The 67,776-nt window shown below is 47.3% G+C and overlaps 2 protein-coding genes and 1 long non-coding RNA gene across 3 annotated transcripts; 1 reads left to right on the top strand and 2 right to left on the bottom strand.

Annotated features, from left to right (window-relative positions):
- Positions 1-12,549: 12,549 nt before the first annotated feature.
- LOC137560945 (probable N-acetyltransferase 16) lies at positions 12,550-30,007 on the bottom strand. Its single transcript, XM_068272133.1, has 4 exons — positions 29,927-30,007; positions 25,048-25,247; positions 22,945-23,169; positions 12,550-13,160 (listed from the first exon to the last, which is right to left on the bottom strand). The coding sequence occupies exons 2-4, from the start codon at positions 25,216-25,218 to the stop codon at positions 12,576-12,578; spliced, it is 981 nt and encodes a 326-aa protein (XP_068128234.1). The 5' UTR covers positions 25,219-25,247; positions 29,927-30,007; the 3' UTR covers positions 12,550-12,575.
- A 10,890-nt stretch (positions 30,008-40,897) lies between these two features.
- Positions 40,898-50,790, bottom strand: LOC137560943 (probable N-acetyltransferase 16). Its single transcript, XM_068272132.1, has 3 exons — positions 50,511-50,790; positions 45,604-45,828; positions 40,898-42,177 (listed from the first exon to the last, which is right to left on the bottom strand). The coding sequence occupies exons 1-3, from the start codon at positions 50,688-50,690 to the stop codon at positions 41,452-41,454; spliced, it is 1,131 nt and encodes a 376-aa protein (XP_068128233.1). The 5' UTR covers positions 50,691-50,790; the 3' UTR covers positions 40,898-41,451.
- On the top strand, positions 50,022-50,490 carry LOC137560944 (uncharacterized). The gene is made up of 2 exons (XR_011029848.1): positions 50,022-50,154; positions 50,267-50,490. It is a non-coding gene; the product is annotated as an uncharacterized lncRNA (long non-coding RNA).
- Positions 50,791-67,776: the final 16,986 nt, after the last annotated feature.

The raw sequence follows: 67,776 nt of genomic DNA, 5'->3' as shown, positions 1-67,776 counted from the left end.
AGGAGCTAAAATCATTTGTTCTTTATTCATTTCTGCAATTTTTACACTGAACCATTTATGAATGTAAAGGGGAACTCCAGCCTAAAAAAACATACTGTCATTAAGTTACATTAGTTATGTTAATTAAAATAGATAGGTAATATAATCTCTTACCCACCCTGTTTTAAAAGAACAGGCAAATGTTTGTGATTTCATGGGGGCAGACATCTTTTTGGTTGAAAGGAGGTGACAGGGAGCATGAGATACAGTTCCAACTGTCCTGTGTGCTGATCAGCCCTCCCAGCTGCACGCACTAGGCTTCGAATCTCAAAAAAAGTAAATAAATAAAAAAATACAACAGAATGAGAACAACAACATCAGAAATCCCATCATGCTTTGCACAGCATCAGGGGGAAAATGTTTTCTTCTGTGCAGCTAAAAATGAGGCTTGGGCAAAAAAAACCAAAATTCTGATGCTGTGAAACTGTTAAAGAAACACCAAGCCTTGTCAGTGCTACCTGAGTAGATTTTTAGTCTGGAGGTTCACTTTAATCGGAAGTAACAAAGGGAACCTAAGGAAATGCTGAACATTGTTTCTAAAATTTTATTTTTGATTTTTCTGACAGTAATGATATCTAACACCTAAATTATCCTTGTGAAAAACACTCCCTCTTGAGAAGTCAGACAACCAAAAATCTATATATATAATAGGCTAAGTGCCTCAACCTTCAAGCAAGAAGAAGAAGTATCGCCCCGCCCCCAGGGCCGGTCCAAGCAAGAAGAAGCTAAACACTGCATTCCAGCAGCTCTGGAGGTGTATTTAGCTTCTAAAGGCAACAATGGTTAATTTGCATATATTCAGCAGTGATGCACTGGGAGACATCTCAAGCTCACTCCAACCTGAATTATCGCAAATTCTTTCTGTTCTAAGAAAGCAAACTTTTGTTTTCCATAGGGTTTTAGTAAGGGTGCTTTTATGACCATTGTAGCCTCTCAAACACTCCAATGAGTTCTGGGTCACCATGAGCTTGCTGGTTAGTCTGTACCTCTCGGTGTTACAAGCCCTACTTCATAGAGCCAAGTTAATCCATGTCATGCACTGGTTAGATTCAAACAATCCAAAACAGTCTGTATGCATGTTGGATTATTATGGCTCAGTGCAAATTAACAAACTGACACATCATTGCAGTCCAGCGTATCTGGAGGGGTGTTTAGCTTCTAAAGGCAACAATGGTTAATTTACATATATTCAGCAGTGATGTACTGGGAGACATCTCAAGCTCACTCCAAGTTGAATTATTGCAAATCTATCTTCTATCTATCTATATATCTATCTTCTATCTTTATATATAATAGGCTAAGTGCCTCAACCTTCAAGCAAGAAGAAGAAGTATCGCCCCGCCCCCAGTGCCGGTCCAAGCAAGAAGAAGCTAAACACTGCATTCCAGCGGTTCTGGAGGTGTGTTTAGCGTCTAAGGGTAACAATGGTAATTTGCATATATTCAGCAGTGATGCACTGGGAGACATCTCAAGCTCACTCCAACCTGAATTATTGCAAATTCTTTCTGTTTTAAGAAAGCAAACTTTTGTTTTCCATAGCATTTTAGTAAAGGGGCTTTTAGGACCATTGTAGTCCCTTACACACTCCAATGAGTTCTGGGTCACCATGAGCTTTCTGGTTAGTCTGTACCTCTCAGTGTTACAAGCCCCACTCCATAGAGCCAAATTACTCCATGCCATGCACTGATGAGGATCAAATAATCTGGAACAGTCTGTGTGCATGTTGGATTATTATAACTCTGTACAAATTAACAAGCTGACACATTGTTGCATTCCAGCGGTTCTGGAGATGTGTTTAGCTTTTAAGGGCAACAATAGTTAATTTGCATATATTTAGCAGTGATGTACTGGGAGACTTCTCAGGCTCACTCCAACCTGAATTATTGCAACTCTATCTATCTATAAATATAAATAAATCTATATACATCATAGAGTAAGTGCCTCAACCTTCAAGCAAGAAGAAGAAGTAGAAGAAGAAGTAGCGCGCCGCCCCCAGGGCCGGACAAGCAGGAAAAAGAAAAATTTGTATCATATCAAACCAAGGGCAAAGAGGGCTAATTTGCATATTCAGTAGCAGTGCATTGTGGGTAACCACAAATGTTCACTTATAGCTGAATTATTGCAGATTTGCTTCTGTTTTAAGAAGGAAAATTACACCAAGCTTTGCTTTTTTTTTAGTAGGAGGGCTTTTTGGTCTCTTTTTCCTCCTATACATTCTTAGTAGTTTAGGTCACCCTGAGCTGCTTGGTTACTCTGTTGTACTGGTCCAAGCCCCATCTCACACAGCCTTAACAATCCCTGCTATATACTGATGATGACCAAACAGCTGAAATAGGCTGTCACATGCGGGTTTAATATGACTGTGTAAAATGTAAAGCTATAAACTTGCTTGACTTACCAAGGGTGAAAAGGAATAATTTGCATATTAAGTAGAAGTGCATTGTGGGTAATCACAAATGTTCACTTATAGCTGAATTGTTGTAGATTTTCTTCTGTTTTAAGAAGGCAAATTACACCAAGCTTTGATTTTTTTTTTAGTAGAAGGTCTTTTTGGTTCCTTTTATCCACCTATACATTCCAAGTGGTTTGGGTCACCCTGAGCTGCTTGGTTACTCTGTTGTACTGGTCCAAGCCCTATCTCATACAGCCATATCCATCCCTGCCATGTACTTATGAGGACCAAAAGTCTGAAACAGGCTGTCACATGTGGGATTGATATGGCTGTGTAAAATTTAAAGCTATATGCTTGCTATACACCAGCGGCTCTGGATGCTTGCTTGGCTTACCAAGGGGGAAAAGGGGTAATTTGCATATTTAGTAGCAGTGCATTGTGGGTAACCACAAATGTTCACTTATAGCTGAATTATTGCAGATTTCCTTCTGTTTTAAAAAGGCAAATTACACCAATACAGTGTGCAGCATTGCAGGAAGTGATGACAGTGGAACACATGGTGGAACATGGAAGAGGTGAGTCATCCCCGCCCGCTGCCTCTTACTAATAGTGGTGGCTGCTACTGAGCTTAAGCAGGAGGGGGAGTGCACATGGGGGACCCAGGTGAGGGGGGGGGGGGTTCAACCCCCATCCCTTCCTCTGTGCCCAATACTCCCTTCCTGCCCTCTACCCTCTTATGCGGCGTATGCTACGCCGCGGGTCGGCTAGTAATTAATAATTAGAATCATGACCAGGCTTTGATTTTGGCCAGCCATAGTGAATCTAAACCTCACTGTATAGTGAGAGTAAAATAATCACCACAGAATTGTGTCAAGATAACAATGCCACAATCAAATGAAAATCAAGAAGAGATAAAAAAAAAAAGCCAGACAGACCCCCTTAACTATAATATAATGGGACAAACTGGAACTATGCAAGTGTGACTGACTTTATTTGCATTCAACCCTATTTGGTTTTGAACCACCTCCCAAAAGTAGATGGTTGACAAAGCAAAAAACAATATGTTGTTTCTTGTTAGCCTGCCTCCCTAAATTTAACCCTGGACCTAACCTCATCCCACCATTAACCCCTTTCAGATGCTTAACCATAACCTTGGTAAAGCATTTGGAATATGGTCCGGAGTTAGTCGTGGAGCAGATATGTAGACATCAAACCAACAAACGTTCATTCTGGTAATACCTTTAATGACTAACTGCAAATGGTTTATTGCAAGATTTTTAAACGTTACGTTTCTTCTTCAGGCATTATACAGAAGTTGAACGGTACATGGGATAGGGAGGCAACAGAATTAGAATCAAGCTTAATTCACTGAGTACAATATGGGTTGTCGACCGTACCTGGAATTGATTGCGGTACACATGGCATTGGCAGACAGAGCAAACAAGCACTGGCAAACAAAAACAGCAATAAAAGAATACCAACATACATTCAGGCAATAATGTGCAACATGGTAATAAATATACTGGGCAGGCAACAGAACAGAGGGTGGGGGGAGGTTCAGTAGGAGGACCGCCTAAGGGAAGAAGGTGCTCCTGCGCTTGGGGGTTCCAGAGGGGATGGTCCTATAATGGCGGCCTGATGGTAGAAGCTCAAGGAACCGGTTGCCCGGGTGGGAGGGGTCGCGCAAGATCTTAGTGGCTCTTGTCTTCATTCTCGCCATATGCAGGAGATCGAGAGGTGGCAAGGTTTATCCAATGACTTTCTCTGCAGCGCTAATCACTCTTTGGAGTTTGTACCTGGCGCTGGCGCTTGCACCGGCATACCAAACTATATATGGATGACAACAGGAAGCAACATATCCCAGACACAAATGCCCTATTGGGGGGACACAACCTTAGCTACCTATACTAGGGGTGGCTATCCACACTGGGAGGACCTTGGCTACCTATACTGGGGGGGGACACCTTTGACTGCCTATTATTCCAGGAGAATGGGCCTCTGACTAGGGGGAGGGGGAGAATTGTGTGCTGCTTGAGGCCACAAAAAATGAAACATTTAGCTGTAGACCAGTGTCTGGCATTAAGCATGACGTTTGCTGAAAGCTAATAAATTAAATTAAATTAATTCATAAAAAGGAGTGTGAAAAAAATCGGGATATACCACAAAAAAAAATTCTTGATTTTCAGCTGTAAGTGTGTATCAGCATGCTGTAGATATTCAACAATATCTCTTCTTAAATAGGGTGGAAGTCATCTAAGATCCTGAAATGTTTCTGTAAAGGTCAGGCAGTCCATGGAGCCTGCAGACAGGTAGATGTGTCTGCCAGTCACCACTACTTTGGGCTCACTACACACGTCTGAATTTTCACCATGGTAGGACAACAGATCTACTGTATGTTCTGAAAGGTCCAGGCACTATACCATCCTCTTGGTGGTGGCTCTTTATATGGTATCAGGCACTTACTGTTTGTGTTGTTAAATGTTTTGACCCATGTCAGGTGCTGAGCAGCGATATTATGGTTTTTGTGTGCTTCTGTCAACAAATGAGGACAACCTAAATTAAGCTCCTGCTCTTTGTCTCGGAATGTTGCTGTTCTTCATCTTCCTTCTCCTCCTCCCCCATCTAATCCATGCCTTAACCCAGGCATGGGCAAACTTAGCCCTCCAGCTGTTGAGGAACTACAAATCCCACAATGCATTTGCCTTTATGAGTCATGACTGTGGCTGTCAGACTCCTGCAATGCAATGTGGGACTTGTAGTTCCTCAACAGCTGGAGGGCCAAATTTGCCCATGCCTGCCTTAACCCGATGTTGAGTCAACCACCTTGTAAATTGCCAACCCTCTTCCTTGTTTTGACTAAACTCGTTGTCCTGGTCTGAACTGGGAGGTGGCACTTACCATTGTCAGACAGTTTCTGTGGAGGGATAGACATTGGTAACTTTAACTTGCGGGGACAAGTCAGACATTTTGAAAAATGCCAGACACCATCATAACTGGATGGCCTGTGTGACTACAGATGTATGTACACAAAGTTGAATACTCCCTTTTAAATTGGAAAAGCAACACTAATTTGTAATTTGAAGCACAAAATAAATGACAGACAACCTTGATAACTGGATAAGACGATGTGAATTCTATGCACAGTAAGGTGAGACATCAGTTTTTTTTTAAGTAGTTACACTAACTTATATGTGGGACAAAAAAAAAAAAGTATGAAAAACACACACTAAGAATAACACAGAAACACTTCAGGAGTAGATGGACTAGGTGAGCATTGAAGTAAAAAAAAAAGTCCTGCTGCTCAGTGCAATGCTGCTGCTAAATGCTGATGAACATTTAAAAGTAGTTAAGACTATATTGTACAGACAAGTAGTAGCAGAGTTCACAAAGCAATAATTATGATGTTAGGAATAGTAGATGGTGGTTAAAGGGAACCTGAAACCAGTCAAATTATTTAAAATAAACACATGATGTATCTGCAAATGAATATTACATACTCATTTTCTTCTTACAACGATTCCTTTGATTTCTAACAAGATTTTGTCAGAACTGAAATGTATCCGTTACTATCAAGTTATACATCAGTTGCTGTCAGTTATAACTGAAAGGACAACTGATGTGCAAGGTAATGTCCATGTTTCCCTATGGCTCAAGTGGGCAACATTACAGTTTAACAGTGTGCTGACCAGGAAGCTGTTATGGGGTAACGGCCATTTTCAAAATGGAGGAAGGAGAATTCCATTGATCACAGTGGACAAACAGGATGCAACAGAGGAGAAAGAGATTGATGAGTAGATGAGATGATTTATTATTATTAAAAATATTATTATTAGTTAGTTATAAGGTGCCAACATATTCCGTGGCGCTGTACAAACTTTGTACTACAAAGTAGGAAAACAAACATGGGATATATAATGATACAGACAATGATATACATCAAATATTGACACTGGTACAAAATACAGAACCGCTGGGTACAGTGACAAAAGAAACATAATGAATAAAACACATAACAGAGGGCAAGCTATGAAATGAATAACAAATTACAAGACACAAAATGGTGAGACAGCCCTGCCCAATTAAAGAGGAACTCCAGTGAAAATAATGTAATTAAAAAAAAAGTGCTTCAGTTTTACAATAATTATGTATACATGATTTAGTCAGTGTTTGCCCATTGTAAAATCTTTCCTCTCCCCGATTTACATTCTGACATTTATTACATGTTGACATTTTTACTGCTGGCAGGTGATGTAGCTGCTGCATGCTTTTTTGCAGTTGGAAACAGCTGTAAACAGCTATTTCCCACAATGCAGCAAGGTTCACAGACAGGAAACTGCCAGGAGTACCACGGTCCTCAGAGTTTCTTGTGGGAGGGGTTTCACCACAATATCAGCCATACAGCGCCCCCTGATGGCCTGTTTGTGAAAAGGAATAGATTTCTCATGTAAAAGGGGGTATCAGCTACTGATTGGGATAAAGTTCAATTCTTGGTCGGAGCTTCTCTTTAAAGGACTTACGAGGCCAAAAATCGAAAATGTTATCATTACCTGTTTAATATTTGAATCCATAGGGGAGTTCCTCCGCGCCCTCCGTTCTATTCCGCCGCAAAATTATTCTTTTTGTTGCCCCCAGGCTGCGACCCGACCTCACAGCAGAGGTCGTCTCCTATGCCACACTCAAGATGGCCGCCGCAAAGATCCGCAGCTGCGCAGTACGCATGGCGAAGAGTGCGGCTGCGCAGCTCTCCGCCCTCGTCCAACTGTCGCACTAGGAGGATGCTGAAAGCAAGTACGCGGCTGGGCGAGGGCGGAGAGCTGCGCAGCCGCACTCTCCACCATGCTTACTGCAGATCTCTGCGGCATCAGCCTGGGGGCAATAAAAAGAATACTTTTGCAGCGGAATAGAACGGAGGGCCTCGTAAGTCCTTTAAGGGACTGTAGAGGTCACAAGGTTACTGTCAGTACAGTATAAGAATGTAAAGGGTCCCGCTGCCCAGAGCCCCATTTCACCTAAAACCGCCTTGCAAATAGTATACTAACATATACAATAACATGAACACAGGGTTATTTAAACAGCTTAATCCCTACCGTAGTAATAGTCTGTCGTCCTGCCATACAATTATTATGGACCCACATTAACTGTGAGGACCCACATTTATTTTTGCTCAGGCAGGACACAATTTTACCTAAAACGATCCCTGTAGGCTTGACCCCATGGCTCAAGTGAAGGGAACTCGGAATGTTTCAGGATTCCAGGACATTTCGGGCAGTTTTATGCTTCCAACTTTGTGGGAACTGTGTTGGGAATGTCTCCTTCTTGTTCCAACATAACTGCGCAGCAGTGCATAAAAAAAGAGCCACAAAGATGTAGGTGAGCGAGTTTGGTGTGGAGGAACATGACTGGCTTGCGCAGAGCCCTGACTTAAACCCACCAGAAAGCCTTTGAGATAAATCAGAGTGGTGATTAAAAGCCCAGCCTCCTCATCCAACATTAATGCCCTCACAAATGCTCTACTGGTGGAATGGTTAAGCATTCCCATAAATACACTCCTAAACCACGTGGAAAACCTTTGCAAAAGACGAGCTGAAGCTGTTACAGCTGCAAAGGGTAGGCCAACTCTATATAAAAGCCTATGAATTAGGAATGGGTCGTCACTTAAAGAGGAACTCCAGTGAAAATAATGTAATAAAAAAGTGCTTAATTTTTACAATAATTATGTATAAATGACTTAATCAGTGTTTGCCCATTGTATAATCTTTCCTCTCTCTGATTTACATTCTGACATTTATTGCATGTTGACATCTTTACTGCTGGCAGGTGATGGAAAGAGATAATGCTTTTCTTGGCAGTTAGAAACAGCTGTTATTCCCCACAATGCAACAAGGCTCCACAGTATGATGTCAGAACCATGGTCCTAACATCACACTGTGGGAGGGGTTTTACCACAATATCAGCCATACAGATCCCCCTGAAGATCTGTTTGTGAAAAGGACAACATTTCTCATGGGAATGGGGGTATCAGCTACTGATTGGGATGAAGTTCAATCCTTGGTTACGTTTTTTTTCCTTTAAGTCCACGTGGATGTTAAAGGATACCTGAAGTGACATGTGACATGATGAGATAGACATATGTATGTACAGTGCCTAGCACACAAATAACTATGATGTGTTCCTTTTTTTCTTTCTCTGCCTGAAAGAGTTAAATATCAGATATGTAAGTGGCTGACTCAGTCCTGACTCAGACAGGAAGTGACTACAGTGTGACCCTCACTGATAAGAAATTCCCCTTTTCACCTCTTTCCTGCTCTCAGGAGCCATTTTCTGCTACCAAAGTGTTTTATAGTTGGAATTTCTTATCAGTGAGGATCACACTCTGAGTCAGCCACTTACATACCTGATATGTGTGCCAGGCACTGTTCATACCCATGTCTATCTCATCACGTCACATGTCACTTTAGTATCCTTTAAGGTAGGTATCCCAATACTTTTGGGAATATAGTGTATGTGAATTAAGATTTACCAACACAGGGCAATATAAAGAACAACTGAAGTGAGAAGAATGTGGAGGCTGCCATATGTATTTCCTTTTAAACATTACCAGTTCCCTGGTAGCCCTGTTGATCTATTTGGCTGCAGTAGTGTCTGAATCACACGAGAGACAAGCATGCAGCTAATCTTGACAGATCTGACAATGATGTCAGAAATAATGTCAGAAACACCTGATCTGCTGCATGCTTGTTCCGGGTCTATGGCTGATGCCCGGTACACATCATTCAAGTTCATGTCAGATAGCCGAGTCGAATAGATTATTTCCAACAGTTCAGAAAAAAAAGTTCAGAAAAACAATCCGAAATCAGGACCTGTCTGAAATAATCGATTCCACCCATCTGTCTGATGGGAAATTGCATGGTGTGTACCAGGCATAAAAGTATAAGAGTCAGCGGATTAGCAAGACTGCCAGACAACTGGTATTGCTTAGAATGAAATAAATATGGCAGCCACCATATCACTCTCATGTCAATTGTCCTTTATACCAGTTCCTCTTTACCATATTCTATAACGTTTTAATATGGACGCAACTGGAGTAAAATAACTTTATTCAATTCTAAAAGCAGAGGTATTAAAAAAGCAAAAAATAAAAAAAATCACAGCAGTGATACAAACCTTATAGCTCTATTTCTAATTACAATGTGAGAGTTAGAAACTGATTTGTGGTACGGCATAAAACCTTACAGGGACTCCGAGCACCTCTCATGGGCATGCCTTTCAGACTCCGATTAGTACTGCAAAGTACTTAAAGGGATACTGTAGGGGGGTCAGAGGAAAATGAGTTGAACTTACCTGGGGCTTCTAATGGTCCCCTGAAGACATCCTGTGCCCGCGCAGCCACTCCCCAATGCTCCGGCCCCGCCTCTGGTTCACTTCTGGAATTTCTGACTTTAAAGTCAGAAAACCACTGCGCCTGCGTTGCCGTGTCCTCGTTCCTGCTGATGTCACCAGGAGCATACTGCACAGGCCCAGTATGGTCTGTGCCTGAGCCGTGCACTCCTGGTGACATCAGCGGGAACGAGGACACGGCAACGCAGGCGCAGTGGTTTTCTGACTTTAAAGTCAGAAATTCCAGAAGTGAACCAGAGGCGGGGCCGGAGCATTGGTGAGTGGCTGCGCTGGCACAGGATGTCTGCGGGGGACCATTAGAAGCCCCGGGTAAGTTCAACTCATTTTCCCCCGACCCCCCTACAGTATTCCTTTAAAGATGCATACCTTTCTGTAGCTTGTGCTCTCCTCTTTCATTTGATGCCTGAATTGCCGTTCTACACCAAATAATTTTCGTTAAATTTCAAATTAAAAATCGCAGCTGCCATCTTGGCTATGTTATAACTTCCGGGTCACTGTCTTCTCTGTTAAAGAAGTTCATCACTGAATGAAGCAGGAAGAGGAAGTGACACACATGGCCCTTGAAAGAGGCTCCTTAGAGGGGTCATAGCATGACTTTGTTGGAAGTCGTCTGTCTTAAAGGCATGCCCATGAGAGGTGCTCGGAGTCCCTTTAATTTTCTATAACCACAGGTGAAACTCGAAAAACTAGAATATTGTGCAAAAGTCCATTTATGTCAGTGATTCAACTTTAAAGGACTTACGAGGCCAAGTCCATCAAAAAAAATAAAAAAAAGTTAGCTACCTTGCTCAGCTTGTAAGGCACGGAGGACGCCGTCCGCGCCCTCCGTGCCGTTCCGCCTGGTCCCCGCCGCTGCACAGCCCCCCGAACGGTCCCCGACCGCACGGCCCGGGTCGGGCTCCCCAGCCCTTACCAAGATGGCCGGCGGAGCTGGCCGCGGCTGCGCAGTCCGCATAGCCGCCAGTGCGGCTGCGCAGCTCTAAGGCCAACCCCCCGACCCACGCAACAGTAGCGTGGATCGGGGGGTTGGCCTTAGAGCTGCGCAGCCGCACTCGCGGCTATGCGGACTGCGCAGCCGCGGCCAGCTCCGCCGGCCATCTTGGTAAGGGCTGGGGAGCCCGACCCGGGCCGTGCGGTCGGGGACCGTTCGGGGGGCTGTGCAGCGGCGGGGACCAGGCGGAACGGCACGGAGGGCGCGGACGGCGTCCTCCGTGCCTTACAAGCTGAGCAAGGTAGCTAACTTTTTTTTATTTTTTTGGATGGACTTGGCCTCGTAAGTCCTTTAAAGGTGAAACGAATATATGGAATAGATTCATTACATGCAAAGCGAGTTATTTCAAGCCTTTCTTTGTTATAATTTTGATAATTATGGCTTACAGCTTATGAGAACCCCAAAATCCAAATATCACCCACCAGAAAGCCTTTGAGATAAATCAGAGTGGTGATTTAAAGCCCAGCCTCCTCATCCAACATTAATGCCCTCACAAATGCTCTACTGGTGGAATGGTTAAGCATTCCCGTAAATACACTCCTAAACCACGTGGAAAGTCTTTGCAGAAGAGCTGAAGCTGTTAAAGCTGCAAGGGGTGGGCCAACTCTATATAAAAGCCTATGGATTAGGAATGGGTTGTCACTTAAAGAGGAACTCCAGTGAAAATAATGTAATAAAAAAGTGCTTAATTTTTACAACAATTATGTATAAATGACTTAATCAGTGTTTGCCCATTGTAAAATCTTCCCTCTCCCTGATATACATTCTGACATTTATCGCATGGTGACATCTTTACCGCTGGCAGGTGATGGAAAGAGATAATGCTTTTCTTGGCAGTTAGAAACAGCTGGTATTCCCCACAATGCAACAAGGCTCCACAGTATGATGTCAGAACCATGGTCCTGACATCACACTGTGGGAGGGGTTTCACCACAATATCAGCCCCACAGTCCTCCCTGATGATCCGTTTGTGAAAAGGTACAGATTTCTCATGGGAAAGGGAGTATCAGCTACTGATTGAGATGAAGTTCATTTTTTGGTTACGTTTTTTCTTTTAAAGGGGAACTGAAGAGAGAGGTATATGGAGGCTGTCCTGTTTATTTCCTTTTAGACAATACCAGTTGCCTGGCAGCCCTGCTGATCCTCTGCCTCTAATACTATTAGCTATAGCCCCTGAACAAGCATGCAGCAGATCAGGTGTTTCAGTGGTTCAGACTTATAAGTCTGATCTGACAAGACTAGCTGCATGCTTGTTTCTGGTTTTAATCAGATACCAGTGCAGAGAAATAGACCAGCAGGGCTGCCAGGCAACTGGTATTGATTAAAAGGAAATAAACATGACAGCCTTTATATTCCTCTCTCTTCAGTTCCCCTTTAAGTCCACGTGGATGTTAAGGTAGGCATTCCAATACTTTTGGGAATATAGTGTATGTGAATTAAGATTTACCAACACAGGGTAATATAAAGGACAACTGAAGTGAGAAGAATATAGAGGATGCCGTATGTATTTCCTTTTAAACATTACCAGTTCCCTGGTAGCCCTGCTGATCTATTATAATATTGTGAAAATGTTCCATATTCTAGGCTCAAAGTGTCAGACTCTAATCAGCTAATTCATCCAAAACATCTGCAAAGGGCTCCTATTTCATATATTAGTTTCACCTTTTAAGTTGAATTACAGAAATAAATGGACTTTTGCACAATATTCTAATTTTTCGAGTTTCACCGGTATTGTCAGGTTGGCATGCAAGGGCCTTAAATCTCCATTTCTAAGATCATCTGTTTCTTTCCTCGATTAAAGGGTGTTAGTCCTTCACAAAAGTCACTCAGTTCATTTCGGAGACTCTCCTCTGCATACATGAAGCAGATCAATCCGGCCCCTGCAGGCAGGCTCTGCATACACAGCTTAAGCTGCTGTAGGACATGGGTCTTAGCGCATTTTGGGTCAGTTCCAAACATATCAATATCAAATCGATATGTGGTATCTGCATATGGTACTGGGTATGGGGGAGTCCCAAGGCTGAGAAATTCAGCAGGATCGGTTGTTGGAGATGACAAAGGCACATTTGTGCGATAAGCTTTGGAATATATCCAAAAAATCTTCCTTTCAAATAGCATCTCCAAGTTGGACCTTTGGGTGGTAAGAGGAAGCCAACCTTGGACCAGGAGCCTGCCAGGAAGCAGCTCTCTTGCAGTTTTTGTCCCATCAAAGAGTTTAAGCACCTCACTAGGTTCCAGAATACAGTAAGTAGTTGATTCTCTTGTGTTGTCCACACGGCCCTCCAACAAATTGATGGCTTCCTCAAGCTGGTCAGAAGAAATTATGGCAGATACAAAAGCCTGGCAAAGGAAAGACATTGAACACATTAGAATGTATCAAGTTAGAAAATTGTTTCGCAAAACAACACATTTCAAAGCCTGGCTAATAATTTCTGTCCTATACCGTACTTTCCACTCATCCAAACTAATATTAAGGAGGGCTTTGTCCTCCAAAACCCTTCCTTATACTTACAAAATCCCCCTAAAGCTCCTAGTAGGGGGGGGGGGGGGATTGGCATGGTGGTTTCTTGGCTGCAGCATGTAGAGTTGTGAGAAAGGGCACTATCCAATGACAATCAGCTTATTAAAAATGAATCCATTGCAAATTAAGTATCAAAGAACTGATTTCAACTATGTTCAATGTCTCATTTAATTCGACACGTAGGCTTTCTAACTAATATCCTAAAGCTAAATATATTCTTGGCTCAGACGACTATTCCTGATGATCTGAGGCGAGTAATAAAATATAGCTTTACTTACCTGGGGCTCCTCCAGCCCCTTGAGGTGACGTGTGTCTTTCACCGCAGCTCTGGTCTTCTCCCAGGTCCCGCTGGCCACCTCTGAAGTATCGGCAACCCCCGATGGGTCAGTAGCTTCTGCGCATGCATGGGCATGTGCCTGCAGCACATGAAAGCATACCCACGTCACCGGGAGCGCACTGCACCTGTGCAGAAGATGCCAACCCATCGGGGGTTGGCGATACTTTAGAGGCTGCCAGCAGTACCAGGATACCAGAGCTGCAGCGAGAGACACATACTGTATCTACTTATATATGTGGGTTTTTTTTAATTTCTAAGTTAGCATGGGGGTCATGGAAATGAACGACAAGCGACGGGGTGGACAAGAATCATTTCAAAAAGTGTCCCAGTGAAGGTAAAAGACAGCGATTATTGTCCATGTAGACTCATCCATCCTGGTGGATAACTTTGGAGAATAATCGTGGCAGTCGCTTTATTAAATGATCAATATATTCAAGCTGCTCACATGTAGAGAATTTCACACTTTCTGGTTCACATTTAATTTTTCTGCTAATGATCCAATCTGCAGACTGTCGTTGTGCCATCGCTGAATTACACTGTGTGCCGATGATGTTTGCTTGTCGCTAACCATCGGGGATCATTTATTTTCCGACCACCGCAGTTTAGCATGTACATGCAGAGGCGTATCTGCAGGGGTGCAGGTATGGCATGTGCCATGGGCACCTCATACTGGGGGCACTGCTCCATAGCATCCTTGGTGTTCTCCATACAGATACTAGTTTTTATCTGGGGGACATTCTGCTGTCTGGTTACATCTTTTAGGGAAATAAGCAGTGGGGCTCAGCAGAGCTCGAATATTCGAGTAGCTCGAATATTCGAGCTCTTTTTCAGCTATTCGAGCTCGGTATTCGAGCTCCGAATAGCTGGAGCTATTCGAATGGGCTATCCGAGTACACTCGAATAGCCCATTCACTATTCGAGCTATTCGAGCAACTCGGCGCTATTCGAGCTCGGTACCGAGCTCGAATAGCGTCATAGCCCAGATTGATGTCCTTAGAGCCAATCAGAGGGCTCCCAGGCCCTCTGACGGCAGCCAATCACAGAGGGGGACCCTGGCCAGCCCCTACCCTATAAATAGCGGCCGCCATGTTCCGTTTCTCCATGCTTGCCTGAGACTTGTACAGAGAGAGAGTTGCTCCTTTGTGCTTTGGCTTAGCAAGTGCTCTATTGTGATCATTTACCTAGCGTTTTTGCTCACCTACACCTGCCATATACACCTATATTGTTGTTAGTTAGATAGACATTGTATTTTAGTTAGTAGCTTGTGTGTTACATTAGAGACAGGCAGCTGCTGCAAGCTTACAGGTTTAGGCCTCAGGGGGGCCTTGCCTCTGTGGGCAGCTGTCCTCTGTTTATTTCTCTCATCTATACCAGTATTTCTGCTGTCCTTTACTAATAGTATTGTAGTTATACTGTACTAGGAGTAGGACACTCACTGACTGTCACTGTTTATAGGCTACTAGCTAGCTCCTGCGTGTGTGCACTCACTCACTGTCTGTGTGTACACACACTCTATTTCCTTCTGATTACTGATAGATTATTGTTAGTTAGTTGTACTTACTTACTACTTACTCTTACTGTACCCGTAGGGACACTCACTGTCACTGTTCATATAGGCTACTAGCTCCTGCGTGTGCGCACTGCACTCACTGTCTGAGTGTACACACACAACACACACTCTATTTCCTTCTGATCGCTGATTGATTATCGTAATTAGTTAGTTCTACTTACTGTTACTACTTACTCTTACTGTACTAGGAGTCTAGGACACTCAGTCACTGTCCATAGGCTACTAGCTCCTGCGTGCGTGCACTCACTGTCTGAGTGTACACACACCCACACTCCATTTCCTTCTGATCGCTGATTGATTATTGTAATTAGTTAGTTCTACTTACTGTTACTACTTACTCTTACTGTACTAGGAGTCTAGGACACTCAGTCACTGTGTTCATAGGCTACTAGCTCCTGCGTGCGTGCACTCACTGTCTGAGTGTACACACACCCACACTCCATTTCCTTCTGATCGCTGATTGATTATCGTAATTAGTTAGTTCTACTTACTGTTACTACTTACTCTTACTGTACTAGGAGTCTAGGACACTCAGTCACTGTCCATAGGCTACTAGCTCCTGCGTGCGGTCACTCACTGTCTGAGTGTACACACACCACCCACACTCTATTTCCTTCTGATCGCTGATTGATTATCGTAATTAGTTAGTTGTACTTACTGTTACTACTTACTCTTACTGTACTAGGAGTCTAGGACACTCAGTCACTGTGTTCATAGGCTACTTGCTCCTGCGTGCGTGCACTCACTGTCTGAGTGTACACACACCCACACTCCATTTCCTTCTGATCGCTGATTGATTATTGTAATTAGTTAGTTCTACTTACTGTTACTACTTACTCTTACTGTACTAGGAGTCTAGGACACTCAGTCACTGTGTTCATAGGCTACTAGCTCCTGCGTGCGTGCACTCACTGTCTGAGTGTACACACACCCACACTCCATTTCCTTCTGATCGCTGATTGATTATTGTAATTAGTTAGTTCTACTTACTGTTACTACTTACTCTTACTGTACTAGGAGTCTAGGACACTCAGTCACTGTGTTCATAGGCTACTAGCTCCTGCGTGCGGTCACTCACTGTCTGAGTGTACACACACCACCCACACTCCATTTCCTTCTGATCGCTGATTGATTATTGTAATTAGTTAGTTCTACTTACTGTTACTACTTACTCTTACTGTACTAGGAGTCTAGGACACTCAGTCACTGTCCATAGGCTACTAGCTCCTGCGTGCGGTCACTCACTGTCTGAGTGTACACACACCACCCACACTCTATTTCCTTCTGATCGCTGATTGATTATCGTAATTAGTTAGTTGTACTTACTGTTACTACTTACTCTTACTGTACTAGGAGTCTAGGACACTCAGTCACTGTGTTCATAGGCTACTAGCTCCTGCGTGCGGTCACTCACTGTCTGAGTGTACACACACCACCCACACTCCATTTCCTTCTGATCGCTGATTGATTATTGTAATTAGTTAGTTCTACTTACTGTTACTACTTACTCTTACTGTACTAGGAGTCTAGGACACTCAGTCACTGTGTTCATAGGCTACTAGCTCCTGCGTGCGGTCACTCACTGTCTGAGTGTACACACACCCACACTCCATTTCCTTCTGATCGCTGATTGATTATTGTAATTAGTTAGTTCTACTTACTGTTACTACTTACTCTTACTGTACTAGGAGTCTAGGACACTCAGTCACTGTGTTCATAGGCTACTAGCTCCTGCGTGCGTGCACTCACTGTCTGAGTGTACACACACTAAATTTACTTGTGATTACTACTGATTATTGTAACTGCTAGTTGTACTTCCTGACTGTTACTACTTACTTACTGTACTAGGGGACACTCACTCAGTCACCTCACCAACCAACCCACTCCATTAAAGTACCCCACTTTTCACCCGCCCTTTTACAAAACTTTTGTCTATACGCCCAAAACATTTAAGATGTCTGGAAGTGGCAGCCAGCGCGGTTTGGGCAAGGGGAAGGGCAGCAAGGGAATCAGGAGGAGAGGGAGCAGCATTGTGGCAAGCCGCGGCCGCGGGCGCGCCACCATGCACAGTTCCGCAGCAGCAGCAGCAGCGTCAGTGGCTAACATTCCTCCCATAGCCACTGGCCGTGGACGCCTTGGGCGCCGCCCAGCAGGAGCATCTGCAACTCACGCTGCAGAGACACAGCAGCAGCAGCGTGTAGCACCTGCTCCCATTTTCCTCCAGCCGGGTCGGAAACGTCCCATTGAGGAAAAGGATGCAGACACTGTGGTGCAACTCATGACGGAGGATGAGCAGCCCGCCATCAGCTCTGCATCCGAGGCCTCCACCCTCACCACCACCACCACCCCTGTTCGCAGCAGCCGCCCAGCAGGGTCTGGGGAGGAGGCCAGTTCACCGTCACTCGCCGACCTGTCATTCAGCAGTCTTTTGACCCCAGGCATCATGAGTAAATTGTCTGCTGTTGTTGGCGATCTTGAGGAGGAGATGCTGATGGGCACTTTGGGGGATGAGGGATTGGACAGCAAGACTGTAGCGACAGTCAAGCAGCCCATCCATGCATCAGGAGAGGAGTTTGGGGGGTCCTCATCCCAGCAGGACATGTTTCAGGAGGGGGAGGATGATGATGACCCGGTGACAGACAGAGACTGGGTGCCACCACCTCCAGGGGATGTCGTCCTCAGCAGCTCTGAGGAGGAGGAGGAGGATGCGCTTGTGGGCCTTGCAAGGAGGCGCATCATTGCAAGCATTGGCAGCGTCCCACAGCCTGCTGGTGTCTCAGGCTCAGCAGCAGCAGCAGCAGCATCAGCCAGTACCACCCCCAGCCGCACCCAAGCCCCCCCCCCCAACCACCACAGGGAGACAGGCAGCAGCGCTTCCATGCCGTAGGGGGAAGTTTCTGTCACCAATCTGGCGGTTTTTCACCATGCCCACTGTGTACAGCAAGTACGCCACTTGCAACCACTGTCAGCGGAAGTTGAGCAGAGGTGCAGACCCCTTAAAGTTCAGCACCAGCTCGCTCATCAACCACCTTGCGGCTAAACATTTCCACCAGCATGAGGAGTTCCAGAGGCTGAAGGCATCTGCTGCTGGCAGTGGCACCACACCCATCACTGCACAGCCTTCAGCAGCAGCAGCAGCAACAGCAGCCACCCGCCCTCCTGCTCCTCCAGCAGCACCAGCAGGAGTGCGGAAACGCACTGCTCCTCCCCCCTCTGCAACTCCTGCCGCCGACACTGAGGCCTGTTCTGGCAGCCAGTCCTCAGTGGCCTCCTCTGCTGTGTCTGCTGATTCCCGTGTCAGCAAAAGGCCACGCCAGAGCCTTTTGAGCGAGTCCTTCCAGGGGGTGGTTAGGGCTCTGCCTCCCAGCAGCCGTCGCGTGCGGCAGCTGAACGGCTTGCTGGCACGGGCCATGTGCTCCCAACTCCTGCCGTACACGCTCGTGCAGGAGGGGAGCGACATTCGTGCGCTGCTTGCTTGCGCAGCCCCAGACTGGCAGCTCCCCAGCAGACACTTCTTTGCCCGCAAGGCCATTCCTGCACTGCACCGCTTTGTGATGGCCAATGTGGAGCGAGGGCTGGAGCACGCGGTTGGTGAAAGGGTCCACGTCACCATGGACTCCTGGAGCAGCCGCTTCGGGACAGGCCGCTACCTGTCCTTCACTGTCCACTGGGTCAGCTTGGTGGAAGGGGGTGAGGATGGGAGAGCAGCAGCGGGCACAGCAGCAGCAGCAACACAGTGGGTGGTGCCACCCCGCAGGCTCAGGGGAACTGCAGCAGGTTCCTCCGATCCTCTGCCATCCTCCGGCACACCTGGCCAAACCCCCCGCCTCAGCAGCAGCGTGAAGGCCCGCCACTGCCAAGCGCTGCTGCACTTGGTCAGCCTTGGGAAGACCAAGCTGACGGCAACCCATGTGTTGGCCAAACTCCAGGAGCAGGAGAGGATTTGGCTGACCCCCAGAGGCCTCAGAGTCGGAGAGGTGGTGGCCGACAATGGGGCCAATCTGGTTGCCGCAATAGACAGGGGAAACCTGACCCACATCCCCTGTCTTGCCCACGTGCTGAACCTGGTGGTGCAGAAGTTCCTGCGCACCTACCAGGGGATGGGCGAACTGCTGGAAACGGCAAGGAATGTTGTGCGTCACTTCCGGCGCTCGGCTGCAGCCTGTGCGAGCCTGGAAGACGTGCAAAAGGAGCTGGATCTGCCACGCCATCGGCTGATCCTTGACGTTCCGACTCGCTGGAACTCCACCCTGGCGATGTTGGAGCGTCTGGTTGAACAGAGGCGCGCTGTCAAACAGTACCTTGCCCTGGCCACTGTTTCCGCAGCTCTGAGAAGGGACAAGACCAGCAACTTCCCGTCCATCGTCCCCGATGATGACTGGAGGCACATGCAGCAGGTGTGCTTAGTGCTGGCTCCCTTCCTGCAGGCCACAAACATGGTGAGCAGGGACCATGCTATGGTCTGCGAGTGGGTGCCCCTGGTTTCTCTGCTGAACAGGGCCCTCGATGCTTTGCTGGAACAGGGAGCGGCAGCCTTGGACCAGCAGGAGCGGCAACCAGCTGCGCAGTCCACCTCTGAGGGGGAGGAGGAGGAGGACTTGGTGGAGGTCCCTGACCTGGCTGCTGATGAGGGGGATCAGCACAGCGCAGCTGAGTTGGTGCGGGGGTGGAGAGAGGATGAGGCGGCAGAGGAGGAGGATGAGGACAGCACTGACGTCGATGTGCCAGCAGACGTGGCCCGCCTCTTCCCAATGGCAGCGCACATGCTGACGTGCCTGCGCAGGGACCCCAGGGTGATCCAGATGAAGCAGAGGGAGGACATCTGGATCAGCATGATGTTGGACCCACGCCTCAAGGGGAAGTTGAGCCAGTTCCTGCCGCCTGCAGGAGGAGACCCAGCGCAACAAATAAGGAGCTTGCAGCAGGCCCTTGTTGAGCGCTTGGAGGAAGCCTTCCCCCAGCCTTCCACCCCCACTGTCCAGCAGCCAGCACAGAGGCAGCAGCAGGTGCCTGCATCCAGCAGCAGCAAGCGCCCCACAGACCTGCTGTCTCTCAGCCACGAGCTCTACAGGACTGTAGAGGCTCCGGCAGCAGTGACTAGAGAGGAGATGCATGCAGCAGCATCCTCCTCCGGTCACAGCCAGCGCCTGACCCGCATGGTGGCTGACTACATGGGGTCGTACAGCGGGCTTGACAGCGATGCCCCTGTTGATCCCATGGAGTATTGGGTCAAGCGCATGGAGATCTGGAGCGAGCTGGCGCAGTACGCCCTGGAAGTGCTGTCCTGCCCCCCTTCCAGCGTGCTGTCCGAGCGCTGCTTCAGTGCAGCTGGTGGCATGGTCACCGAGAAACGCTCACGTCTGTCTCACAAGTCTGTGGACAGACTGACGTTTCTCAAGATGAACCAGGCGTGGGTGGAAGGCGAGTTCCTGGCCCCTGTTGTCGGCGAGAGGGGGACATGAACTGGCTGCCGGAACCATCGTTAATGTGCCTTACCACCCTTTACCACCTCCTGGCTCCTGCTCACTAAGCCAGCCTGGTTCACTTTGACTATTACGTCGCCTGCAGCCACACATTTTACACCTACAGTGGGCTGCTGTGTACTGCCCTTCTGCTGTCTGTCTGTGTTTCCCACTGCCAGCGTACACAGAATTACCTTCTTCTGCTGCCACTCTGCCACCAGCTATTACGTCAAACAATAGCTATATTGGTTGCAAAACCAAAAACCAAACAAACCATTAAAAAAAAAAAAAGGTTTAATTTTTCTGAGGTGCCCGGGTTGAAAACTGTGTAGTCCCAGTTGTGTATTGGACACAATGTGGGCTGCACGACCGCTGTCTGGGACCTCCTGTTGTGTTTATTTACAGCCCTGGTATCACCGCTAGGTACCAGGGCTATTATGTCACGCTGCCTACCTGCTGCCACACTCACACTGCTCCTCCATACCTCCTCCTGCTGCTGCTGCTGCTGTCTGTCTGTGTTTCCCACTGCCAGGGTACACAGATGATTTACCTTCTGCTGCCACTCTGCCACCAGCTATTACGTCAAACAATAGCTGCTCGCCTACTCCTCCATTCCTCCTCCTGCTGCTGCTGTCTGTCTGTGTTTCCCACTGCCAGGGTACACAGATGATTTACCTTCTGCTGCCACTCTGCCACCAGCTATTACGTCAAACAATAGCTGCTCGCCTACTCCTCCATTCCTCCTCCTGCTGCTGCTGTCTGTCTGTGTTTCCCACTGCCAGGGTACACAGAATTAACTTCTGCTGCCACTCTGCCACCAGCTATTACGTCAAACAATAGCTATATTGGTTGCAAAACCAAAACCAAACAAACCATTAAAAAAAAAAAAAAAGGTTTAATTTTTCTGAGGTGCCCGGGTTGAAAACTGTGTTGTCCCAGTTGTGTATTGGACACAATGTGGGCTGCACGACCGCTGTCTGGGACCTCCTGTTGTGTTTATTTACAGCCCTGGTATCACCGCTAGGTACCAGGGCTATTATGTCACGGCGAGCTGCCTGCCTCATTGACTGCCTGCTGCCACACACTCATCCTCCTCCTCCTGCTGCTGAATTTACCTCCTGCTGTCTTTGTGTTTCCACTGCCAGGGAGCACATACAATGGCGCTTCCAACATGCGTGCGCCCACCAGCTATTTGTTACGCTCAAAAATAGCTGCATTTCTTAAAAAAAAAAATTGAAAAGAGAAATACGTGAAGAAGAAGAAGACGATATTGAAAAGGAAGGAGAAGATGAAGATGAAGAAGAAGAAGAAGATGAAGAAGAAGATGAAGAAGATGATGAAGAAGAAGATGAAAAAGAAGAAGAAGATGAAGAAGAGGAAGAAGAAGAAGATGAAGAAGAAGAAGAAGATGAAGAAGAAGATGAAGAAGAAGAAGAAGAAGAAGAAGAAGAAGAAGAAGAAGAAGAAGAAGAAGAAGAAGAAGAAGAAGAAGAAGAAGAAGAAGATGAAGATGAAGAAGAAGAAGAAGAAGAAGAAGAAGAAGATGAAGAAGAAGACAATATAGAAGAAGAAGAAGAAGATCGAGAAGAAGAAGAAGAAAGATAAAGAAGAAGAAGAACAAGTATATACAGTAACACTACTGAACAAAATTAAGGACACAACTTCTCTTTCCACATTTTTTTTTAAAGGAACATCCCCACATAATCACTTGCTGTTGTTACTTGGAAAAAAAGAGGTTTCTTGCATCATTCACCCTCAAAACAAGTGTTGGAAGCTATTTAAGGCCAATTCGAATAGTCAGCTCGAATAGTTAGCTCGAATACCGACTCGAATAGTGAGCTCGAAGTCCGAGGTCGAATCGAATAGTAAAAATTATTCGACTCGAATATTCGACTGACCTCGAATAATTTACTATTCGAATTCGACCAAACTCGAATTTTAAAAAGGGGTATTTGAGCATCACTAGAAATAAGCTGCCTAACCGTAATTTGGAGGATATTTATAGGCTGACCTACTACGATACTCCATTCTTACAAGCCATGCTTCACTTCAACTTGGACACAATCAATTTAAATAAGGCTAAATGTTAAAATATTTGGAGGGTGTGCTACCCACACCCTTCCCCATGGGGCCGATTTCAGTGTTTGCCATAGGCGCAGTTTTCCCTAGATATGCCTCTGTGTACATGGAGCTTTAGAGACAGTGGGCACTGAAAGTCAGATAATGTAAAGCACCTTGGAGTGGACCACTTTGTACTTCTTCAGCATATTTGGAGGGGGATTCTCTGTACGAGTCAGACGGACCCTTTTCGCGCTTTGATGTTCAGAACGAAGGACATCTAAGCAGAATTTCTGAATTAGACCAGCTACACCTTGACCTCTCATCCAGGGAGCCACACGAAGAGCTTCTGCGGCTGCCGTCTTTCCATCATCAACCAACAAGAAGGACTCAAAAGCCACCTGTAGAGGAGATGTTCAACAGCTTGTTACAGAAAAAGTGTGGCCTATTCTCCTTATCCCACCAATACAACACCACGCTGCTCCTAAAGTGTACTTGAAATGAATAGCATAAGATCATTTATACTAACCAAGGACTTCCTCCAGCCTCATGGGTCTCATTAGCTCCATCCTAATGTGAAATTTCGGGAAAATTGTAATTAATTTTATCTGTAATTGTAATCATTTGTAATTTCACATAATTTTCATGTAATTTTGTGCTGAATTTAGCGGATAAAAGCAAAGCCCCCCCATACATGCTATTGCCACCAAAATTGCTACATATGTGAAGGAGAATAGTGGGTACAGGTCAAAAATGTTTTTAAAAAGACTTGTAGTTTTTGAAAAAATCGATTTTAAAAATGCAAAGGCAAAATGTTTTTTAAACTCATTTTTCTAAATTTAAAAAACATTTTCCAATTGCATTTTTAAAATCGATTTTCTTTTCTTTATTTGACATGTACCCACTATTCTACTTAGAGACTCTGTAACTAAATTTTTGAGCCTTATTTCTTCTATCCTATAAGTTCCTATGCCTGTTCTATTGTGCTCTGTCTTACTGCAGCCTTTCCTATTTGCACAGTGGCTGTATTATCTCGGTTATATGATCTAATCTTCTCTCCTCTGTCGGCTCTGTCGGGCTCAGGCAGTCAGGCTGGAATGTGCTGTGCTGCTTGTGATAGGATAGAAGCTATACAAACCCTCTACAGGGCCCCTGCACACTCTGTATGATTCACACACTGAGCTACTCTCAGCCTATCACTTGCTATGTCTTTTGTTTGTAAACACTGCATAAAAATGGCAATTACAAGCCAGGATTTCAGCAGGGAGAGGCAGAAACAGCACAGAGGGGCCCAGGAGAACATAATGAATAGAATGGTATGCTTTTTATTGTAAGAATTTTACAGTACAGATTCTCTTTAACATATAGAGCCATTTTGGTGACAACAGCGTGTATAGGTGCTTTGCTGTTCACCGCTAAAGTTGGCACAAAATTATGCAAAAATGACACAAAATTACGAATAATTACACAAAATCAATTGAATTTACAAATTGTAATTTTGTGTGGACGTTATTGCGAATTACGACCATCATTAGACCCTCTATCTTCTTCAGAAATCACAGATACCCCATGCCTTGGCCCAATCTCTCTCAGCTTTCACAGGTAGCCCATATCCTTGCCAGCAGGTACAAGTATCCTTTTGTCTGTGTATGTTGTCACTGGTGTCCCTGTAAATCATTTTGCAGCCATAAACAGCCCCCAATGTCTGTCAGAAGTTCTAACAGAACACAACTAGGAGATAAAAGAAGATAATTGGGCTTACCTTCAATAAATTTCATTTAACAATTGTTTTAGACTTTTTATTCAAATATTGCTCAACAAACGACAATGTGTTTCGTGGCCTACAGTCACTTCTTCGGAACAAGAAAAAGGTGCCTTCAAAGATAAAATGCTGGATACACAATGGCTTTAACTACAAGGCTTGGACACCGTTTGGAAAGCACTGGGTGATTGGTTCACAGAACAAAATCACTGTAATAGCTGAGCGCACTACCAGGGTACTAAAAAGAACTGTGACAAATTATCTGAGGATGGGGGAAAGTTATCACAGAGAGTATCAGAACTTTTGATATTATATACAGTATATGTCACGCCTTGACCCATTCCCTGGATTCCTTCTCCAGACCCTTCGCTTCCTAGGTGATACCTGAGGTTGGGGGATTATCTGGCTGATGAGGTTAAAAAACGTTTTTTTAGAAGAACGTTTACATACCACTTAAGGTCAGTACTGAAGAAGGCTACTTGCTATTATGGATTTTAGATTTACAATCCATACTCACAATCTTCCCTTCACTCTTGGCCAGAAACATGCGTCTTCGATGGTCCTTCAGCCAGGCATGGTATCGAAAAGGAAGGTAGTCTGTTCCATTATAGATTCCACCTGAGAAGGACATCACCTCGTCATAGTCCTCAGCTGTGGCTGGTACAAACTCTATGGATGATTCGGACATGATGGTGGAGTGTGAGATGGTCCTACGATCTGGAGAGAATAAGATAAGCGAGGACCTCTCATGAGCAGCCAAAAGTCACCCCAGGTGACATTCCTCCTAGTTGTGAAAGGACAGGATACTGGAGACAAGCACAGCTTCAGCACTTGGTCAGCTGAAGCAAGTATCAGTATAACCGAGTAGTTAATAATAAAAAAAAAAATTCCATTCCATGAGAGCAAATCAGCTCCAAAGTACAAAAGACCTAATGATTCATAAAGTAAAGAAGATAATTAAGTTATATTATGCAGAGTGAGAGCTAACCTTTCTTATTTTCTAATTACTGCACATGTTTGAAAGCAAACCCTTGAGGCATGCAAATGCCAAAGATACCTACCTTGGGAGGCGGAAGCCTGTGGATCCTTGAGGGCCCTTTCACACCAGGGCGGTGCAACCGCACCCCACCGCCGGGCAATGAAAGTCTATGCAGACTTTCATACTGCCACGTTACGTCCCGCGACGCAACGGAAGTGACATTTTTGCCGCATCCCTGATAGGGATGGCCCTGATTAGGAGAACTCATGGAGAAGCATGTCATCAGTTTGGTCAGCTGATAAATTTGTAAGGTCCCGATTTGCAGTGATGACTTCCTGGATCAGGACCAGCAAATCAAAACCTTACAAATCTATCAGCTGATCAAACTGATCACATGCTTCTCCATGAGTTCTCCTAAGGGCCATCCCGTATCCCTGAAGCAGGTCCAGAACTATGGTACCGCGCGTCTTCTGCGGCGAGCTGCGGTGGTCTGCGTCGGCCCGGAAGTCATATTAGTTTATGGCGACGAGAGGATTTTTAAACAATTATCAACGTGACGTTGCGGTAACATATCGCATATCCCCCAACCAGGAAGTGACCTCAAGCACGCATCACTTCCTACTTGGCCAAATGCCAGATGGGGAATACCGTATAGTAATGCGCTATTCCCCGAAGGCCTGTTTCTGGCGAAGTGACGCACCACATCGCTGCCGCCAGTTTACAGTGTGAAACCGGTCTTAGGCTTCCCCCGTCTCCCTGTTCCTCTCTATTTCAGCCCTGGGTCCCCCGAAGCAGTGTTGTTCGAAGATTTTCGCTAAAGTAATTTTTGCACCAAAAATGGCATTTTTGAGAAAAAAAAAAAAACTGCGAAAATACATTGTATCTTTGCATTATGCCTGAAATTTGCTAAATTTTAAACGTGAAAATGCAAAGATACGTTATTTTTACATCAAAAATCTTTTTATTTTTAGTGCAAAAATTTGTGAAAAATCACAAACTTATTACAAAGTTATGTATGATGGCATTTTCGCTCAAAAGTCAAATTTAACATTATTTTCGCGAAAATTATTGCAAAAAGAATATTGGCATTTTCACACATCACAGCTCTGAAGCACATCTGCGCTGCACTCCGGGGAACTCAGTGCTGAAATGGAGACGTGCCGGGAGACGGGGAAGCGTCTAGCCAGGTGTGCTTTAAGGCCACATCTGAGCGTTTTGCAGGTGATTCCCATTAATTGTTAAAGCGCTAGTGCTATTTTATCCTATGGCAGTGACCTCACTGCCGCGATAAGCGTCAATCGCTGGCATTTTGCGATTAGCGCCGATCACAAAACGCATTACATGCAGCATTTTTGCCGCGATTCTGGAGCTATCACGGTACAGTGCTTAATAAAGCGCTAATCGCGATCGCTCTGAATCAATGAAGTGTCCAATGATTTTACTGCACTGATTGCGGTAAAATCACTCACACAAAGCACTAGCGTTTTGTGCTTTTCAGCTGTAAACGGGGCCTCACTCTAAATTACCTTCCTGACAGCAAACTCTAAGCTCCCTTCCAAGGTTAACCCCTTACTTAAAGAGGAACTTCAGCCTAAACAAACATACTGTCATTAAGTTACATTAGTTATGTTAAATAAAATAGATAGGTAATATAATCTCTTACCCACCCTGTTCTAAAAGAACAGGCAAATGTTTGTGATTTCATGGGGGCAGCCATCTTTTTCATGGGGGCAGCCATCTTTTTGGTTGAAAGGAGGGGACAGGGAGCATGAGACACAGTTCCAACTGTCCTGTGTCCTGATCATCCCTCCCAGCTGCGCACGCTAGGCTTCAAATCTCAAATTCAAAAATAAAAAAAAAATTGCACAAAAACAGCAGAAGGAGAACAATAACATCAGAAATTCCATCATGCTTTGCGCAGCATCAGGGGAAAAATGCCCAGGCAGTTTTCTTCTGTACAGCTAAAAATGAGGCTTGGGTAAGGAACACAAAGTTCTGATGCTGTTAAACTGTTAACCCTCTGGGCGATACAATTATATCGGCCAGGAGGTGGCGCAGCACTATTTTTTAAATTTTTTATTTTTTAAATCATGTAGCGAGCCCAGGGCTCGCTACATGATAGCCGCAGCGCAGCGGCATCCCCCCACCCACTCCGATCGCCTTCGGCGATCAGAGTAAGCAGGAAATCCCGTTCAGAACGGGATTTCCTGCTGGGCTTCCCCGGTCGCCATGGCGACAGGGCGGGATGATGTCACCGACGTCATGGACGTCGTGACGTCGGAGGGAGTCCCGATCCACCCCTCAGCACTGCCTGGCACTGATTGGCCAGGCTGCGCAAGGGGTCGGGGAGGGGGGGGGCTGCACGGCACGGCGAGCGGCGGCGGATCGGCGGCGAGCGGCGGCAATCGGAAGTTACACACAGCTAGCAAAGTGCTAGCTGCGTGTAACAAAAAAAAAATTATGCAAATCGGCCCACCAGGGCCTGAGAAATCCTCCTGCGCGATATACCCCGAGCTCAGCTCGGGATTATCGCTCAGGAGGTTAAAGAAACACCAGGGCTTTTCAGTGCTGCTGAGTAGATTTTTAGTCTGGAGGTTCACTTTAAGCCTACCCTTAGGGCCCATTCACACTTGAAAGCGCAAAACGCCGGTGCTTACCGCTGGCGTTTTGCGTGAGTGATTTTTTAGGAGAAAAATCACTGAACACTGCAGCGTTTTTTCCGCGATCGAGTTTAGCACTTCTATAGCACTGAAACGCGATCACCGGGAAATCGCCTGAATATGGTGCAGGCGATGCATTTGCGTTTCACAATTTTTGACGCTTTGCGGCGATTAGCGCAAATCGCCCAAGTAAGAACGGGCCCATAGGGTTTAATTACACTAGCACTTTCAAAAGCGGTAGTGCCGCTTTTTTGCCGAAATCACCTGCAAAACGCTCAACTTTGAATGGGCCCCTTAATGCAACCCTAACTTTAGCCCCTTCGAGGAGTCTGACCCTAACCCACGTCTTTTGCTTTCCCACTGCATCTGTCCTACTTGCAAATCTTCCTGCTTGTCACATGATATCACGTTAAAGCAAAACTCCAGAGTTAGGCCTTGATTACATCATCAATTAAGTTTTTGTGGGCGATTTTTTTTTAGTACCTCCCAGCGCTGACCTGCGCAATACTCATTTTTTGTTAAGCGCTTTTCTAAGTGCTTTTGCAGAGCTTTTCGTTTTTTCACTACCTGGCGACTGGCGTCAGTCAGGAAGTGAACTCTTTCAGCCGGTAATGAATAAATACAATGTATTTATTGATGAAAGCGCTGGGGAAATTGCTGTAAAAAGTGCTTTTTCAGGCGTTTTACGATTTCCCTATACCTTCCATTGAGGCAAATAGCCCCAAAAAATGGTACAGGCAGCGCTTTGGTGAGCGGATGGAAATAGAACTGCTCATATGTGAACACTCTCATAGGGAATCATTGCACAAGCGCTTTTAGGGTGATTAAAAAAACGGCGCTTAAAACAAAACCCGAAAACGCTCTATGTGTGAACAAGCCCTAAGGGCGGGTGGCTGCAGCAGAGGAGAATAAATCAGACTCTACAAAGGGCATGAGGTTTTTCTAACCCCAGTTTATAGAGTATCATCCAAAGTTATGGCCGTGTTGGCTGGTATTGCTCAGGAGGAAGAGTCCCACACACTCACAAATTCTGAATTCGCTCTGGAGTACCCGCCTTCATGGTAAACAATGAGTTAAGTGCTTGGGAGGAAAGGCCTCCACACAAATTTTTTTTTATGTGCACTGCCACTTTAAATTTTAGAAGTATCACAAACAAACTCAGGAACTCCTTTCCCCAGTGTTTCCATGACAGCATACTAATGGGCAGAGACTCCAGCCCTCATTCCTGCCCCAGCAGGACTTCCCAAAGTTTATGAAAGACACAAACTAACATTCCTTCTCTTCCCCTCACCTCCAGAAGGCCCCATAGCATTTCCCTTATATCCACCACCACTGTGCAGGCACCAGCAAGGTCATACTCAACTGCCCCCCCCCCCCCCCCCCCCCCCCCCCACACACACACACACACACACACACACACACACACACTGTACACACACACACACACACACACACACACACACACACACACACACACACACACACACACACACACTACACACACACACACACACACACACACACACATACACACACACACACACACACACACACACACACCGCTGTAACCTGTGCCTCCGGTTGCTAAATGCTCCGATGAGGGATAAGCCCTCTCTGGGATTCTCTCTGGCATATTATTTCATAGAGATAACCTGCACCTCACAATATATCTGGTGGTTCCCTGCAGCCTAGTCTGGATCGATTTATACTATAAAGCTGTTATTTCTAGCTATTTTGTTTCTGCTCCCTGGTGTTACCTGCTTTCTCCGGCCCTTTGTTTGCTCAGGCTTCCCAGGAGTTAACTTTCTCTTGGCATCATTCTGCTGGCTCTCCTCTCCTGGCATCTGCCTGCTGCTACTGAGCATGTGCGCGGCCAGGACTTTGCATTCCCAGGGCAGAAGTGGCCAGTCTGCCATCATTGGTGAGGGACATTACAATTGAGACACCATGAGGTTTTCAATCAGGATTATACCATTTATTGGCCAGCTTTAAAAGATTTAAAGAGAATCTGAAATGAATTTAAAATCAAAAATACAGATACTCTCCTAAGGAAAGGGAAGGCTCTGGGTCCTAAAGAGGCTTCCCGCTCCTCCTACGGTGCCCCTGTTCTAGCGCTCGCTCCTGCGTTAGCAGTCTCCGAGTGATGGCTCCAAGACTGCTCTGTGCCGCAGTGGGAGACCTCGGCAATCTTTGGGAGCCCGAGTGCTCCCGAAGTAGGCCGCTCCATACTGCGCATGCGTGAGTGTGTAAGAATGTGTGCTCAAGCATGCTCAGTATAGAGCAGCTCATCTGCAGGAGCGCTTCCAAAGATTGCTGAAGTCTCCCACAGCGGCACAGAGCAGTCTCGGACCCATCAGTCGGGGACTGCTAACAGGGGGAGCAGGCACTGGAACAGGGGCACCGTAGGAGGAGCGGGAAGGTTCATTAGGACTCAGAGCCTTCCCCTTCCTTAGGAGAGTATCTGTTTTTTGTTTTTAAATTCATTTCAGATTTTCTTTAAAGTAAACCTGTAATTTCTAAAATGCAAAAGCTAGATACTTAGACACAAGGCATCTTACACCTGCGCATTGCGGGCGCGATCGTCCACAGAAAGGAGCACAGGCATTCGCACTCTTTGACAAGGGTTTGTCGTGAGGGTTCAGGGAGTCCTAGCGCTGGATCGGGGGAGGTAAGGGGGCGGGGAAAAGAAGTAAGCAGAAAAAAGTGGCAAACGGGGTCACTGAGGATTGGTGCCAATCTGTCCTTCTTTGGGAACCTAATCCATCTGTCCCTCTTTCTTCATCATTTGTCCCTCTTTCAGGATGCACGTAGAGATGTCGCGAACCTCCGATTTTCAGATTGAGAACCCCGTTTGCGAACTTTCACACAAGGTTCGGTTCGCGCGAACTTTCGCGAACCGCAATAGACTTTAATGGGGAGGCGAACTTACAAATTTTGAAAAATTTCTACCAACTGGAAAAATGATAGAAAACATGTTTTAAGAGATCTAATACCTGGAGAAAGACATGATTGAGTGAAATACACATCAGAAGTCCTAGGCAAACATCTAGATTTCACATAAGCCCCTATTTTAAGGTCACAAATCTCATTCAATGTTCAATTACAGGCCTACACTGCTTTACAACATCAGGCAGTGTCTCCCTCTCTCTCCTTCCTCTCTCCCGGAGGGCGGAGGGTCTCATCTTCCAGAGAATTGTAGAATTTAAAAAGCCAGCTTATATACCTTGGCCGGGAATTGAACCCAGGTCTGCGTGCTTGGTAGATAGCTCTCTTAACCGGTATACCACCACCAACACTACGTTTTGAAACCAGCCTAGCATGTACCATTATGATATATCCTAGAGAAAAATTAGCTTGCTTAAAGATTTTTAGGATTTCAAAAGCCAGCTTACACATACCTTGGCCAGGAATTGAACCCAGGTCTGAGTGCGTGATAGATAGCTCTCTTAACCGCTATACCACCACCAACACTACATTCTGAAACCAGCCTAACATGTACCATTATGATATATCCAAGAGAAAAATGAGCTTGCTTAAAGATTTGTAGGTTTCAAAAGCCAGCTTACACATACCTTGGCCAGGAATTGAACCCAGGTCTGAGTGCATGGTAGATAGCTCTCTTAACCGCTATACCACCACCAACACTACATGCTGAAGCCAGCCTAGCATGTACCATTGTGATATACCCAAGAGAAAAATGAGCTTGCTCTCTCTCTCTCCCTAGGACTTGATGGTTTTAAGCTGAAAATTCACTTCAATGGCATCAACGGATACCAGCAGAATTTCACAAGCAATTTCAGAATTCTGCCGGATTGAAAAAGCAATTCCATTCCGACCAAACGGAATGGAATGACCAATTTTCGCCCAAAATTGCGGAAAATACGATTCCGCGGAAAGCGGTGACCATCCCTACCAGGGAGAGAGAGAGAGATGAATCTACATGGCTATCTGGGGTTCTCGTCGGACAACTGTTGAACACAAAAGGCAAGGCCATGCCTGGGTGGGGTTGAACCACCAACCTTTCAGTTAACAGCCAAACACGCTAACCAATTGTGCCACAGAGACTGTGTACCACAAAGACTGTGCACCAGTTGCTGTTGAATGATTTTATGGGGATGTATGTGTGTCTTTTGGAGGAAGGAAGTAAGTCTGCTCCAAGAAGTTTCAGCATGTAGTGTTGGTGGTATAATGGTTAGGATAGCAGCCTACAGAGCGGTAGGCCTGGGTTCTATTCCTGGCCAATGTGAGTTGGTTTTTGACATACTACACATCCTTAAGCAAGCTCATTTTTCTCTAGGCTATATCATAATGGTACCTGCTAGGCTGTTTTCAGAATGTAGTGTTGGTGGTGGTATAGCGGTTAAGAGAGCTATCTACCAAGCACTCAGACCTAGGTTCAATTCCCGGCCAAGGTATGTAAGTTGGCATTTGAAAGCCTACAAATCTTTAAGCAAGCTCATTTTTCTCTAGGATATATCACAATGGTACATGCTAGGCTGGCTTCAGCATGTAGTGTTGGTGGTGGTATAGCGGTTAAGAGAGCTATCTACCACGCACTCAGACCTGGAGCAGCTAATTTGTAAACACAGGATGTTAACCCTCTGGCCTGGTGCACACCAAAAATCGCTAGCAGATCCGCAAAATGCTAGCAGATTTTGAAACGCTTTTTCTTCTTTTTCTGTAGCGTTTCAGCTAGCATTTTGCGGTTTTGTGAAGCGTTTTTGGTGTAGTAGATTTCATGTATTGTTACAGTAAAGCTGTTACTGAACAGCTACTGTAACAAAAAACGCCTGGCAAACCGCTCTGAAGTGCCGTTTTTCAGAGCGGTTTGCGTTTTTCCTATACTTTACATTGGAGGCAGAAACGCCTCCGCAATCCAAAATCTGCAGCAGCCCGGGAGTATGCGTTTCTGCAAAACGCCTCCCGCTCTGGTGTGCACCAGCCCATTGAAATACATTACCCAAGCGTATCCACACCCGCAAGCGGATCGCAAACCGCAGCAGAACTGCTCTGGTGTGCACTAGGCCTATGTCTGCTTCCATGAAAGCAGGAAGTAGACACACTGCAGATTTATTGCAGGATGTGCATCAGCTGTAACAAAGAAATGTTTTTCTATAAAAGTTGTTATGCCGTTGCTTATCTTTTAGAGCAGAGAGGAAGTTCTGAGTTCAGGTCCACTTTAACAAGGTTATATATTTTTTCCTATCTAGACCTTTATTAGTCAGTTATCAATCTGTTGGCCATGAATACATGTTAGGAACAACATACCTGCTGTTTTACAATTCTTATTGAGGCAATAGAAAAATCGTGAAAAAAGTAGGCATTTAAAATCTGATAGAACTGACAGGTTTTGGGCCAGTCCATCTCCTCATGGGGGACTCTCAGGGTTTTCTTTGTTTTCAACAGCATTTCCTGAACAGCAGTTGCAAAGTCTAACTGACAAGATAGTGTGCAAGTGAGTAGGGAGGCCGGCTGGTATCTTACTATTTTGGCAGGTAAAAACTGTTGTTGAAAACAAAGAAAACCCTGAGAATTCCCCCTATTAGGAGATGGATTGGCCAAAACCTGTGGATTAAAATAAAACGAGGCTGTAGGAAAGATAGCAGTTTTTGCCCACCACTGATGGTCACTTGGCTTTTTTAGTAAGATTTGGTGGAGGGCATCCACTAGGCCTCTAGCATCTCTCCAGGCCCTAGGCAGCTGCCTAGGTTTGCCTCGTGGTTGATCTGGCACTGCTTAGCTCTGTAGTATTAAAGCTCTGGATAGTCCAGAGTCTCCCACAATCTTTTGCAAGCCCTCCGTCCCTCTGCACATATTTGACAAGAGCTTGTTGAATATTGGTGACAAGATACAAAAAATGATACAAAATACAGAATACAAAATACAGAATTGGTAATGACAGTGATAAAAGTAACATGATGAGGAAAAATGTATAATGATTTCCAAGACACAAAAGGGGGAGAGAGCCCTGCCCTTGTGAGCTTACAATCTAAAGGGAATGGGGGGAAAACAGGAGGAGGGATAGTATGCAGCAAATATATAGAGGCTGTGTGTTTTAGGATACCTAGTAGGAGTGCAATTTGGTCTTAGGACAAAGGGAAGTGGCCTAAGGTAGCGCATATGCTTGTCGGAACATGTGCGTTTTTAGAGAGCGTTTAAAGGTAACAAAGGTTGGCGAGTGACGGATGTGTTGTGGGAGGGGATTCCAGAGGAGGGGTGAAGCACGTGCGAAGTCTTGTAAGCGGGAATGTGAGGAGGTGATTCTAGAGGAGGACAACAGAAGATCATGTGCAGATGCACTGATTATGTATCTTGTATATTGGTGTACACCATTGTCTGTATTATTATGTACCCCATGTTTGTTTCTTACTTTGTACAGTGCCACGGAATATGTTGGTGCTTTATAAATCAATAATAATAATAATATTGGTGTTCGAACTCAGGTCCCTCTCTTTCGGCATTTCAACACCCACATTCAGCACCACTTCAGCACCGGACAGCAGGATGGGATGCATTCCATCATTTAAAGGAATACTATCGATTCACATATTTTTTTCAATTGACACCAGTGACGTACCTAGGGCATTTGGCACTCGGTGCTGGGTATTAAAAGACACACACCCCCTAAAAAAATGGGCGTGGCCACAACATGCGGTCGTGCTTTGCAGCAAAAATGGGCGTGGTCATGACCGGATGAGGGCGGAGCTAACTGTAATTTAAAGTATTAGCTAGCATAGTTGCCCCAGTATAGCTAGTAGTTTCCCCCAGTATAGCTGCCCCCAGTGAAGCTAGTATAGTTGTCCCCAGTGAAACTAGTTGCCCCCAGTATAGCTAGTTTAGTTGCCCCCAGTATAGCTAGTATAGTTGCCCCCAGTATAGCTAGTATAGTTGCCCCCAGTATAGCTGCCCCCCAGTATAGCTAGTTTAGTTGCCCCCAGTACAGCTAGTTTAGTTGCCCCAGTATAGTTGCCCCAGTATAGCTAGTATAGTTGCCCCCAGTATAGCTGCCCCCAGTGAAGCTAGTATAGTTGTCCCCAGTGAAACTAGTTGCCCCCAGTATAGCTAGTATAGTTGCCCCCCGTATAGCTAGTATAGTTGCCCCCCGTATAGCTAGTATAGTTGCCCCCAGTATAGCTGGTATAGTTGCCCCCAGTATAGCTGGTATAGTTGCCCCCAGTATAGCTGGTATAGTTGCCCCCAGTATAGCTAGTTTAGTTGCCCCCAGTATAGCTAGTTTAGTTGCCCCCAGCATAGCTGCCCCCAGTATAGCTAGTTTAGTTGCCCCCAGTATAGCTGCCCCCAGTATAGCTAGTATAGTTGCCCCCAGTATAGCTAGTATAGTTGCCCCCGGTATATCTAGTATAGTTGCCCCCAGTATAGCTAGTATAGTTGCCCCCAGTATAGCTGCCCCCAGTATAGCTAGTATAGCTGCCCCCAGTATAGCTAGTATAGCTGCCCCCAGTATAGCTGGTATAGTTGCCCCCAGTATAGCTAGTATAGTTGCCCCCAGTATAGCTAGTTTAGCTGCCCCCAGTATAGCTAGTAAAGTTGCCTCCAGTATAGCTAGTAAAGTTGCCCCCAGTATAGCTAGTAAAGTTGCCCCCAGTATAGCTAGTAAAGTTGCCCCCAGTATAGCTAGTACAGTTGCCGCCAGTATAGATGCCCCAGGAGGGGGAATCAGCGCTAGAAGGAGGGGCAGTTGGGGCAGCGGTGGGGAGGGGGGAAATATCCCCCCCTCCCTCACCTGGGACCCCTCCTTCTGCCTCTCTCCCCCTCCATTTAGCGGTGGCAAGTGCGGGCTCGGCGGCGGGGAGGCATGCAGAGAATTACTCACCACTTCCACGTTCCAAGCGCTGGCAGCGTCATGACATCACAGATCTCCGCCTTCAATGCCGCCCACTGTGCTTCTGCTAATCAGGAAGCACAGTGGGCGGCTTTGAAGGCGGAGATCTGACGACATGACGCTGCCGGCGCTTGGAAAGCGGAAGTGGTGAGTAATTCCCGCATGCCTCCCCGCCGCCGAGCCCGCACTTGCCACCGCTAAATGGAGGGGGAGAGAGGCAGAAGGAGGGGTCCCAGGTGAGGGAGGGGGGGATATTTCCCCCCTCCCCACCACTGCCCCCACTGCCCCTCCTTCTAGCGCTGATTCTCCCTCCTGCTCTGTTGCTGTGGGGGGTCGTGGCGACACCCCCCTGGCTGTCTGTCACCCGGTGCGCCACGCCCCCCTGCGCACTACAGTAGGAACGCCACTGATTGACACAGGAATTGTTTGGGAAGTGCTGCTAAGTACTGGTGTATACATTTTAGTAGCAACTCCTTTGTTTACTGTTAGCAAAATACATTCAAAGTTTACTGACGCCAAAACTGACGGCTGACTGAGCCATGAGGAGAGGGGAAATTCAATAAAGGTAGATATCGCACCATGCACAAGATCGCTGTATAAGTTATTAAGGGAGTGCAAATAGCCAAATCACATTGAGACAGTTCCACTTGAGAAGAAAAAGAGGCCTTGCACATCCCTATTAAAAATTCACTTTTAATTCAAATCCAGTAAAAGAGGCATACATTACATATTGAAGTTGTGGAAAGAGAGGTACAGTCAGGCAGTTTTGGGAGGTCGACAGCCGTTTCGCACCGATTAAGTACAGTGGCGCATCATCAGGCAGAGGGGAAATTCCCCTCACACTTGATCAGCTAACTCTATGTGTAGCTCTGTGTGTGACAGAGAGAGACAGGACACAGGAGCTGCAGCTGTTGGGAGCTCTGTTTCTGACTGAAGTGTCTGAAGAGAGCAGAGGAAATGTAACTAATTGTCACAGCTTTTCATACTGTTTTTGCTTTCAGAGTTTGATATGTTTGATATTTGCTTTCTGTAGTCTGATATGCAACTCTGGCTGTGCATTGAAGCAGACACCCCTTCTGCAATTGATTTGTCCCAATATAGCTAAATCCTACCCTCAATAAATTACAGTTTTTGCCACTGATATTTAACATGAAAAGTAGGAAAATGTTTACACAGCTACTTAGACATTATTTGCACACTGTCATTTTAGAACACTTGGGTATCGATAGTATTCCTTTAACTCTGATATACTTCTTCCTTCCAAGTTGGAAAGAGGAAGTACTGAAGTTAAATAAATCCCACCCCACCCTGCTGTCCAGTGCTGAAATGTTGCTGAATGTGGGTGTTGAAGTGCCAAACCAGAAGGACCTGAATTCAGACACCAACACTATGGAATATGCTCTCATGGCCACACTCCCATCCATGTACGGCCAGATACATACTGGACATGCATGAATGCAGTCTGCACCAGTGCCGGTTCTCTCATGATGCAAGGTGAAACATTTCCATCAGGTGCAGAGATTACAAGGGCAGCATGTTTGTACTGTGTGTATTTTCCTGAGGAGGAATGGAGTGGCTGAGGGTGAGCAGTTTGTTTGTCACAGCCTCACAGCCAGCCAGTGTGCTATTGTGTTGAGCTGCAGCATGTCATGTGAGAACATTAAATGAAGCAGAGTAAATTGTTGGGTGTTGTTGTGTTGGGCGCATCCTCACAAGTTTGCCTCAGGCAGCAAAAAGTCTACAACCGGCCCTGGTCAGCACATACCCAGGAGAATGGAAAGCTTTTTCCACCATGTAAGAGCAGCTTCGTTGTACTAAGCATACTTACATCTGTAAACAAGTGCACTCATACATGCGCAATATGGGTGTGCTTGTTTACAGATGAAAGCACGGCTAGAAGACGGTCCTAGGCAGCAGCAATGGGCTCCAGGGTGACCTGAGAAGCCTCTGCAACATTCAGAAGCCGTCCAAATCTTAACTAAATATTATTATTATTTATATAGCACCAACATATTCCGCAGCGCTGTACAGAGTATATTGTCTTGTCACTTACCTGTCCCTCTGAGGGGCTCACAATCTAATCCCTATTATAGTCATATGTCTATATTATATAGTGTAGGTATCATATTCTGGGGCCAATTTAGGGGAAGGCCAATTATCTGTATGTTTTTAATGTTTTGGGGAGGAAACTGGAGTGCCTGGAAGAAACCCACACAGACACAGGGATAACCAGTCGAACTCTGTGGCTGGGCTTCAAACTGGTGGTCTACACTTTCAAAAAGGACCAAATCTACTAAAATGCAATCTCAAACAGGCAAAAAAGTCTCTGAAAAAACTTTATTGACACACGTACAAAAAATAGAAAAAATGGTTCTTCAGTATCACAATAGTGGGTCTTAAAAACACATTGGTTGGTTTGAAGCAACAATTGGTTGTAGCTTTGTGGGCATTTGAACTTCAAGGCAACGACACATGTTCGTTTGGGGCTTTTGTATATGAAAAGCTGCTAGACGGGTTCCCGTCTAGCAGCTTTTCATTACAGCCTCTGGGAAGGTCTAGTGCGTCTGGTGGGTTCAGATGCCCCCCATTTTTTGGCTCTTCGCCTGATTGGTCTCTTTTCTCTGGTTGAGCTACGCAGAATTGGGTATTACGGCCTGACGAAGGGCACATATAATTCTATACAAAAGCCCGAAACGAACATGTGTCGTTGCCTTGAAGTTCAAATGCCCACAAAGCTACAACCAATTGTTGCTTCAAACCAACCAATGTGTTTTTAAGACCCACTATTGTGATACTGAAGAACCATTTTTTCTATTTTTTGTACGTGTGTCAATAAAGTTTTTTCAGAGACCTTTTTGCCTGTTTGAGATTGCATTTTAGTAGATTTGGTCCTTTTTGAAAGTGTAGACGAGTATCTGAGGGCAAGGTGGATTGCCCCAAAAAGGACTGTGTTCTTTGATCCTCCACAATACAAAGGATCGTATCCCAGAATTTGTTCTTCAAACCGGTGGCCCAGCTCTGCAAGACGAGTGTGCTAACCACTGCGCTACCGTGCTGCCCATCTGACCAGCCACTGCTCCATGTTTGTATTAACTTTATCTAGGATCTGGCGGCAATAGATTTCTGGTTTTGGACACTGTGAAGCTACAAAAACCTTAATGGAAGATGTAATATTTTTAATTAACTTCTACTCACTATGCTTTATTCTGCCTGGTTTAGGCTGGTTTCACAGTGGGATGTTAAAGTCCCACGTTACAGCAGCCAGTAATGCAGCCTAACTCACAGCACTGTAAAATCAATGTGCTGTTCACAGTGCACACGTTGCATTAGGGTATAACGCTGCACGTTAAATGAAAGTGCAGCATGCTGCACGTTATACCCCTATAGAGCTGCGTTAGAATGTTTGCACATGCTCACTGACTAGCCACATGGTTAATTAATATTCACTGCACTGTGGTGACTCATGGTGGGACTACTAGTGTTTTCCGGATCATGAACGAATTGTTCATTTGATCCGGATCTTTTTTGTGAGTCGAATCATCCGGATCATCACAATGAAAGATTTGGTTCACAGTGGATGTCTGTCTGGAAAAAACAGGAACATACAGAGTGTACAGTGCAAGGAAAGTCCTGTCCTGCTAGTTATTTCACCCAGTCTGCTTCCCTAGTAAAATGATTCAAATGATTCAGTTCAAAGATCCGGATCTTTTCAATGATCCGATTCAAATGATCCGAATCCTTAAAAAGATCTGGACTTCCCATCACTATCCTGGAGCGGCTGCTTTGAGAGCCGCATAACGCGGCTCAATCTGACGTCCAACTTCAACACCACCGTGCGTTGCGTTAGGGGCACGTTATGTGACCTTAACGTCCCCTAAAACGCAACGTCTTGGTGTGAAAGTTGCCTTAACCTCCTTGGCGGTAACCCCGTGTGTGACACGGGGTAAGCCGCCGGAGGGTGCCGCTCAGGCCCTGCTGGGCCAATTTACATAATTTTTTTTTCAAACACGCAGCTAGCACTTTGCTAGCTGCGTGTTTGCTCTGATCGCCGCCGCCCACCGAGGAAACAGGGCCCCCCCCCCGCATACCCCTTGCGCAGCCTGGCCAATCGCCGCCAGGCTGCGCTATGGGGAGGATCGGAACTCCCTGTGACGTCACGACGTCCGTGACGTCGTGCCGTCACTCCATTCGTCGCCATGGTGACGGGGGAAGCCCTCAAGGAAATCCCGTTCAGAACGGGATTTCCTTATGGGCAAGCGGCGCCGGCGGCGATCGGAGGGGACGGGGGGACGCTGCGGGGAGGGGGGAAGCATGTAGCTAGCGCTAGGCTAACTACATGCTAAAAAAAAAAGGTGAAAAAAACCCTCCCGCGGCTGCGCAGCCGCACAAATCATACCGCCAGGGGGGTTAAAGAGGAACTGTAACCTAGGATTGAACTTCATCCCAATCAGTAGCTGATGCCCCCTTTCCCATGAGAAATCTTTTCCTTTTCTCAAATAAATTATCAAGGATGGGGTTTGTATGGCTGACACTGTGGTAAAACCCCTCCCCCACTGTTATGTCATTGCCATGGTCCTAGCTGATGTCATGACCATGGTCCTGACGGATTGCTGTCTGTGAGCCTTGTTGCATTGTGGGAAATAACAGCTGTTTCCAACTGCCAATCAACCAGTATCTCCCTCTGCGCATATGCATATCTATAAAAACAAACAACAACCTTTTAGCCTATTGCATTGTTAGGGGGTGTGGTTATAGATAATGGCAGTTGGTGTTGTCTAGTTTTTTTTATGTCTGCCAGTAGTAAAGATGATGACCTGCAGACTGATTGCGGATCAAACAATATGAACAAACTACATGGTGAATATCAATCATTTCTTGATCTCTCTTCTTTATTTTAACTTCTCACTTTGCAATGTATTGATTTCTTTGTTACCCCTTTTCGCTTTTCGCTAAAGGGAGTTTTGGCTCCTTATAGAAGGGCTCATTAAATATGTTAGCTAATAATCTTGGGGTTAGCTTCCAAATTTTTGAGGTTTTGGGGGCAGGTCCACGGCATTGTGCCCTCAATCGGGTAGCTTCTGCAGCACCTGGGTCAGGGCTATATGTACAGGAATGAAAACCTGTCTGGAGCCTTAGTTTTTGCAATTACTTTCGCTACCTTGTCCTATCTGATTTCCTCATTACACCTCGAAAAACTGATTGTGAGTTTTTTTAATCGGTTATGTTGTCAATAGGTTACTGGTAGATCAGATCAAAGGGACTGAATACAGTTCTTACGAGTTATCTTCTTGTATGAAGATAGGCACATCATAAAAAGGAAGTTGTTGAATGCTATACCGTGCCAGTCAATCTGAGTTGTTTTGTTTCTCTTAGAAACTGAGAGATGGAATTAGATTCTTAGTGTTGAACAACCCTTGGTTTTCCTTTGGTCTATTTTAATTAATTTGATGAGACAGTAAACATTTCACTAAAGTGTTCTTTAATGTCCATTTCTAGGACCATTTGTTCTTTCACTACAATGTATGGTGCTAGTTCTTCACACAGATGGTTGAGATGGCTTCGGAGACTCTCTTCGGCATACATGAAGCACACTATGCTGGCCTCTGCAGGAAGGACATTTGTGCACCTCTTGAGCTGCTGTACGACATGAATCTTAGCACTTGCTGGATCAACTCCAAACAAGTCAACATCAAAGCGATAGGTTGCTTCTGCATAAGGTACTAGGAGGGGTGGGGTCCCAAGGCTGAGGAACCCAGCTGGAGCGCGTGGTGACGGTGGAGACAGAGCATTAGAGTCTTCAGTATTATGTGCAGTGTCTCTGTTCACATTGTTAGGCTTATTTTTGTTTGCACTACCAGTAGTGTTATAATCAGAACTTTCCATAGAAGCATGTGTATTATTACTTTGGGAATAGATCCAAACAACCCCTCTTTCAAAGAGCATTTCCAAGTTGGATCGTTGAGTGGTAAGTGGAAGCCAGTTTTGGATAAGAAGGCCATGAGGAAGTAGCTCTTCTGATGTCTTGGTTCCATCAATGAGTGTAAGAACCTCACTAAGCTCCAGAACAGAGAAATTATTCAACTCTCCCACGTTGTCAAGACGAGCTTCCATTGACTTAATAGCTTCCTGAAGGTGATTAGAAGGAAGAACCTTGGACAACACAGCCTGGTGGGGAAATAAAAAGGATGAGTAGACAAGACAAATAACATTTATATCACGCTTTTCTCCTGGCGGACTCAAAGCGCCAGAGCAGCAGCCACTAGGGCGCGCTCTACAGGCAGTAGCAGTGTTAAGGAGACTTGCCAAAGAACTCCTTACTGAATAGGTGCTGGCTTACTGAACAAGCAGAGCCGAGATTCGAACCCTGGTCTCCTGTGTCAGAGGCAGAGCCCTTAACCATTACACCTTCCAGCCACCAGTACATGTACATGCGAGCATATGGAAAATGGTTTTGCAAAAAATAAAATATCACATTTTAGGATATTAAAGAGAATCTGAAGCGAGAATAAATCTCGCTTCAGACCTCATAGATAGCAGGGGCACGTGTGCCCCTGCTAAACCGCCTCTATCCCGTGGCTTAACGGGGGTCCCTGATCCCCCAAATCCCCTCCGTAATGCGGGGGAGCGCTTCCTGGTTGGGGCAGGGCTAACCGCCGCAGCCCTGCCTCACGCGCGTCTGTCAGCGCGTATCTCCGCCTCTCCCCCGCCCCTCTCAGTCTTCCTTCACTGAGAGGGGCGGGGGAGAGGCGGCGATGCGCCATTAGCCCTGCCTCCAGGAGCGACCAAGTCTGCGACCAAGTGTCGCAGTGGGGGGTTTGGGGGTGAAGGGACCCCCGTTTAGCGGCGCTATAGCGGCGGTTTAGCAGGGGCACACATGCCCCTGCTAACTATGAGCTCTGAAGCGAGATTTATTCTCGCTGCAGAGTCTCTTTAAATGCTGGAATGAGCAGAAACTACGCCAGTGCGAATCTACGCATCATAGTTCGTAGGTGAAGTTTTAAAACTACGTTTACGAATTTACACGTAGCGAAGTACCGCTACACGTAGCTTATGCTCACTAAGCGTAGTTAACATGTGTATTGCGTAGTGAACTATGAATGCGCTACTCGCGGCTAATTTTCCGTGTGCGGTTGCATGCTTACAAATTTACGCATGGGAAAGGGGAATGTATGCATAGAAGAGTTACCGGTACAAGCATTTAATGAAGAATTAAAGTGTAAAATTTTCTGCATACGGACATAAGCATCCGCATACACTGCGCTTCGCACTACACGTCATTGCGTATTTTAACGCGTAGTCTACGAAATGCATACAAAGCGAATATTTCATTTCGAAGCCATAGTTTGGCGAAGCGTAATTGCGTAAAACTATGCGTAGTTCCAGCGTAGCGAAGTTGGCTGACTACGACCATCCCTAATTAAATGTCACTGTTTGTGGACTAAGAATGAAGTGAAGAACCAAGAAGGCCCTGTAGGCCTTGTGTTCTGTCAGGAACTCTGCCCTTGTTCTCCTGCTGGTGGCAGCCTTTGCTTGACTTTCTCCGCTGATCCACCAAGCACCACCAACAGGTGTATTTGCTCTTTCCTGCAGACCTGGCCTGCAGGTGGTGCATGGAGCCAATTGTATGAATTCTGCTCCATCGGCAGATATCGTTTTTATGCCACAATAAAGAAAATCACTGTAAATGTCTAAATAACATCTGCACTATCATGTAAAGCTCATGAGAAACTGCAGTGCAGTTCATTCCTGGTTTGCTGGGAGCACAGAAAGGGTTAGCCTCCTGTGTTTATATATTAGCTCAGAACTCGGCAAAGTGACAGACAGCTTAAACTAAACTAGCTCATTATTTGCTGAGAAGGGGGAATTAGACAGGCTGTTCTCTACAGTATAAACACATTCAGGTGAAACACAGGGTGGATTTCTCAATGTTCTCCGTCTCTTCTGTGCAAGAGTTCAGGTCTGCTTTAAGAACCTACTAGAACAATGGTGTTTCAAAGATATCCCCCAGCATAGCAAACCGAGAAATTCTGCCAAAATGTAATGTTTGGTATGTAATACATTACCAGATGTTCTGATTCAAAACTGCTTGAGTGTAAAATACAAGCTCTATATTATTGGCTAATTTAAAAGAAAAACAGTAAGCGTACAGCTTGTAAGCCTTCTTCAGACTCTCTTCCTGTTGATTGACAATTTTAGAACATACAATCAGAAGGAGGTAGAGGGTTTTCTTTTTGCAAATGTAAGTGTTATCCAGATACATTAATTGCAAGAGATCTTGCAAGGATTGTGAGGTATTTATGGCAAATAGATAAGTCCCTTGGTTTACGTAACACCTCGTAGACTAAGACTGACATGGAGAGTTTTTTTTACAGACCCTATCCTGTTCAGTGTACACTGCTGGAGCCTGGGAACAGTGCAAAAAAACAGCAAAGGGAGTGAGGAGTAGGTGAGTTGTGTGGTGTTATTTTTTTCTTACAGGTCTAAAATGAAGGGGTTACAAGTACAGGGTGATTAGGAGTAGGGCTGCTCAAATCCTGATCTGTGAGACACCTGGATAGTTGCTGTCCGGATATCTCCCAGTAAACCTGTGCGGGGTGGGCGGGGGGGGGGGGGGGGGGGGGGTTAAGCTTACCTGTCTGACGTCTTCTTCGTCTGTCCCTGGCGCCTCCCACGATGCGGTCCACGTGCATTACGTGACTACAAACACTTCCTCCTTCAACCCGGAAGGAGGAAGTGTTTGTAGTCACGTGACCGCCGCGTGGAACACATCATGGGAGGAGCCAGGGACGGACGAAGAAGACGTCAGACAGGTAAGCTTGACCCCCCCCCGCCCACCACGCACAGGTATCCGGGTGAAATCCGGATACCAACTATCCGCGTGTCTCCCGGATCCGGATTTGAGCAGCCCTAATTAGGAGTTCCTAGGAAGTATAACTGCCATTTCCTCCCTGCCCATATTTGTTGTTCTAGTCAGTTGAAGATTTCACAGGGGCCACTGGACTGAAAGGATGGTGCTGTGACATTTGTCACAGCACCACTGTCAAAACCGCGCCAATATCAATCAAACCCCCTCTCAGTTCAGTAAAAAGTGATTGAAAGTACAATTCATCTGACACGTTGTTCGATACATTCCTGGCAAATACAATCAGAGTGATTGAATCAGTTGGCGGGGCCATAACTAGAGGTGAGCAGCCCTGGAGATCACAGGGGGGCCAAGAGCTGTGGGGGCCCCAACTACTAACCTTCCCTTCCTCTGATACAGGGGACAATACTTCAGATCAGGTGTTTTGTGGTTACACTTGTTATGGGTGTGAAGATCATGATAGCCACACTTGTTTTATGACCCTTGTGAGATGGGCCCCAATGTCATAAGGGGCACCAAGGGTAGGCAAGGGAACATTGGGGGGGGGCATCAAAGTTTTGCTGGGGGACCACATGAAACAGATAAACCACGTGTGTATGGCCTGCTTTAGTGTAACGTTCACAAGTTAAACAACTGGGTGAAGTCCATCAGCTCATCAGCAGAGTACAGATGAATTTATCTCACACTTATAGAGACAGCAAGGCTTGGAAATGATAGGATGTAGAGACCTTGGTGTGGATCACTTTGTACTTCTTCAGCATGTTTGGTGGAGGATTCTCTGCACGCATCAGACGGACTCTTTTCACTCCTGGGTGGTCCGAATTAAGTGTATCAAAACAAAATTTCTGAATCAGTCCAGCTACGCCTTGTCCTCTCATCCAGGGGGCGACGCGAAGACCTTCCACCACAGCCGTCTCACCGCCATCCACCAGCAAGAAGGACTCAAAGGCCACCTACAGAAGACAAGAAAATACAGAGAACAATATACCACACTTTTCTCCTGGTGGACTCAAAGTGCCAAAACTGCAGCCACGAGGGCGTGCTCAGTAGGGTAGCAGTGTTAGGGAGTCTTGCCCAAGGTCTCCTTACTGAATATGTGCTGGCTTACTGAACAGGAAGAGCCAAGACAAAGAAGAAAGAAAGCTAAACTTGTTCAGAAGCTATTTTTGAATGATTAGACCAGGGCGTAACTAACTTTTAGGTGCGTCCCCTTCTTACAATCAGATTCCTCCTTACTCATGTGCCTGGTGGGGAGGAGGGGTCCGGACTATCCTTCTTCTACTGAGCCCCCATCCTGTGCTTTCCTGCCTCTGCTACTCATACCTGCAGATTAGCGCGGCAGCAGTAATGAAACTTACCTATTCCTCCATTGGGTCTTTACGATGCTCCCACTGCAGCCACTAGGTGCCGCTGTCCTCTCTGCTCACTGCCTTCCTCTTGGTCTAAATTTCTCTGCAGATCACATAAAGTGCATCAGACTGAAAGGAAGGCAGAAAGGAAGGCAGAGAGGACAGTGACACCTAGTGCCTGTAGCAGGAGCACCAGAAAGACCCAACAGGGCAATAGGTAAGTTCCATCACTGCTGCCATGCTGATCTGTAGGTCTGAGTGGCAGAACCAGGTGAGCTCATTAGGGGGCCCCAGTGGAGGATGGAAAAAGTTGGGTAAACAGTTGGCTAAACGTCTACATACTGTACAATATTTGGGGGTAAAACTAAATGTACACTTGATATAACTTGACTTTTGGGTCATAGGAAATTAGGGTGGGATTAGAAAGCCCCATCAAAATTTAGATAAAAGAGCTCGTGTGGGTTTATTGACACCATGCATTTTCTGCACTGTGTATTTTTGTTTTGTTTTGTTTTTTTGCCAGTGTAAGAAACTGATGGTATCTACATCTTAAAAATCTTGGTGTTTGAAATCCTAAAGGTGGCCACACACACTAATAAGGAGGGCTGCCATGATGATAAATCTCGTCCTTGCTTGTGAATGCTCACTGAGAGACATGCTCCAGTGCTGCTGGCCTAGCAAGTGCTGTATACAGTGATAAACCTAAAGCTGTTCAGTGATTAACCCCCTCACTATCACTACACTATTGTTATATTGTTAATTAGACTAGCTAGCTTGATTTCATTCAGTGAGTGACAGTCAGAGTGTGTGCTGCTGGCCTAGCAAGTGCTGTACACAGTGATAAACCTAAAGTTGTTCAGTGATTAACCCATTCACTATCACTACACTATTGTTGTATTGTTAATTAGCTTAATGTCATTGTGTGACAGTCAGAGTGTGTGCTGCAGGGCTGCTGCAGCAGCTATGTGTCTGTGTGTGTGCTGTGCACAGACCAGGCCAGCTGCTGCCTGCTGGCCAGCTATTAGCCTTAGCTAGCTACAGTATAGGTTAGGTTAGGGATTAGGGAATAGGATTACTGTGTTATTGTGTAGTTAGTACTGTAGTACTGCAGTCAGTGCTAGTAGTTGTTAGAGTAGTAGTACTACTGTGTTAGCTTACTACAGAGTTGCTGTGCTGCTGAGCAGTGCCAGTGTGACAGTTAGTGTCTTCTCCTCTGCTGTCTGACTGTCACTCGGCATGTGGCCTTTGGCACTTGGCATGTGGCACTTGGCACGTGGCCCTTGGCACTTTGCACGTGGCACTTGGCACATGGTACTTTGCACGTGGCACTTTGCAAGTGGCACTTGACACGTGGCCCTTGGCACTTGGCACATGGCACTTTGCACGTGGCAGTCGGCACTTTGCACATAGCATTTTGCACGTGGCACTTGGCACTTTGCACGTGGTACTTGGCACGTGGCCTTTGGCACATGGCACTTGGCACTCGACACTTTGCACGTGGCACTCGGCACTTTGCACGTGGCACTCTGCACGTGTCACGTGCAAAGTGCCATGTGCAAAGTGCCACATGCCAAGTGCAAAGTGCCACATGCCAAGTGCCACATGCCACGTGCCATGTGCTACGTGCCAAGTGCAAAGTGCAAAGTGCCACGTGCCAAGTGCCACATGCCAAGTGCCACGTGCCACTGTCAAGTGCCACGTCCGGCATGCTCCTAGCCGATGTTACACCTGTCCCGGATACGGCGGTCGGATATCCGATTTGGATTCGGATCAGAAAATTTTGAACTCGGATATCCGATCCGGATCGGATATCTGGGTATCCGGATCCAATCCGGATTTTGAAAAGGGGCATCCGAGCAGCACTGCTAAAAGATCCAATTTTACACCAATCCAATAATAATAATAATAATAATATGCACGTGGCACTTGGCACTTTGCACGTGACACTTGGCATGTGGCCCTTGGCACGTGGCACTTTGCATGTGACACTTGGCACTTTGCACGTGGTACTGGGCACGTAGCACTCGGCACTTTGCACATGGCACTTGGCACATGTCACGTGGTACGTGCAAAGTGCCACGTACAAAGTGCCACATGCAAAGTGCCACGTTGCTCGTGCAAAGTGCCACATGCAAAGGGCAAAGTGCCACGTGCCAAGTGCAAAGTGCCAAGTGCCATGTGCCACATGCCAAGTGCAAAGTGCCACATGCCAAGTGCAAAGTGGCATGTGCCAAGTGCCACATGCCAAGGGCCACATGCCAAGTGCCACTGCCAAGTGCCACGTCCGGCATGCTCTTGGCAGACGTTACACCTGCTGCTGCTTCCACCGCCGGGATGCCACGGGCCACTGCTGCTGTGCTGATACCACCTATATTTAACCCAAAACACAATTGCTGCGTAATTTTTGGAGGTGTCTGGGCTGAAAACTGCCATGTCACAGTTGTGCGGTTGGACTATGGACACTGTGGGCTGCACGACCGCTGTCTGGAACTTAGTCCTTATGTTAAATGACAGCCATTTTTTTTGTTGGGGGGGGGGGGGGGGATTTTAAGTCCCCACATCATAAATTAGTGTTTGCCTTTAAAAAACAATGATGCTACATGCCTCATTTACCCTAGAAAAAGTTTTTAAAGCAATTTAAAGGCCACTTCCGTTTTTTCTATCCAGATATCTGAATTTGCCCGGATATCCCGGATACTAGGGTCGGATATCCGATTCGGATTCGTATTAGAAAATTTTGAACTCGGATATGCGACCCGGATCGGATATCTGGGTATCCGGATCCAATCCGGATTTTGAAAAGGGGTATCCGAGCAGCACTGCTAAAAGATCCAATTTTAGACCAATCCAATAAATGCAATCGGTTTTCCTGATAATCGAAAACTTTTATTTGTTTTCAATTGAAAAATCGGAACCATTTTTTTCGATTTTTTTGAGATCGAACATGTTGGAAAATTCTGACCAATTTTATCAAGAATTGTATGGTGTGTGATGGATTGGGAAATTGTATTCAACCAGAAAAAAATTGCATGTAACTATTCAGTACATATCAAACTTTATTTATGCACTTTTTCTCTTGATTTTTCTAACCAACCAATTTTTGGGGAGTTTATGATCTCTTATCCCGAAATTGTAGCAATATCGAAAACATGTGGGAGGTACCTCGAAGATTTTAATCGAAACTTCTGATCAGTTGGAAAATTGGATCAGAAGGCTCGAATCGAATAAAAAAAATTTGTATGTTGTGTGCATAGTAGCAAAAAAGTTTCTGTACCGTGTTAGCCAAACAAATTATATAGGTAGAAAAAAAACAACGTTTTGTAAGAAATAATACCTTTTAATGGCTAACTGATAGAGTTAAATGATGCAAGCTTTCTGGGATCTAGTCCCCTTCTTCAGGCATATTTCCAGATGTAAGCTGAAGTAAAACACTGATGCAGATAAATGGTGAACACGAAGATGACGGTTGTGCTGGTTACTGTTTATCCGTTAGGTGTCAGGTGATCAGCAGGCTTGAGCCAGTGAGTTAGTGCAACCATACATGAAATCCAGCAGGTTTCTGAAGATCATGAAGCCAAATCAATCATGTTACATAAGGAGTCATGAATCCTGTTCCACAATTTAACATTAACAGAAGGTTTAAATTGTGGAACAGGATTCATGACACCTTATGTAACATGATTGATTTGGCTTCATGATCTTCAGAAACCTGCTGGATTTCATGTATGGTTGCACTAACTCACTGGCTCCAGCCTGCTGATCACCTGACACCTAACGGATAAACAGTAACCAACACAACTGTCATCTTCGTGTTTACCATTTATCTGCATCAGTGTTTTACTTCAGCTTACATCTGGAAATATGCCTGAAGAAGGGGACTAGATCCCAGAAAGCTTGCAGCATTTAACTCTATCAGTTAGCCATTAAAAGGTATTATTTCTTACAAAACGTTGTTTTTTTTCTACCTATATATGTTGTGTGCAGTCACCTTTAGTGTGCGGCATTCTTGTCTGATTCCATCCACTACCTGCATGAATTATAGGTTCCTACAGATATCTGGTAGACTCACAGTGAGAAGAGCTAAAGAGGCCAGAAAGCACAAGCCTGATGTCTTATGCCAATATTTTCAGAATCAAATGTACCAAGGAGGTCTTCAACTTCAACTGTGCAACCCAATGACCTCGGTAGAGTTCTTCTTTGACATCAATATTAGTTAATTACATCATTAATATTAATTACTGCTTAAAATTAAAAATTCAATTTTGAGTTTACTCGTCCATACTCACTATTTTTCCCTCATTCTTAGCCAGAAACACGTGTCTTCGGTGGTCCTTCAGCCATGCATGGTACTGTGAAGGTAAATAGTCCATTCCTTTGTAAATTCCACCTGACATGGCCATCAATTCATCGTAGTCCTCAGCTGTGGCCAATACAAACTCTACGGGCTTCATGGATGATTGGGTCATGATGGTGTAGTGGGAGTTTGGCACAGTTGGAGATGAGAGATAGAGTGAGGATCTTACATGAAAGGCCAAAGTTAACCAGAAGAGATAAACCTTCCGCCAGCTGAGATGAGTCCAGGAAACAAGAGACAAGAATACATTTTTCTCAAGATCAGGTGTGGCAGTCTGGCAGATGTCACCAGGAACAAATAGTTTATGTATTAAATATAAACTAAATAAGGGTTATGCATTATGCAACTGCGAAGTACAATGTAGCAAGTATGCAATAAACCACACAAGGATCAGCAGTTGCTTAATATCTTCAGAGATAGTTGAACTGTAGGGCTGTAAAACAATTACTCATAACATAGTGTTGTAGGTTATGAGTGACTGTTTCACTAATAGAGATGGCCCGAACGGAACGGTTCGCCGGGAAACGGTTCCAGACGAACTTTGGTGGTTTGCGTTCGCCAGCGAACGCAAACTTTTCCGGAAGTTTCGGTTTGCCCCCATAATGCACCATTAGGGTCAACTTTGACCCACTACATCACAGTCAGCAGGCACATTGTAGCCAATCAGGCTACACTCCCTCCTGGAGCCACACCCCCCCCCCCCTTATTAAAAGAAGGCACCGCCGGCCATTATACTCACTCATGTACCTGCAGTAAATAGAGAAGGGACAGCTGCTGCTGCTGCAGACTCTCATAGGGAAAGATTAGTTAGGCTCTTGTAGGCTTGTTAGCTTGCTCCTTGCTGATTCTTATTGCTAAAATAACACCCCACAACAGCTCTTTTGAGAGCTAAGCTTGTTCTTGTGATCTATTTTTTTTTCTGTGTGTCCCACTGACACTTGTGTTGCATAGACAGCCTTGCTAATTCATACTGTGTGTGTGTGCCACTGCCAGCCAGGCCCAGCACATTCAGTGACTACCTGTGTGTGTGACAGGTGCACATTGTAATACCCATTACTGCATATACCTACCTACCTGTTGTTCACAGTGCACCCACCTACCTACGTGAGCACACGCAGTGTCACTGTGCCTGTCCGCTACCTGTCTGTGTGTGACAGGTGCACATTGTAATACCCAGTACTGCATATACCAACCTACCTGCTGTTCACAGTGCATCCACCTACCTACGTGAGCACACGCAGTGTCACTGTGCCTGTTCGCTACCTGTCTGTGTCACGTGGCACTTGGCACGTGTCACTTGGCACGTGTCACTTGCCACGTGGCACTTGCCAAGTGTCACTTGCCACGTGTCATGTGGTATTTGCCACGTGTCCCGTGGCAAGTACCACGTGACACACGGCAAGTGCCACGTAAGACGTGGCAAGTGCCAAGTGAAACGTGCCAATTGCCAAGTGCCACGTGACACATGCTAAGTGCCAATTGCCATTTGGGGAGGATACTGACCCTATTGAAACCTGAGATGCGGGGGCCCACGCTCCCACTGGAGACCCCGACATGCCCGGTGACAGTGCCCTCAAACCTTCCCATAGTACTTCCAACGTCAGTGGAGCGCACGCTGGAACGAGGAAGAGGTGAGTCCTCCCCGCCCGTGCCTCTTACAAATAGCGGCTGCTTCGATTTAAGGCTGGAGGGGAGCGCAGATCGGGGGACCCAGGCGAGGGAGGGTGGGGTCCGACCCCCCTCCCCGCCGCTAGGCACAATACCCCCGTCCTGCCAGCTACCCCTCCAGCTTGGCGGCCGGCTCCCCGCACCCACGGACGGGTGGGTGCCGCCCCTGGAAATTTGCCGCCTGAGGCAAAAGTTTCACCCCGCCTCATGAGCGGGCCGGGCCTGGGTGCCTGTTCCAGGATAGTCTTTCTGCAGGGCTTTCTTGGCCCGCTGCGAGGCGCGGGAACCAAGTGCCGTGTGGGGTCCTGATGTGGATGCTGGCGGTGCCTGGGGGGAAGAAGCCTGCTGCGCACCGCTGGATGAGCTCCGCCCGCATGTCGGATTCCTCCCAGCCTGCCCGCTCGCTCCAGCGTTGGATTTCTTTGCGGGAGGTGCTGGAGGGTGCCCTTGGGGGCTCCCATTGCGGTGCTGGGCCCGTGAGGTGGCTTCCGGACTAGGCCTGAAAGATAAATTTCAACCGAAATCGCGATCACCGAGATCACAATTTCAGAATCGTCAAAGCAGCAATTATCGCGATCACGTCATTTCCACATAGGGGAAGTTTGAAGTGGCTTCAACCTTCCCCAAAGTCCCGGCGCGTGCGGCCCACAACGTTGGACACACCCTCCGCACGAGTCCAAAGTTTTGCCAACGTTGCCGGCTCTTGTGCGTATGTCACATGATATACAGGAAGTATTCTGTGCATTAGAGCCTGCAGGAGGTGAAGTGGATATACTAGCATCGCTGGACTCGTGCTTGAAGCTATGTCCAGAACTGATGCAGCTTTGGGGACAGAGGAGGCACAGAGACAGAGCAGGCACAGAGACAGAGCGGGCACAGAGAGAAACACAGGAGACGCAGAGGGAGCACAAAAAGAGCAACAGAGGGGGCACAGAGAGAGACACAGAGAAATAGAGCGGGCACAGAGACACAAAGGGGGAAAGAGAGAGACCCAGAGGAGGCATGAAGAGGCAAAGAGGGCACAAAGAGAGACAGACGGATTGAGGGGGAACATACAGGCACAGAGGGGGAACAAAGCTTGATTTGAAGGAAATCGTGAATCGAAATCGCAATTTCAGACAGAAATCGCTCAATTCAATTTTTTCCTAAAATCGTTCAGCCCTATTCCGGACTGAGCCGCTACAGCGGCCTAGACCTCCGTTTTGCCTGCGCAGTCTCGCCCTGACCTTCCTCTGACTGCGCAGACATGCCTGGGGCCATAGCGGCAAGCTGGACTTGGACCCAGGGCGGTCCTCTTGCTGCCGCCTCCTCCCTAATCCTCGCTACCAGGCTCTCAATGTCTTCCATTTTGCAATGGCTGAGGTGCGTGCAGTCCAGCAGCTTAGCTTGCAACCTCGAGCCTGAATTCCCCTTAGCCCCGCCTCCCCTTATAATATCCTCCTCTCCACCCAGCCAGCCTCCTCCTCTAGCCTGGGAAAACCAAACTCCTCCCCACCCAGGGCCGGATTTACCATAAGGCACTGTAGGCACGTGCCTACAGGCGCCTGACATTCCAAGGGCGGCTCTCCTTCCTCCCCGAATGTGTGCCTCCCTATGTAGAGTCCATGCGGGAGAGCAGTGTCACGCACCGCCGCTCATCAGTGCAGCCGCACAGCCAGCGTCCCCAGCGACCGTAGTCAGGCAGTCCAGTTGGGTAGTCAGCAGGGGGCGGTGCGCGCTGAGATCTATTTGTTTTCTTCTTGCTTTGGCCACCAGAAACAGGGAACTGATTAACAAGGGGGCTGTGGAAGGGGGGACAGAAAATGCTCGCTCCCCGTTCTCACATGACCTGGTCTCACTGGCCAATCATGTGCCGCCCCAGGATCTGCCGGGAGAAAAGGAGGTGGAGGCGGAGATTGAAAGTTTGCAGTGGCTATGCTGCATGGGATGCCAGCCAGGAAGACAAGACTGGACAGCTGGACAGTGAGGCTTTTGGGAGGTGAAGTAAATACTTTTATTGCACTTTCCCTCTCTCTCTTCCTGTGTTTCCTTGCCCGAGTAAATGTCTCTCTCACTCTGATCTCCAGAGAAGTGCAGCGGTGGTTCCCGAGCCTCTTGCTGCTGGAGCCCGCCCCCCACAGCTTCATGTTTCTTCTCTGCCTCTGGTTCAACCCGCTGATCTTCATGGATAAGGGAGGGAGGGGGAGAGTGAGTGAGTGAGTGAGTGAGTGTGTGTCCCCCCCCCCCCCCCCCGTCCTGATGTCTGTGTGTGTGTGTGAGCCCCCCTTGGTCCTGATGTCTGTGTGTGTGAGCCCCCCTGTGTCCTGATGTCTGTGTGTGTGTGTGAGCCCCCCTTGGTCCTGATGTCTGTGTGTGTGAGCCCCCCTGTGTCCTGATGTCTGTGTGTGTGTGAGCCCCCCTGTGTCCTGATGTCTGTGTGTGTGTGTGAGCCCCCCTGTGTCCTGATGTCTGTGTGTGTGTGTGTGTGTGAGCCCCCCTGTGTCCTGATGTCTGTGTGTGTGTGTGTGAGCCCCCCGTGTCCTGATGTCTGTGTGTGTGTGAGCCCCCCGTGTCCTGATGTCTGTGTGTGTGTGTGTGCGCCCCCCGTGTCCTGATGTCTGTGTGTATGTGTGAGCCCTCCTTGGTCCTGATGTGTGTGTGTGTGTGTGTGTGTGCCCCCCTGTGTCCTGATGTCTGTGTGTGTGAGCCCCCCTGTGTCCTGATGTCTGTGTGTGTGAGCCCCCCTGTGTCCTGATGTCTGTGTGTGTGAGCCCCCCTGTGTCCTGATGTCTGTGTGTGTGAGCCCCCCTGTGTCCTGATGTCTGTGTGTGTGTGTGAGTCCTCCTGGGTCCTGATGTCTGTGTGTGTGAGTGAACCCCCCTGTGTCCTGATGTCTGTGTGTGTGTGTGTGAGCCCCCCTTGGTCCTGATGTCTGTGTGTGTGAGCCCCCCTGTGTCCTGATGTCTGTGTGTGTGTGAGCCCCCCTGTGTCCTGATGTCTGTGTGTGTGTGTGAGCCCCCCTGTGTCCTGATGTCTGTGTGTGTGTGTGTGAGCCCCCCGTGTCCTGATGTCTGTGTGTGTGTGTGAGCCCCCCGTGTCCTGATGTCTGTGTGTGTGTGTGCGCCCCCCGTGTCCTGATGTCTGTGTGTGTGAGCCCCCCTGTGTCCTGATGTCTGTGTGTGTGAGCCCCCCTGTGTCCTGATGTCTGTGTGTGTGAGCCCCCCTGTGTCCTGATGTCTGTGTGTGTGAGCCCCCCTGTGTCCTGATGTCTGTGTGTGTGAGCCCCCCTGTGTCCTGATGTCTGTGTGTGTGTGTGAGTCCTCCTGGGTCCTGATGTCTGTGTGTGTGAGTGAGCCCCCCTGTGTCCTGATGTCTGTGTGTGTGAGTGAGCCCCCCTGTGTCCTGATGTCTGTGTGTGTGAACCCCCTATGTCCTGGGGTGTGTGTGTGTGTGTGTGTGTGTGTGTGTCCTCCTTGGTCCTGATGTCTGTGTGTGTGTGAGCCCCCCTGTGTCCTTATGTCTGTGTGTGTGTGAGCCCCCCTGTGTCCTGATGTCTGTGTGTGTGAGCCCCCCTGTGTCCTGATGTCTGTGTGTGTGAGTCCTCCTTGGTCCTGATATGTGTGTGTGTGTGTGTGAGTCCTCCTTGGTCCTGATGTCTGTGTGTGTGAGTGAGCCCCCGTGTCCTGATGTCTGTGTGTGTGAGTGAGCCCCCCTGTGTCCTGATGTCTGTGTGTGTGAGCCCCCCTATGTCCTGGGGTGTGTGTGTGTGTGTGTGTGTGTGTGTCCTCCTTGGTCCTGATGTCTGTGTGTGTGTGAGCCCCCCTGTGTCCTGATGTCTGTGTGTGTGAGCCCCCCTGTGTCCTGATGTCTGTGTGTGTGAGCCCCCCTGTGTCCTGATGTCTGTGTGTGTGTGTGTGTGAGTCCTCCTTGGTCCTGATATGTGTGTGTGTGTGTGTGAGTCCTCCTTGGTCCTGATGTCTGTGTGTGTGTGTGTGTGTGAGCCCCCCTGTGTCCTGATGTCTGTGTGTGTGTGAGCCCCCCTGTGTCCTGATGTCTGTGTGTGTGTGAGCCCCCCTGTGTCCTGATGTCTGTGTGTGTGTGCGCGACCCCTGTGTCCTGATGTCTGTCTGTGTGTGCGCAACCCCTGTGTCCTGATGTCTGTCTGTGTGTGCGCAACCCCTGTGTCCTGATGTCTGTCTGTGTGTGCGCGACCCCTGTGTCCTGATGTCTGTCTGTGTGTGCGCGACCCCTGTGTCCTGATGTCTGTCTGTGTGTGCGCGACCCCTGTGTCCTGATGTCTGTCTGTGTGTGCGCGACCCCTGTGTCCTGATGTCTGTCTGTGCACGACCCCTGTGTCCTGATGTCTGTCTGTGTGTGCGAGACCCCTGTGTCCTGATGTCTGTCTGTGTGTGCGAGACCCCTGTGTCCTGATGTCTGTCTGTGTGTGCGAGACCCCTGTGTCCTGATGTCTGTCTGTGTGTGTGAGACCCGTGTGTGTGTGAGACCCGTGTGTGTGTGAGACCCGTGTGTGTGTGTGAGACCCGTGTGTGTGTGTGAGACCCGTGTGTGTGTGTGAGACCCGTGTGTGTGTGTGTGTGAGACCCGTGTGTGTGTGAGACCCGTGTGTGTGTGAGACCCGTGTGTGTGTGTGTGAGACCCGTGTGTGTGTGTGTGTGTGAGACCCGTGTGTGTGTGTGTGTGTGAGACCCGTGTGTGTGTGTGTGAGACCCGTGTGTGTGTGTGTGTGTGTGTGAGACCCGTGTGTGTGTGAGACCCGCGTGTGTGTGTGTGTGAGACCCGTGTGTGTGTGTGAGACCCGTGTGTGTGTGTGTGTGAGACCCGTGTGTGTGTGTGTGAGACCCGTGTGTGTGTGTGTGTGAGACCCGTGTGTGTGTGTGTGTGAGACCCGTGTGTGTGTGTGTGAGACCCGTGTGTGTGTGAGACCCGTGTGTGTGTGAGACCCGTGTGTGTGTGAGACCCGTGTGTGTGTGAGACCCGTGTGTGTGTAGACCCCTGTGTCCTGATGTCTTGTCTGTGTGTGTGATACCCCTGTGTCCTGATGTCTGTGTGTGTGTGTGAGACCCGTGTGTGTGTGTGAGACCCGTGTGTGTGTGTGAGACCCGTGTGTGTGTGAGACCCGTGTGTGTGTGTGAGACCCGTGTGTGTGTGTGAGACCCGTGTGTGTGTGTGAGACCCGTGTGTGTGTGTGTGAGACCCGTGTGTGTGTGTGTGAGACCCGTGTGTGTGTGTGTGAGACCCGTGTGTGTGTGTGTGAGACCCGTGTGTGTGTGAGACCCGTGTGTGTGTGAGACCCGTGTGTGAGACCCGTGTGTGTGTGTCTGTGTGTGTGTAGACCCCTGTGTCCTGATGCCTGTGTGAGTACACACATGTGCCCTGACCCCCACTTATTCCTAACACTAATAACCCCTAATAACTAATAAAACCAGTGTCCCCACTATTTTTGGGGTGTAGCATTGTAGCGGCTATTTGTGCAATATAGGGCGGAGGCGGCTACCAAAATGGCGCTATGCACTTCAACAGTGGGGAGCGTAATGTTGCTATCACCCCCACATCCCGCCCCCGATGTATCTCCCTTCCTAGCCAGCTGCACTCAGTGACAGGCTAGTGTCCCACTCCCCAGCAGCCACCCACCACATTCAATCATGCACGCAGTGCTGCAACTTCAGCTGCGTGCATAGGCATCGGGGTGCAGTGAGTGTTGGCTCAGTTTCTGCTGGCACTGGGAACCATGTGGGAGAGAGAGAAAGCAGAGGTAGACTGTTGATGCAAAAATCACAGCCTGTAGGCTACAGCTCCGCCACCATACACCCCCACCCATGTGTGTACTGGTGCAGCCAGATGCAAATGCCTGCGACACAGTGCCGTGGTGTGCCAGTTTTTGACAGAGCCAGCTCTGCAGTAAAAGTAAGTCACAAACACTCACTGTCACTATGTCAAACATCATGTCCCAGTCCAGATTCATAGGTTGGGTAGTGTCCCCAGATTTGATGGCTCATGACTATGCTGCTTGTAGTCATACAATATGATGGCCTGCTGTGGACATCTCACTGACCATGTAGTAAAGTCCTCAGATTGGATGGCTCATCATGGCTGTACTGTCTGTAGCCTAGGCATGCAATGTGATGGTCTGCATACAGTCCATCAAATTACATTCCTACAGACAGTACAGCCAAGAGCCATATAACCTAGGGACACTGCTAGATGATTAGTGACATGTCCACAGCAGGCCATCAAATTGTATGACTACAAGCAGCATAGTCATGAGCCTTCAAATCTGGGGACAATACCAGATGGTCAGCGAGATGCCAACAGATGCCACTACCTGTCAGCCACTACAATCAACTCATCACTACCTTCCCCCACTACAATCTGCCTATCACTACCTGTCAGCTACTACAGTCAACCTATCACTACCTGCTGGCTACTACAATCAACTCATCACTACCTGCCAGCTACTACAATCCACCCATCACTACCTGCCCCCACTACAATCTGCCTATCACTACCTGCCAGCTACTACAATCTACTTGTCACTACCTGCTGGTTACTACAACATGCCTGTCACTACCTGCTGGCCACTAACATTTTTATTAATATAATGTCCTTGTGACTTGTATTATTACCTGCTTATTGTTGGTAATATCAGCCTTTATATGGTAAATTATACATGTTGTTGGTAATATCTGCACATTGTTGGTATTCTCTACTTGTCTTTGGAAATATCTGCATTACCTTGTGTGGTTTTATTTAATAAGAAAAAGGGGCGTGATTTGATGGGGGTGTGGCCTGTGTTAAGGGGTGGGGCTTAGGGCTCCTGCGCTTAAGTGCCTATAGGCTCCTGAGCTGTAAATCCGGCCCTGTCCCCACCATTTTAACCCTATAGTTCCCCGGACGGCTACCCTATCATGCTGGGCCTTCTGCACTACACTACGCTCCAGCTCCAGGCCCTTTCTTGAATGTTACATATGGAAGAGGTAGCTACACATGGAATGGTGGAGGGGCTGCTGCACGTGGAAGGGAGAGGTCTAGAAGCATAAAAAAGTATGAATCCATCTGATATCTGCAGCACATGGAGGTGTGATGGATCTGCTGGATGGTTTGTAGAGCTCACACCGACATACACTGGAGAACGTACGAAGGTGGACTGATGCCAGCATGCAGCAAGGGCGGTGGCACTCACTGTGTCACATTGTGATTTATGATACTGGATCATCTCCACTTACTGCAACAGGGGGGTAGGCATGGAGCAGCCCTTGTGATCGCGGGGGGGGGGGGGGGGGCAGAGGTGTCGGGACCCAACTACTAACCATCCCGTTCTTGGATGTTGTGGGTGAGAAGATCCTGATGTCAACAATTTTTTATGGGCCTTGCAAGATGGAGCCCCAGGCTGTGAGGGTCACCAAGAAGAGGCAAAGTAAGCAGGGGCGTAACAATAGACCCCGCAAGGGATGCAGCTGCAGGGGGGCCCAGAAGCTGCAGGGGCCCTGTGGGGGAGGAGTTTCTTTTCCATGTCCTTAGAGACTGACAACTAAGGGTATGGAGAAAAAAATTCTGCTTTCTACACATTTTTTCTAATGACTGCAACTGCTCAGCCACTGATAAGGAATCCTACAAAGTTATGCAGACACAGATTTGCAGACAGTCCCTATTCAGTGTTCACTAGGGTCACGGGGCGTCCCCATCCAAAGTTTTGCAGGGTGGCCCAATGAGTTCTATTTATGCCACTGAAAGGAAGGGTTGTGAACATTAAGGGGCCCAATCAAAGTCTGCTGTTGGGGGCCCTGTGATTTGTAGTTACACCCCTGTACTGCAGCAAGAGGAATGAGCGTCTCTCCAAGTTCTCATGTGCTGGGGCTGAACTATACGGATGATCAGGCTTAGCCCTAGTGCCTGCCGCTGAAAGAACGGTATCCAACCGCCCATCATTAAACTCCAGGCAATGTGAATAGATATACCCGGGAAGCACGATGGCGTAGTGGTTAGCGCTCTCGCCTTGCAGCGCTGGGTCATTTCTATGAAAAAACGTTTGTAAAGCACAAAAGAGGGGATGTATGTTCCATGTAATGTGCAAAGAAAATGCAGGCCTGGTCCGCCCATGATGCCAAGTGAGGCGACTTCCTCAGGCGTCAGAAGTCTGGGGGCGGCACCAGGCAGAAACAGGAAGTGAAAAGAGTGCCTGGCCAACCTATACTGAGGGCAACTGTACCTGGATAACCTATACTGGGGGCAACTGTACCTGGCTACCAATACTGGGGGCACTTATACCTGGCTACCTACCTATACTGAGGGTGTTTTTTGGGTGGATCACTGCAGCTATAACGTGTGGTGCAAATTGTCGGGTGCTGTGCGACCATTCCAAATTGGGGGGAGGGCATACTCACAAGTTTGCCTCAGGCAGTAAAAAGTCTAGAACCGGCCCTGAGAGAATGTATAAATTAAAGAGGAGCTGTCAGCCATACTATCTCAGAAAACAAAACCACATATATAAGAAGATAAATACTTGCTCTACTTACATATGAGATGTATTGCACTGTCCATGTTTTGATTTTAGTGATTTTTCTATAGTAAAAAAAGAGAAAATCCTTCTTAGGATTTTAGGATTTGACCGTGTCTATCTAGAGTTTAGATAGTTTAGTTTAGTTTAGTTAGAGTTTAGTTAGGGGAAAATAAAGAAGAAAAAAAGAAAACCCAGCATGCCCTGCAACTTCCTTTGTGCGGCAGATGTACCAGATAGGAGCCAGGGAAACTGGGGAATGATGTTTTATGGAGAAGAAAAGTAAGAGTGATTTTAACTTTTGGGTTGCCTGGTTAGCATCCTTATTACTTGTTTACCAGATAAAAATAAAGAATTGATTTTTGATTTTATGCCCGACAGTTACTCTTAATCAGTAACGCAAAAAAAACACCGCCTAGGCGATACTTACCTTGGGAGGGGGAGGTGTGAAGGATTGCGGAATGGCCGCCGTGTGCTCTGACGGTGTGGCGGCCGTTTCCCCGTCTGCTCCGGCGGTTTACACGCGGCGACGTGTCTGATGCTATACAGCCTTCCTGTGCACATAGGCTGCGGAATACGCGCGCGCGCGGCAAGACAGAAGCATTATGGGAAGCAGAGAGGGATCAGCTGACCCCGCCGGTCAGCTGATCCAAGGATGGATACGGATTGGCTGGAAGGGTCTGGGTGGCGCTGACCAGCGCTGCACTATATAACCACTTGTCCCTCAGTCTCACATCGTCTGCCATGCTTCATGTGTTAGCACACAGACCTCAGTCAGATCCTACAGCGTGGTTGAACCAGGACGGACCTGGGAATCCACACTGAGCTAGATTACCTTCTCATATTATGTTATTCTATGTTATGCTTAGACCAGTTCCAGGGTGTTGTGACTACGGACCTCACACCCAAGACTAGGATACTGTGTCAGTTCTATGTTATGCTTTAGACCAATTCCAGGGTGTTGTGACTACGGACCTCACACCCAAGACTAGGATACTGTGTCAGTTCTATGGTATGCTTTAGACCAGTTCCAGGGTGTTGTGACTACGGACCTCACACCCAAGACTAGGATACTGTGTCAGTTCTATGTTATGCTTTAGACTAGTTCCGGGGTGCTGTAACTACGCACCACACACCCAAGACTAGCACTGTATACCTGTACTTCCTTGGTTCGCCACTAGGCTGTAGTGAGATAGGATCTCACAACCAGATAGGGCAAATCTGTTCATATTAGCAGCAGGGCTTCCTGCACCAGGCCTAGGTCCCTCTCCTAGGGAGCCTTTGGCCTAAAGGAATTCACCCACGTCTAGGGGTGAATTTCCTTCTCCTCACTGCCTCCAGTCTTCCTGGCAGTTCCCTCTCAAAGTGTTACTGTGATACTGTACACTCACGTCTCAGGTGTACAGAGGTTAGACATACCTGGATTATTAGTGATTCTGCAGATCGGTCATAATCCGGTGTATATCTGCATTATTGGTGAGTCTGCAGCCCACCAATAATCAGATTCTCTCTGCGTGTTGACACCGATCGTTACAGGAGGCTTCTGGATCCTAATGAGGCTTCCCCGTCCTCTGCACCCTCCAGGTTCCAGCGCTGGCAGCCCCCAAACAGTGGCGATGGAAATAGTTACCTTACCTTGGTGGAAATACCCGAGTCTGATCAGGTCCACTCTACTGTGCTGGAGCAAGAAAGGTAAATATTGCAATCGCTACTGCACCTCTGCCACAGCCAACGAGCTTGTCGGCTGCATTTTCAGAGGCTGCCAGTGCTGTATCCCGGAGGGTGAAGAAGGAAACCTCATTAGGATCCAGAGGCTTCCCCCTCCTGAGGTAAGTATCCCTTAAAGGGGTGTTTTTTGTTACAGATTCTCTTTAATAAAATATCATAATTTGTAGACAATCAGATATACCTGTATTAGACAAGGCATTGGAGGGGACATGATGACCACACTTGTTATTTGACCCTCTGACCCTGGTATTCCTATCATTGGGCGCAGGGGGCCTGGCGCTCCTGGTGACTGGACTGGCAGGCAGGGGAATGTCACAACGCCCCCCCCCCCCCCCCCCCCGCCCCTACAGAGGCAGAGCAGGAAGGAGGGCAAGCAGCGCTAAAAGGAGGGGCAGTGGGTACAGCGATGGGGTGGGGTGCCAGACCCCTGCCTCCCTCACCTAGGTCCCCTCCTTCTGCTCTGTCCCCCTCCAGATTACAGAAAAGCGGCAGCAAGCAGGCGCGGCGAGTGGGCAGAGGATTACTCACCTTCTAACTTCTGCGTTCCAAGCGCTGGAACGCAGCATCCCCGTCATCACAGGTCTCTGCCTTCAATGCCACTCACTGTGCTTCTACTAATCAGGAAGCTCAGTGGGCGGCATTGAAGGCAGAGACCTGTAACGACAGGGACGCTGCGTTCTAGCGATTGGAACGTGGAAGTCAGAAGGTGAGTAATCCTCCGCCCGCCCGCCCGCAGCACCGCCGCTATTCTGTAATCTGGAGGGGGAGAGAGCAGAAGGAGGGGAACTAGGTGAGGAGGATTTCTGGCCCCCCTCCCTGCCGCTGTACCCATTGCCCCTCCTTCTAGCGTTGCTTCCCCCTCCTGGGGCAACTATGCTAGCTACACTGGGGGAAACTATGCTAACTATGCTAGCTACACTGGGGGCAACTATGCTAGCTACACTGGGGGCATCTATGCTAGCTACACTGGGGGCAACTATGCTAACTATGCTAGCTACACTGGGGGCAACTATGCTAGCTACACTGGGGGCAACTATGCTAGCTACACTGGGGGCAACTATGCTAGCTACACTGGGGGCAACTATGCTAACTACACTGGGGGCAACTATGCTAGCTACACTAGGGTAACTATGCTAGCTACACCGGGGGCAACTATGCTAGCTACACTGGGGGCAACTATACTACCTACACTGGGGGCAACTATAATACCTACACTGGGGGCAACTATAATACCTACACTGGGGGCAACTATAATACCTACACTGGGGGCACTGGGGGCAACTATGCTAGCTACACTGGGGGCAACTATACTAGCTATACTGGGGGCAACTATAATACCTACACTACACTATACTATAATACCTACACTGGGGGCAACTATAATACCTACACTGGGGGAAACTATGCTAGCTACACTGGGGGCAACTATACTACTTACACTGGGGGCAACTATGCTAGCTACACTGGGGGCAACTATGCTAGCTACACTGGGGGCAACTATAATACCTACACTGGGGGCAACTATAATACCTACACTGGGGGGCAACTATGCTAGCTACACTGGGGGCAACTATCCTACTTGCACTGGGGGCAACTATGCTACTTACACTGGGGGCAACTATACTACCTACACTGGGGGTAACTATACTAGCTAAACTAGGGGAGCTATACTACTTATACCGGGGGCAACTATACTACCTACACTGGGGGCAACTATACTACCTACACTGGGGGCAACTATACTAGCTACACTGGGGGCAACTATACTAGCTACACTGGGGGCAACTATACTGTCTATACTGGGGCAACTATACTAGCTATACTATGGGCAACAACAGTATATAACTATACTGGGGGCAACTATAATAGCTACCTACACTGAGGCAGCTATACTACCTATACTGGGGGCACCTTTATTACATATACTGGGGTAACTATATTACCTATACTGGGGGCACCTATACCTGGCATTACCTGCCGTGGCACGCGTAGTTTGCCCCTCTCGCTCCTTTCCTTTTTTGGGGGGGGGCGATGTCTTATAATACCCAGCACCGGGTGTCAAATGCCATAGGTGCACCACTGGGTGGAGGTAAAACATGAGGGGTGGCCTGTCAGTGGCATAGCAATAGCAATGCAGAGGTTGCGACCACGAGACCCTTCCTCAACCACAGCATTAGCTCTCTATTGGTCCTGTGCTGGTATTAATCACTTCTATAGATACTTTGAATAGTAGTAATCATTAACAAACTGTTCCCCATCCCCTTCTTGCACCTCTGACACTGTGGTTGTCTTCGGCAGTTTTTGGTGCACCGTATCAATTGTTTTGTATCGAGTGCTTGGGGGGCCCCAATGTATAACTTGCACTGGCTTGTTAGTTACACCACTGGGACCCTGGGAAGGAGGGAGGGGACAACATGTTACTGAGTGGCCCCTTAATTTGTAGCTACCTTTATGTCTTCATCTCCACCTTCCTGTATTTTCACAGTCACTTCCTGCTCTGCTTCCCTCCTCCACTCCGTCATCTGAATGAATCATATAACCGCATTACCGAGGAGGTATTTGGAATACGTTTTACAAAGTGCCTTTTATGGTTGCAGTTACACTTTACATTATTTAGATGTAAGATAGGATTCTAGGTGAACCGTGTCAGCGCTGAAGAGAGGCGGACTGAAAGAGGCTTAGAGTTGTATTTATTCATTTCTTTCTTCTGGATCAACACTGTTGGAATTAGAATAGGCTGAACTCGATATATTTTGATCCCATTTTAACCGTTGCTATGCAACTAATGGACGTAGCCCGGCAGAGCGCGAGATGTGCATGGCAATTCTTCAAAAATAACTTTCATCAGCAGAACGTGACAATCTAGCGGTAAAGTTTTTATCAGCTGAAATGCTTAAAATGAATGAAACGAGATGGTTCTATTCATATCTTTTCTTAGAACCGTGACTCTGAAGAGGGGGGGGCCCTCGTCCTCCCGCCACTTCGTGCTGAATGGGACTCCCGGTCCCTCTGACGTCTTGACGTCACATGGTGTGTCAATGCCTAACTCAGAGCCGCGGTGCCAGAAATAAGAAGTCTCTATAGAGCCCTTCAGATGTAAACACAAACAGCTCATCAGGAATAATGACAGCCTAATGTTGCAAATGAGACATCTGATTGCTCCCAGACTGATCTCAAGAGCACACAGATGTCTTCTGAAAAAGGGAACGCACGCAAGAGGGGCTGATCTCCCGAGAGACGCGGCGGTTCTGACGAATCGGGCGCCGGCACCCGCTGAGCTGTCGCTTTAGCTAAACGCCTGGGGGAAACGACAAAATGCACAGATGAAATACAGCGTGTGGGAAATGTCATGTATGCCGCTGCATTTGCAACCCTGCCCATAATCCAGACAGCCCCCCCAAACAGCATAACCAGCCAGCGCACTCCACCGCACTACAGCAAACTTGCTGACAGTTAAAGAGAAACTGTAATGAAAAAAGTGCCCCTATGGGGCACTTACCTCAGGAAACGTATGCCTCTGATTTTTAATGAGGCTTCCCTGTCCTCTTCAGCCTTCGGGGATCCAGCACTTGCAGCCACCGAAAAGCATGCAGCAATGTTCTAATCCACGCTTTTGCGCAGGCACAGTGCAAGCTTCCCTTTGAGCTCCGGCAGAAGTATTCGAGCACAATCGGGTCCCCTCTACTGTGCATGCGACTCAAGCCACGCACTGGGGAGACCTATAGCTAGCTAACCTGGGTTATATGCCCAAGGAAAGAGGTCAGCTAAATAGCTGTGATGTTAGCTGGATAGTGTACATGTACCTATAGCTGTCTATATAGGGGACACCTATACCAGGCTACCTATACTGAGGCACCTATAGCTGTCTACCTATACTGGGGTCACCTATATCTGACTAATTATACTGGGGCCACTTATAGCTATCTACTTATACTGGGGTCACCTATACCTGACTAATCTATACTGGGGCCACTTATAGCTGTCTACTTATACTGGGGTCACCTATACCTGACTAATCTATACTGGGGCCACTTATAGCTGTCTACTTATACTGGGGGCACCTATACCTGGCTAACCTACACTGGGGGCACCTATAGCTGGGTACCTATACTGGGGGCACCTATAACTGACTACCTATACTGGGACACCTACAACTTGCTATCTATACTGAGGGAACCTATAACTGGCTACCTATACTAGGGGCACCTATGGCTAGCTACCTATACTGGGAGCACCTATAGCTGGCTACCTATACTGGATGCACCCAAAGCTGTGTTCCTATACTGAGGGCACCTATAACTGGCTACCTATACTGGGGGCACCTATAGCTGGCCGCCTATACTGGGGAGACCTATAGCTGGCTACCTATACTGGGGGCACCTACAACTTGCTATCTATATTGGGGGCTCCTATAGCTGTCTACCTATACTGGGGTCACCTATACCTGACTAATCTATACTGGAACCACTTATAGCTGTCTACTTTATGGGGGCACCTATACTTGGCTAACCTACACGGGGGCATATATAGCTAGCTAACCTATACTGGGGGAACCTATAGCTGGCTACCTATACTGGGGGCACCTATAACTGGCTACCTATACTAGGGGCACCTATGGCTAGCTACCTATACTGGGGGCACCTATAGCTGGCTACCTATACTAAGGCACCTATACTGGGGAGACCTATAGCTAGCTACCCTATACTGGGGCACCTATAACTGGCTATCTATACTGGGGGCACCTATACCTGGCTATCGATACTGGGGGCACCTATAGCTGGGCACCTATACTGCGGAGACCTATAGCTAGCTAACCTATACTGGGGGCACCTATAACTGGCTATCTATACTGGGGGCACCTATAACTGGCTATCTATACTGGGGGCACCTATAGCTGACTACCTATACTGGGGGGACCTACGACTTGCTATCTATACTGGGGGAACCTATAACTGGCTACCTATACTAGGGCCACCTATAGCTGTCTACCTATACTGGGGGCATCTATACTTGACTAACCTATACTAGGGGCACCCATAACTGGCTATCTATACTGGGGGCAACTATAGTTGGCTACCTATACTGGGGGCATCTGGAGCTAGCTAACCTATGCTGGGGAACCTATAGCTGGCTACCTATGCTGGGGGAACCTATAACTGGCTATCTATACTGGGGACACCTACCCTCTGCAGTGAGCAAGCACCAGCGGCACGAAACGGCCGTCTGCGGGGGTCTTCTCTGACCTGGCGTCCACTGAGCCGCTCTTAGCATTTGCCTGCACCTATGACTGTAAGAGCATATTTTACTG

The sequence above is a fragment of the Hyperolius riggenbachi genome, chromosome 3 (assembly GCF_040937935.1).
Source record: "Hyperolius riggenbachi isolate aHypRig1 chromosome 3, aHypRig1.pri, whole genome shotgun sequence".
NCBI classification, from domain to species: domain Eukaryota; kingdom Metazoa; phylum Chordata; class Amphibia; order Anura; family Hyperoliidae; genus Hyperolius; species Hyperolius riggenbachi.
The sequence above is the reverse complement of the archived record's forward strand: the minus strand, read 5'-3'. Positions and strand labels throughout refer to the sequence as shown.

What these genes read in the sequence shown, in the direction of transcription:
- LOC137560945 (XM_068272133.1), bottom strand. Translation starts at nt 25,218, where the DNA reads ATGTCCGAATCATCCATAGAGTTTGTACCAGCCACAGCTGAGGACTAT. An exon ending in CCAAGAGTGAAGGGAAGATT is followed by an intron (nt 23,170 to 25,047) that starts GTGAGTATGGAT and finishes TCTCCTCTACAG; the next exon opens with GTGGCTTTTGAGTCCTTCTT. An exon ending in ACAAAGTGGTCCACTCCAAG is followed by an intron (nt 13,161 to 22,944) that starts GTGCTTTACATT and finishes TTCCTTTGCCAG; the next exon opens with GCTTTTGTATCTGCCATAAT.
- LOC137560943 (XM_068272132.1), bottom strand. Translation starts at nt 50,690, where the DNA reads ATGACCCAATCATCCATGAAGCCCGTAGAGTTTGTATTGGCCACAGCT. An exon ending in CTAAGAATGAGGGAAAAATA is followed by an intron (nt 45,829 to 50,510) that starts GTGAGTATGGAC and finishes TGTCTTCTGTAG; the next exon opens with GTGGCCTTTGAGTCCTTCTT. An exon ending in ACAAAGTGATCCACACCAAG is followed by an intron (nt 42,178 to 45,603) that starts GTCTCTACATCC and finishes TTTCCCCACCAG; the next exon opens with GCTGTGTTGTCCAAGGTTCT.